The sequence below is a fragment of the Pseudophryne corroboree genome, chromosome 2 (assembly GCF_028390025.1).
Source record: "Pseudophryne corroboree isolate aPseCor3 chromosome 2, aPseCor3.hap2, whole genome shotgun sequence".
Classification (NCBI taxonomy): Eukaryota; Metazoa; Chordata; class Amphibia; order Anura; family Myobatrachidae; genus Pseudophryne; species Pseudophryne corroboree.
In genome coordinates this window covers 625,461,513-625,533,601 of record NC_086445.1, presented here as the reverse complement: position 1 = coordinate 625,533,601, position 72,089 = coordinate 625,461,513, and the positions used below count along the sequence as shown (strand labels likewise).

General features: G+C 47.0%; 1 protein-coding gene and 1 pseudogene across 2 annotated transcripts; both read left to right on the top strand.

Moving 5' to 3' along the window:
• Window positions 1–14,207: 14,207 nt before the first annotated feature.
• Window positions 14,208–42,316, top strand: LOC135051030 (TPA-induced transmembrane protein homolog). Of its 2 annotated transcripts, none has more exons than XM_063957223.1 (6): window positions 14,208–14,515; window positions 18,956–18,983; window positions 31,589–31,728; window positions 39,530–39,603; window positions 40,668–40,846; window positions 41,412–42,316. In XM_063957223.1, exons 1-6 carry the CDS (start codon window positions 14,459–14,461, stop codon window positions 41,417–41,419), a joined length of 486 nt encoding a protein of 161 aa, XP_063813293.1. In that variant the 5' UTR covers window positions 14,208–14,458; the 3' UTR covers window positions 41,420–42,316. The 2 variants fall into 2 exon arrangements, with proteins under 2 accessions (XP_063813293.1, XP_063813292.1); XM_063957222.1 differs by having other exon boundaries at window positions 14,211–14,515; window positions 18,956–19,076.
• Window positions 42,317–55,978: 13,662 nt separating this feature from the next.
• Window positions 55,979–56,086, top strand: LOC135054295 (U6atac minor spliceosomal RNA; annotated as a pseudogene).
• The last annotated feature ends 16,003 nt before the right edge of the window (window positions 56,087–72,089 follow it).

Here is a 72,089-nt window from a genome sequence, read left to right as displayed (position 1 = left end):
CAGATAAGGGCATTTGTATGACAAAGCCGCCAATTCTGATACACGCCTGGCCGACGCCACGGCCCACAGCATGACCACTTTCCACGTGAGGTATTGTAGCTCCACGGATTTAAGTGGCTCAACTCAATGCGACTTCAGGAAATCCAACACTACGTTGAGATCCCACGGTGCCACTGGAGGCACAAACGGGGGTTGACTATGCAGTACTCCCTTAACAAAAGTCTGAACTTCAGGCAGTGAAGCCAGTTCTATTTTGGAAGAAAATCGATAGAGCCGAAATCTGGACCTTAATGGAACCCAATTTTAGGCCCATAGTCACCTCTGACTTGTAGGAAGTGCAGAAAACGACCTAGCTGAAATTCCTCCTTTGGGGCCTTACTGGCCTCACAGCACGCAACATATTTCCGCCATATGCGGTGATAATGGATTGCGTTCATTTCTTTCCTAGCTTTAAATAGCGTAGGGATAACTTCCTCCGGAATGCCCTTTTCCTTCAGGATCCGCCATTCAACCGCCATGCCGTCAAACACAGCCGCGGTACGTCTTGGAACAGACAGGCCCCCTGCTGCAGCAGGTCCTGTCTGAGCGGCAGAGGCCATGGGTCCTCTGAGATCATTTCTTGGAGTTCTGGGTACCAAGCTCTTCTTGGCCACCCGGAACAATGAGTATAGTTCTTACTCCTCTCCTTCTTATTATTCTCATTACCCTGGGTATGAGAAGGCAGAGAAGGGAACACATACACCGACTGGTACACCCACAGTGTTACCAGATGGTCCACAGCTATCGCCTGAGGGTCCCTTGACCTGGCGCAATATCTTTGTAGCTTTTTGTTGAGGCGGGACGCCATCCTGTCCACCTGTGGCCTTTCCCCACGGTGTACAATCATTTGGAAGACTTCTGGATGAAGTCCCCACTCTCTCGGGTGGAGGTCGTGTCTGCTGAGAAAGTCTGCTTCTCAGTTGTCCACTCCGGGAATGAACACTGCTGACAGTGCTAACACATGATTTTCCGCCCATCGGAGAATCCTTGTGGCTTCTGCCATCGCCATCCTGCTTCTTGTGCCGCCCTGTCGGTTTACATGAGCGACCGCCGTGATGTTGTCTGACTGGATCAGCACCGGCCGGTGTTGAAGCAGGGGTCTAGCCTGACTTAGGGCATTGTAAATGGCCCAAAGTTCCAGAACATTTATGTGTAGGGAAGTCTCCTGACTTTGCCATAGGCCTTGGAAGTTTCTTCCCTGTGTGACTGCCCCCCAGCCTTGAAGGCTGTATCCGTGGTCACCAGGACCCAGTCCTGTATGCCGAATCTGCGGCCCCCTAGAAGATGTGCAGTCACCACCACAGCGACACCCTGGCCCTTGGAGACAGGGTTATCCGCCGATGCATCTGAGAATGCGACCCGGACCACTTGTCCAACAGATCCCACTGGGAGATCTTTGCATGGGACTTGGCGAATGGAAATTCTTCGTAAGAAGCTACCATCTTTCCCAAGGCTCGCGTGCATAGATGCACCGATACCTGTATTTGTATTAGGAGGTCTCCGTCTAGAGACGCCAACTCCTTGGACTTCTCCTCCGGGAGAAACCCTTTTTATCCTGTTCTGTGTCCAGAACCATACCCAGGAACAGTAGACGCGTCGTATGAACCAGCTGTGACTTTGGAATATTCAGAAACCAGCCGTGCTGTTGTAGCACTTCCCGAGATAGTGCTACTCCGACGAACAACTGCTCCCTGGACCTCGCCTTTATATGGAGATCGTCCAAGTACGGGATAAGTACTTCGGCCATTACCTTGGTAAATACCCTCGGTGCCGGGGACAGACCAACGGCAACGTCTGGAATTGGTAATGACAATCCTGTACCACAATTTTGAGGTACACCTGGTGACGAGGGTAAATAGGGACATGCAGGTAAGTATCCTTGATGTCCAGTGATACCCTGAAATTTTCCAGGCTTGCAATAATCGCCATGAGCGATTTCATTTTGAACTTGAACCTTCGTATATAAGTGTTCAAGAATTTCAATTTTAGAATGGGTCTCACCGAACTGTCTGGTTTCGGTACCACAACATTTTGGAATAGTAACCCCGGCCTTGTTGAAAGAGGGGTATCTTGATTTCACCTGCTGGAAGTGCAGCTTGTGAATTGCCGCCAGTACTACTTTTCTCAGAGGGCAGCAGGCAAGGCTGATGTGAGGCAACGGCGAGAGGGAGTCGTCTCGAACTCCAGCCTGTATCCCTGTGATACTACTTGCAGAACCTAAGGATCCACCTGTGGGCAAGCCCACTGATCCCTGCAGTTCCCGAGACGCGCCCCCACCGCACCTGTCTCCACCTGTGGAGCCCCAGCGTCATGCGGTGGACTCAGAGGAAACGAGGGAAGATATTTGATCCTGGAACTGGCTGACTGGTGCAGCTTTTTCCTTCTTCCCTTGTCTCTGTGCAGAAAGGAAGCGCCTTTGACCCGCTTGCTTTTCTGAAGCCGAAAGGACTGTACCTGAAAATACGGTGCTTTCTTTAGGCTTTTGTGGGGAAACCTGAGGTAAAAAAATTTCTTCCCAGCTGTTGCTGTGGATACGAGGTCCCAGAGACCATCCCCAAACAATTCCTCACCCTTATAAGGCAGAATCTCCATGTGCCTTTTAAATGCAGCATCACCTGTCCACTGCCGGGTTTCTACTACCCTCCTGGCAGAATGGACATTGCATTAATTCTGGATGCCAGCCGGCAAATATCCCTCTGTGCATCCTTTATATATAAGACAACGTCTTAAATATGCTCAATGTTAGCAAATATTATTATCCCTGTCTTAGCGTATTAATATTATCTGACAGGGTGTCAGACCACGCTGCAGCAGCACTATTTATGTTGAGGCAATTGCAGGTTTCAGTATATAACCTGAGTGTGTAAATACAGACTTCAGGATCGCCTCTGCTTTTTATCAGCAGGTTCCTTCAAGGTGGCCGTATCCTAAGACGGCAGTGCCACCTTTTGACAAACGTGTGAGCGCCTTATCCACCCTAAGGGATATCTCCCAACGTGACCTATCCTCTGGCGGGAAAGGGTACGCCATCAGTAACTTTTTAGAAATAACCAGTTTCTTATCGGGGGAAACCACGCTTCTTTACACACATCATTCATTCATCTGATGGGGGAACAAAACAGTGGCTGTTTTTTCTCCCCAAAAATAAAACCCCTTTTATGTGGTACTTGGGTTTATGTCAGAAAATGCGTAACACATTTTTCATTGCCGAGATCATGTAACGGATGTACCTAGTGGCTTGTGTATATGTCTCAACCTCGTCGACACTGGAGTCAGACTCCGTGTCGACATCTGTGTCTGCCATCTGAGGTAACGGGCGTTGTTTTGAGCCCCTGATGGCCTTTGAGATGCCTGGGCAGACGCGGGCAGAGAAGCCGGCTGTCCCACAGCTGTTACGTCATCCAGCCTTTTATGTAAGGAGTTGACACTGTCGGTTAATACCTTCCACCTATCCATCCACTCTGGTGTCGGCCCCACCGGGGGCGACATCCCATTTATCGGCCTCTGCTCCGCCTCCACGTAACCTTCCTCATCCAACATGTCGACACAGCCGTACCGACACACCGCACACACACAGGGAATGCTCTGACTGAGGACAGGACCCCACAAAGTCCTTTGGGGAGACCGAGAGAGAGTATGCCAGCACACACCAGAGCGCTATATAATGCAGGGATTAACACTATAACTGAGTGATTTTTCCCCAAATAGCTGCTTGTATACATATATTGCGCCTAAATTTAGTGCCCCCCCTCTCTTCCAGCTGCACTGTGAAGAGAAAATGGCGCCAGTGTGCTGAGGGAGAAGCCCCGCCCCCTTTTCGGCTGACTTTCTCCCGCATTTTCTGTGATACTGGCAGGGGTAATTTTACATCTATATAGCCTCTGGGACTATATATGATGTATATTTTGCCAGCCAAGGTGTTATTTATTGCCCTCAGGGCGCCCCCCACCAGCGCCCTGCACCCATCAGTGACCGAAGTGTGAGGTGTACATGAGGAGCAATGGCGCACAGCTGCAGTGCTGTGCGCTACCTTGGTGAAGACCGAAGTCTTCTGCCGCCGATTTTCCGGACCTTCTTCGTGCTTCTGGCTCTGTAAGGGGGACGGCGGCGCGGCTCCGGGAACGAACACCAAGGTCGGGTCCTGCGGTCGATCCCTCTGGAGCTAATGGTGTCCAGTAGCCTAAGAAGCCCAAACTACCACCTGTTAGGTAGGTTCGCTTCTTCTCCCCTTAGTCCCTCGCTGCAGTGAGTCTGTTGCCAGCAGATCTCACTGAAAATAAAAAACCTAAATATACTTTCTTTCTAGGTGCTCAGGAGAGCCCCTAGTGTGCATCCAGCTCAGCCGGGCACAGAAATCTGAGGTCTGGAGGAGGGTCTTAGTGGGAGGAGCCAGTGCACACCAGGTAGTCCTAAAGATTTCTTTAGTTGTGCCCAGTCTCCTGCGGAGCCGCTAATCCCCATGGTCCTTACGGAGTCCCAGCATCCACTTAGGACGTTAGAGAAAATAATAATAAATAATAAATCCATGCTCACAACATTCATGACACCTGTGGGCAGGTACGCCTTCCTCCGAAATTCATATGGCATATGCGCTGGTGGTGAATTATTCCAATGTAGCATGGACCATCTCTTTGGGGGATAGACTTATTGTGGATGCTATCCTTTTTGCACCATGGAAGAACACAACATTCGCCTCCGCAAGGTCTTCCAAAGATTACATGAAATCAACATGCAGTTAAACCCTGACTGGGCTTATTTCAGAGTCACTGAGGTCACGTATGTTTGCCATCTCCTATCTTCAGAGAGTGTTAAGAAGGATCCTGCCAAGTTGAGACTGCAGCTTTTTATGGGTGTGACCAACTACCCTTTAAAATATCTGATGCACTACAGTAAGTTCACATCCTCGCTCCGCCAGCTTTTGCACAACAACGCTGAAAGGTGTTCATTGGCCTGCCATGCTGGTGCTCTTTCTTGCCTCAAGGTTACAGTATGCTCACGTTCAACTCAGTGCTCCAACTTTTATTTTTTGATGTGCATGTTCTTGTTGTGATCTCTGCTGATGCCTCCCAGCTTGGTATTGGTGCTGTCTGCCTGCAGTTTAACAAGCTAATCTGTTTTGCTTCTAGGGCCCCTACTGAGACTAAATCACATTTGGGGTCATTCCGAGTTGATCGCTCGTTGACAATTTTCGCAACGGAGCGATTAAGGCAAAAATGCGCATGCGCATGGTACGCAGTGCGCATGCGGTTAGTATTTTAGCACAAAACTTAGATTTACTCACGTTCGAACAAAGATTTTTCATCGTTGAAGTGATCGGAGTGTGATTGACAGGAAGTGGGTGTTTCTGGGCGGAAACTGGCCGTTTTCTGGGAGTGTGCGGAAAAATGCAGGCGTGTCAGGGAAAAATGCGGGAGTGTCTGGAGAAACGGGGGAGTGGCTGGCCGAACGCTGGGCGTGTGTGTGTGACGTCAAACCAGGAACTAAACGGCCTGAGCTGATCGCAATCTGTGAGTAGGTCTGGACCTACTCAGAAACTGCTAAGAAATTTCTATTCGCAATTTTGCTAATTTTTCGTTCGCAATTCTGCTAAGCTAAGATACACTCCCAGAGGGCGGCGGCTTAGCATGTGCAATGCTGCTAAAAGCATCTAGCGAGCGAACAACTCGGAATGACCCCCATTATTCTGAGCTTGAAATTTAACTGTTGGCTCTAGTCTTTGTTTTTCAAAAGTTTTACAAGTTCATCGATAGGCATCCAGTGCTGGTTCAGACAGACCACCAACCATTTTCCGCAAACCATTGCATACTGCCTCAGCACGAATTCAGCATTTCATGCTGAAGCTCCAAAGGTACCATCTGGATGTGTTGTACAAACATGAAAAGGGCCTCCATGTCGCTTACGCCTTTCCATGTACTTACCTCCTGGACTCAGGTGTCCCTGATGCTGATCTGGATGTCATAGTGTTTGATGTACTCTCCCCCAGGTACATGGAGGAGTTCCGTGATGCCACACTAAGGGATGACTTTTGACAACTGTTGTCTCATAGTGTCCTGCACAACTGGTAGTTTCCTGGATGGAAAACATCTTGTGACTTCAACTCTTTCTTCGTAGTGAGTTAGCCCTCAACTCTTTCTTCACAGTGAATTAGCCCTCTTAGATGGTATCCTCCTGTGGTGTTACCATTTCAGGATACCTTATACCCGTCAAGGTTTCTATGCTTCGCAGGTCCACCAGGGCCATCTCAGACACGAAGCCACCATAGGCTAAGGATGCCTGTTTTGGCCCTCTAAGGTGCAGACATTGAGCAAGTTATCTCTCCTTGTGCCACATATAATGCTTTACTAGCCCATCATAACAAGGAACTGCTCACTCTCCATGAGGTTCCTGACCTCCTCTTTTCCATCACTGCTCAGGTGACTGGAGTAAAGAGCACCTTGTGTTAGTGGATCTCTTCCCCATCTGCGAACCTGACGCTACTAAGAGATCACTCATGGACACTCACTTAGGAATGAATGGGGTCCCTGTGATTGGTCAGAGCGGCCACTGGTGGTCATTCCGAGTTGTTCACTTGCTAGCTGCTTTTAGCAGCATTGCAAACGCTAGGCCGCCGTCCTCTGGGAGTGTATCTTAGTTTAATAGAATAGCGAACGAAAGATTAGCAGAATTGTTACTAAATAATTTCCTGCAGTTTCTGAGTAGCTCCAGACCTACTCCTAGATTGCGATCAGCTCAGTCCGTTTAGTTCCTGGTTTGACATCACAAACACGCCCTGCGTTCGGCCAGCCACTCCCCCGTTTCTACAGACACTCCTGCGTTTTAGCCTGACACGCCTGCGTTTTTAGCACACTCCCGGAAAACGCTCAGTTACCACCCAGAAACGCCCCTTTCCTGTCAATCACACACCGATCAGCAGTGCGACTGAAAAGCGCCGCACGAGCAACAGCAAAACTGCTAAGTTTTTAGTTAAATAACTTAGCGCATGCACGCTGCGTACCATGCGCATTTAGCACCAAATCGCAGCATAGCAAAAATCGGCAACGAGCGAACAACTCGGAATGACCACCATTGTGCCATAAATATGTTGAAAATACAAACCTGGCACTTTGAACTTTTTCTGGTCATAGGAGTTGTTACTACATCACCTTACAAATCAATGTGGCATTGTGAAGGTGCTTGTACCTATGAAACATGTTCTGTTAATGATAATGAATTAATATTTAAAAATATTTTATTATTAATATAAATATGTTTTATATACTACACTAGTGAAGCTAAATCATACTAGCCTACAGTCCCGGAAGGTGTGGAAGACTACCGATCTAGCACCATTCGCCCGCACCCGTGTAAGAGGAGGTGAACCTCCCGCATCCTGCACAGTTACTAGCTAAGTGGGCACTATGGGGAGGGTAATGATAATGAAGTGAATTGCAAGTTAACAGGACGGGGCCAGAGTCAATATGAAATCACACATCTCATGTGACCTGCGATTCACAGCATTCTTCATGAGTGGGCAGGGCCTAGTTATGTGTATGGCCGGAATCCGTCACATTTTCGGTTAGCTGCACCCCCCTTTGGACTTGTCTCGGAAGAGAGACTGTATAAGTAGGCAAGTCAGAATTAAATGCCCGTCTTGGCCTTCAGTTTCATTGTACATACGTGAGCCCTCTTGTTCATCTGTATCAGAGATTAAAAAAAAATCATAAATGAAGGTGCAAAATTATTATTTCATCAACATGATTAGAGGTGTCAAAAATATATCATTTGTCTTGGCTGTTATTATATATCACCTCAACTTCTCACTTTCTGGTGTCTGAGCTTGAAATATTCAAGGAATAGGTAGAAGTTCTCTCATTACACCAGCAGGTGGCAGCAGTTAGATGTATTATTAACGTTAGCAAATAATTGCATAGTCGTGATCAGTGCATTAAGAAAATCTGATTGTAATAATGCAGCAATACACCGTACATTGGAATTAGTGGTGTGAGAGACTGATTCTATTTATACAGAAACAAGAAATCTTTATGTTTTATTAATATTACAGGCTGTAATATAAATAAAACATAAAGATTTCTTGTTTCTAATTTACAGCACTTGTATTTCATAGTTAAAAAATAATAATAATTGTTTGTTGTTTCTCTAACGTCCTAGTGGATGCTGGGGACTCCGAAAGGACCATGGGGAATAGCGGCTCCGCAGGAGACTGGGCACAAAGTAAAAGCTTTAGGACTAGCTGGTGTGCACTGGCTCCTCCCCCTATGACCCTCCTCCAAGCCTCAGTTAGATTTTGTGCCCGAACGAGAAGGGTGCAATCTAGGTGGCTCTCCTGAGCTGCTTAGAGTAAAAGTTTAAATAGGTTTTTTATTTTCAGTGAGACCTGCTGGCAACAGGCTCACTGCATCGAGGGACTTAGGGGAGAGAAACGAACTCACCTGCGTGCAGAGTGGATTGGGTTTCTTAGGCTACTGGACATTAGCTCCAGAGGGACGATCACAGGCCCAGCCATGGATGGGTCCCGGAGCCGCGCCGCCGGCCCCCTTACAGATGCTGAAGCAAGAAGAGGTCCATAAATCGGCGGCAGAAGACTTTCCTGTCTTCATAAGGTAGCGCACAGCACTGCAGCTGTGCGCCATTGCTCTCAGCACACTTCACACTCCGGTCACTGAGGGTGCAGGACGCTGGGGGGGGGCGTCCTGGGAAGCAATGAATTTACCTTAGTTGGCGAAAAATACATCACATATAGCTCCTGGGCTATATGGATGTATTTAACCCCTGCCAGTTTTCCAGAAAAAAGCGGGAGAAGAGCCCGCCGTGAAGGGGGCGGGGCCTATCTACTCAGCACACAGCGCCATTTTTCCCACACAGCTCCGCTGGTAGGAAGGCTCCCAGAATCTCCCCTGCATCCTGCAACTACAGAAACAGGGTAAAAAAGAGAGGGGGGCACTTATTTGGCAAAATAACAGATATAAGCAGCTATAAGGGATAGACACTTATTGTAAGGTTGTCCCTATACATATATAGCGCTCTGGTGTGTGCTGGCAAACTCTCCCTCTGTCTCCCCAAAGGGCTAAGTGGGTCCTGTCCTCTATCAGAGCATTCCCTGTGTGTGTGCTGGGTGTCGGTACGTGTGTGTCGACATGTATGAGGAGGAAAATGATGTGGAGGCGGAGCAATTGCCTATAATGGTGATGTCACCCCCTAGGGAGTCGACTCCTGAATGGATGGCCGTAATTAAGGAATTACGTGACAGTGTCGGCACGTTACAGAAAACTGTTGACGACATGAGACAGCCGGCAGCTCAGTTAGTGCCTGTCCAGGCGTCTCAAACACCGTCAGGGGCTATTAAACGCCCATTACCTCAGTGGGTCGACACGGACCCAGACACAGACACTGACTCCAGTGTCGACGGTGAAGAAACAAACGTATTTTCCAGTAGGGCCACACGTTACATGATCACGGCAATGACGGAGGTTTTGCACACCTCTGATACTGCAAGTACCACAAAAAGGGGTATTATGTGGGGTGTGAAAAAACTACCCGTAGTTTTTCCTGAATCAGATGAATTGAATGAAGTGTGTGATGAAGCGTGGGTTACCCCCGACAGAAAACTGCTAATTTCTAAAAAATTATTGGCACTATATCCCTTCCCACCAGAGGTTAGGGCTCGTTGGGAAACACCCCCTAGGGTGGATAAGGCGCTCACACGCTTATCAAAACAAGTGGCGTTACCGTCTCCAGAAACGGCCGCCCTTAAGGAGCCAGCAGATAGGAGGCTGGAAAATATCCTTAAAAGTATATACACACATACTGGTGTTATACTGCGACCAGCAATCGCCTCAGCCTGGATGTGCAGTGCTGGGGTGGCTTGGTCGGATTCCCTGACTGAAAATATTGATACCCTGGACAGGGACAATATATTATTGACTATAGAGCATTTAAAGGATGCATTCCTATATATGCGAGATGCACAGAGAGACATTTGCACTCTGGCATCAAGAGTAAGTGCGATGTCCATTTCTGCCAGAAGAGGATTATGGACGCGACAGTGGTCAGGGGATGCGGATTCCAAACGGCATATGGAAGTATTGCCGTATAAAGGGGAGGAGTTATTTGGGGGCGGTCTATCGGACCTGGTAGCCACGGCAACGGCTGGGAAATCCACCTTTTTACCCCAAGTCACCTCGCAGCAGAAAAAGATACCGCCTTTTCAGGCTCAGTCCTTTCGTCCCCATAAGGGCAAGCGGGCAAAAGGCCACTCATATCTGCCCCGGGGCAGAGGAAGGGGAAAAAGACTACAACAGACAGCTTCTTCCCACGACCAGAAGCCCTCCCCCGCTTCTGCCAAGTCCTAAGCATGACGCTGGGGCCTTACAAGCGGACTCAGGCACGGTGGGGGCCCGTCTCAAGAATTTCAGCGCGCAGTGGGCTCACTCGCAAGTGGACCCCTGGATCCTGCAGGTAGTATCTCAGGGGTACAAATTGGAATTCGAGACGTCTCCCCCTCGCCGGTTCTTGAAGTCTGCTTTACCAACGTCTACCCCCGACAGGGAGGCGGTATTGGAAGCCATTCACAAGCTGTATTCCCAGCAAGTGATAATCAAGGTACCCCTCCTACAACAGGGAAAGGGGTATTACTCCACGCTGTTTGTGGTACCGAAGCCGGACGGCTCGGTGAGACCCATTTTAAATCTGAAAACCTTGAACACTTACATAAAAAGGTTCAAGTTCAAGATGGAGTCACTCAGAGCTGTGATAGCGAACCTGGAAGAAGGGGACTACATGGTGTCTCTGGACATCAAGGATGCTTACCTCCATGTCCCAATTTGCCCTTCTCACCAAGGGTACCTCAGGTTTGTGGTACAGAACTGTCACTATCAGTTTCAGACGCTGCCGTTTGGATTGTCCACGGCACCCCGGGTCTTTACCAAGGTAATGGCCGAAATGATGATTCTTCTTCGAAGAAAAGGCGTCTTAATTATCCCTTACTTGGACGATCTCCTGATAAGGGCACGGTCCAGAGAACAGTTAGAGGTCGGAGTAGCACTATCGCAAATAGTACTACGACAGCACGGATGGATTCTAAATATTCCAAAATCGCAGCTGATTCCGACGACACGTCTGCTGTTCCTAGGGATGATTCTGGACACAGTACAGAAAAAGGTGTTTCTCCCGGAAGAGAAAGCCAGGGAGTTATCCGACCTAGTCAGGAAACTCCTAAGACCAGGCCAGGTGTCAGTGCATCAGTGCACAAAGGTCCTGGGAAAGATGGTGGCTTCTTACGAAGCGATTCCATTCGGCAGATTCCACGCAAGAACTTTTCAGTTGGATCTGCTAGACAAATGGTCCGGATCGCATCTTCAAATGCATCAGCGGATAACCCTGTCTCCAAGGACAAGGGTGTCTCTCCTGTGGTGGTTACAGAGTGCTCATCTCCTAGAGGGCCGCAGATTCGGCATTCAGGATTGGGTCCTGGTGACCACGGATGCCAGCCTGAGAGGCTGGGGAGCAGTCACACAGGGAAAAAAAATTTCCAGGGCTTGTGGTCAAGCATGGAAACGTCACTTCACATAAATATCCTGGAACTAAGGGCCATTTACAATGCCCTAAGTCAGGCAAGGCCTCTGCTTCAGGGTCAGCCAGTATTGATCCAGTCGGACAACATCACGGCAGTCGCCCACGTAAACAGACAGGGCGGCAGAAGAAGCAGGAGGGCAATGACGGAAGTGGCAAGGATTCTTCGCTGGGCGGAAAATCATGTGATAGCACTGTCAGCAGTGTTCATTCCGGGAGTGGACAACTGGGAAGCAGACTTCCTCAGCAGACACGATCTTCACCCGGGGGAGTGGGGACTTCACCCGGAAGTCTTCCACATGATTGTAAACCGTTGGGAAAAACCAAAGGTGGACATGATGGCGTCTCGCCTCAACAAAAAACTGGACAGATATTGTTCCAGGTCAAGGGACCCTCAGGCAATAGCTGTGGACGCTCTGGTAACACCGTGGGTGTACCGGTCAGTGTATGTGTTCCCTCCTCTTCCTCTCATACCAAAAGTACTGAGAATCATAAGAAGGAGAGGAGTAAAGACTATACTCGTGGCTCCGGATTGGCCAAGAAGGACTTGGTACCCGGAAATTCAAGAGATGCTCACGGAAGACCCGTGGCCTCTACCTCTAAGACAGGACCTGCTCCAGCAGGGACCATGTCTGTTCCAAGACTTACCGCGGCTGCGTTTGACGGCATGGCGGTTGAACGCCGGATCCTGAAGGAAAAAGGCATTCCGGATGAAGTCATCCCTACCCTGATCAAAGCCAGGAAGGATGTAACCGTACAACATTATCACCGTATTTGGCGTAAAAATGTTGCGTGGTGCGAGGCCAGGAAGGCCCCTACGGAGGAATTTCAACTGGGTCGATTCCTGCATTTCCTGCAAACAGGACTGTCTATGGGCCTCAAATTAGGGTCCATTAAGGTTCAAATTTCGGCCCTGTCGATATTCTTCCAAAAAGAACTAGCTTCTGTACCTGAAGTTCAGACGTTTGTCAAGGGAGTACTGCATATACAGCCTCCTTTTGTGCCTCAAGTGGCACCTTGGGATCTCAATGTAGTGTTGGGATTCCTAAAATCACATTGGTTTGAACCACTCACCACTGTGGACTTGAAGTATCTCACTTGGAAAGTGGTAATGCTGTTAGCCCTGGCTTCAGCCAGGCGTGTATCAGAATTGGCGGCTTTATCCTATAAAAGCCCTTACCTAATTTTTCATACGGACAGGGCAGAATTGAGGACTCGTCCTCAATTTCTCCCTAAGGTGGTTTCAGCATTTCACTTAAACCAACCTATCGTGGTGCCTGCGGCTACTAGGGACTTGGAGGATTCCAAGTTGCTGGACGTAGTCAGGGCCCTGAAAATATATGTTTCCAGGACGGCTGGAGTCAGAAAATCTGACTCGCTGTTTATCCTGTATGCACCCAACAAGCTGGGTGCTCCTGCTTCTAAGCAGACGATTGCTCGTTGGATTTGTAGTACAATTCAGCTTGCACATTCTGTGGCAGGCCTGCCACAGCCAAAATCTATAAAAGCCCATTCCACACGGAAAGTGGGCTCATCTTGGGCGGCTGCCCGAGGGGTCTCGGCTTTACAACTTTGCCGAGTAGCTACTTGGTCAGGGGCAAACACGTTTGCTAAATTCTACAAATTTGATACCCTGGCTGAGGAGGACCTGGAGTTCTCTCATTCGGTGCTGCAGAGTCATCCGCACTCTCCCGCCCGTTTGGGAGCTTTGGTATAATCCCCATGGTCCTTTCGGAGTCCCCAGCATCCACTAGGACGTTAGAGAAAATAAGAATTTACTTACCGATAATTCTATTTCTCATAGTCCGTAGTGGATGCTTGGCGCCCATCCCAAGTGCGGATTGTCTGCAATACTTGTACATAGTTATTGTTACAAAAATCGGGTTATTATTGTTGTGAGCCATCTTTTCAGAGGCTCCTTTGTTATCATGCTGTTAACTGGGTTCAGATCACAAGTTGTACGGTGTGATTGGTGTGGCTGGTATGAGTCTTACCCGGGATTCAAAATCCTTCCTTATTGTGTACGCTCGTCCGGGCACAGTATCCTAACTGAGGCTTGGAGGAGGGTCATAGGGGGAGGAGCCAGTGCACACCAGCTAGTCCTAAAGCTTTTACTTTGTGCCCAGTCTCCTGCGGAGCCGCTATTCCCCATGGTCCTTTCGGAGTCCCCAGCATCCACTACGGACTATGAGAAATAGAATTATCGGTAAGTAAATTCTTATTTTGTGTGGGGAAGAACTTCCCCGGAGTATTGGTTGTGTATCAGACCGACTGTTTTGGAGGCAGAAGGAATTAACTGTAGCGGACGTGGGGCGTGTTTTACCCTGATAGGTGTTTAATTACCCAATACCTGACACTACAGCCTGCCTGGGTACTACCAATTTAGTGTAAATTCCTTGACCCTTACTCTTCTGTAATACCCAGCCAACGCCTCTTGCTGAGAATGTTCTTCCAACCTCCCTCTATATACTATAGGCATTAATACCAGGTGGGTCATATGGCAGTGTGGTAACAGCCTATTGCTGGGCAGTGTAATAAGGATTAGGGGTACTAATAGGACCGTCCTATGACTGTATCTGCTGTTTCTTTCCATGTTCCTTCTGTGTCACGTCTTCCCTGTGGCAGATACTGCTGCTGCTGCTGTGTAATATGAAGACAAACTGGAAAAACCCGATAACGCTGCCTAGTGCTGTGCACTGCCCTGTGACTCTGGCTCAGCCCGGCCACTCCTTCCCAGGAACCACTCTGTAGAAACTAGACGCTACCCACTCTGTATCGAAAACGATTCCTTCCGGAAATATCAGCGCTTCACTGGCTGTCCTGGGACCAGGGCTGTATTACTGCCACCATCATGGCTTCAGATCAGAGTAACCACATGGTACAGATGTCTTTACTGGGCAATAATACGGTAAGATGGTTCTAGTTTATATTACTATCTGACTTTTGTCACTATTTACGCTACAGGACATGCGTATCATCACCTACTTTAGTCTGTTCCATACTAGAAAACAAATACAAATAGGAGGTGAGTGACAGATGGGAACGCTCTTGTACATAATGCAGCAGATGAGGGTGCCTGACTTTCAGGGGTTTGTTTGTGTGTGTGTAGTCCCGAATAGACTCACAGTGTCCAGCAGGGGGCAGTATATATATATATATATATATATATATATATATATATATAGCTACGAGGCAAGGTGTATGTAGTTATGTACGCACTAATGCGAACTTCTGATTACATCTGGGGGTTCATTCCGAGTTGATCGCTAGCAGCCGTTGTTCGCTGCGTAGCGATCATTGAAAAAAAATTCTAATCTGCGCATGGGTACGCACCGCGTGCGGCATACGGGTACGAAGTCCTTTGTGGTTTTGCACTGATTCTAGCGACGATTCCAGTCGCACAGCCGATCGCAAGAAGATTGACAGGAAGAGGGCGTTTATTGGTGTCAACTGACCGTTTTCTGGGAGTGTTTGGAAAAACGCAGGCATGGCTGGGCGGGTATCTGACGTCATTACCGTGTCATTCGTTGCAGCAATCATCACACAGGATAAGTAACTACAGGGCTGGTCTTGTTTTGCACAAAATGTGTTTGCAGGCGCTCTGCTGCACAGGCGTTCCCACTCCTGCAAAGCGAAAATACACTCCCCCGTGGGCGACGACTATGTGTTTTCACGGCTGCTAAAAACTGCTAGCGAGCAATGAACTCGGAATGACCCCCTTGGCCAATAGTTTTTGTAACGCGATACATTTTCTACTAATAAATTTGGCAACACGCATAACATAAACAAGCAATCCAGAAATCAAAGAATATGAGGACATGTTTTTAAATTTATGTTTGCATATCCTTTTCTTTATATAATAAATCTATGGGGGCTAATTATCCAGGACAAAACATAGGATGCAAACAATTTCTGTTTTTCACAGTTTTCCCCCGATATTTTACCAATATCTTTTTTACAGGCTATCCAATTAGATCGCCAGTAAAAAAAATAAAAATTCTTACAAAAACACACAGGTTCACTGAAACCTGTGTTTTCACTGGCCGCAGTGGAAACGGGCTGCTTTTGGAGATTGGGTTTCACCTGTCTGAGGCAGGTGAAAACCCCCCTAGATATGCCGCATCTCGCGCCGGTTTATTGGGGCTAATTGGATAGCCTCCGGCGAAGCAATTACCTGCGGTCAATGATCGCGAGTAATTGGATAACCCCCAAGAGACCTATTTATCAAGGTAGTCTTTCTGAAAATTCTTCCAAAACTAGTTTTATGTATCAGATCTACAGTATGTAGTAATAGCGTAGTGCAGGAAAACTCACAGAAATCTCCTGCTGAAGGTTCATTAGTGCTGTAAATAGCAGTCTCCATTATTATCAATGGAGACTGCAGTCTGACCCCTACAGTATGAACCTAACTCCCAAAAATGAAGATTTACCAATGTTGACCCCCCTTGTTTATGCAACCCTCTGATGGCCTAAACCATTTTAAATCTATGGGGGCACATGCGGAGGAGAGGAATCTTATGATCCCCCTCCCAGTAGCCTCTGGAAATGGACACTGTGCACATGTCAGATTCCCCAAAGGTGTCTCACACATATACTGGGGCTGTTCCTCGTAAAGGACAGTGATTATTGGTACCACTGTCCATGTGAGTTTCACTTAGTACATAGTAGGGATAATGGGGGTAATTTTGAGTTGATCGCAGCAGGAACTTTGTTAGCAGTTGGGCAAAACCATGTGCACTGCAGGGGCGGCAGATATAACATGTGCAGAGAGAGTTATACCCCTTTCACATCGCACAAATAACCCGGTATCGACACGGCATATTGCCGTGTCGAAACGGGTCAGTGTGCGATGTGAAAGCTCCTTTGCTGAATTAGCGGGTCGCCTGACCCGGTAATTCAACCCGGTAAAAAAGAAGGGTTATTACCGGGTTGATCTCTCTCTCTCTCTCTCTCTCTCTCCTTACACGGTAGATATGCTTGCTATATGTAGTCCCTCCTTTCTCTTTTTTTTCCCCCCATGCTGGTGGCCTGCACTACCTCTTTAATCTATGGCCGAGGGGGCCCGCTGAGAAAGGGGGTCTCGGGGTGACATGCTTCGTGTGCCCTACCCTTAATCTGTCTCTGGTAGTAGCTCCTCTGTCTCCTTCTCTCTATCTCCACCATGCTGCTGGCCTGGCTGGCACTGACTGTCTTGTTGTCCCACTCCCTGCTTCGAATCTATCTCCCTTTCAGTCTCCAGTCAGTTCAAAGCCTTGTATTGCAGTTCTCCTGCACTGCCTCTGCAATCAATGGTCAAGGGGCCTGGGGTGACACGCCCCTCCCTTTTAATCCGGCTTCGGTAGTAGCTCCTCCGTTCCCTCCTCTCTATCTCTCCACATGCTACTTGTCTGGCTAGCATTGACTGAGTGCCATGTAGCCCCACCCCCTGCTTTGACTCTACCTCCCTTTCAGTCTCCAGTCAGTTCAAAGCCTCATGTTGCAGTTCTGCTGCCCTGCCTCTAATCAATGGTCAGAGGGCACCCTGAGAGAAGGAGGCCCAGGGTGACATACCCCCTGTGCCCCCTCTTAACCCCTTCAGTGGTGACTTTATTTTTACCATGTCACACCTCCCAAGGTGGGTTTTTTTTAAATGAATTACCTACTCTTTGCCAGGAGTTTCATGCGCTGGGTGCCATGCTCTTTGCCAGGAGTTTCACTTGCTGGGTGTCATGCTTGTTGTCAGGGAATTCACACACTGGGTGTCATGCTTATTTCCAGGGGTTTTTATGCTCTGGGATCCATGCTTGTTGCCATTGGGGTGTATATTTGCTGGCGGCCCTCTTCCCCTCCTTCCTTGTACGCAGCTTGTGGGGGAAGGCAGAGTTTTGTGATGTCACGGCGCAAACATATCATTACGCCAAACTCCGCCTCCGGTGCGGAGGAGGTAGGAGGTGAAGCAGCGCTGGGCATGCCCTGGAAATCTTCTGGGATAGCCAGTCTTTCCAGGGGAGCTGGCCCCAGAGATTTTCTGGCTATGCCACTTAAGAGGTTTATCCACTTGTCAACTCGACTTTTGTTCATTTAAATATCGAATTTACAAATCTATTATTTTATTATAGAAAACTGTGCTGGAGAGGGTATGGGTCATTAGGTCGGCCACTATTGGTCGACATGGTCTTTAGGTCAACATGAACAAGGTCGACATGGGAAAAGGTCGACATGAGTTTTTTTTTTTAGGTGGTGTTTTCTTTGTAAAGTGACGGGGAACCCCAGTTAGTGCACTGTGTCCTCTTGCATGGCTCGCCATGCTTCGGGCAAGGTGCCTCGCTGCGCTCGGCACAGGTTACTATTCCCAATCGTAGTCCACGTGAATTGTAAAGTATGAATAAGTTCAAAAAAGTGAAAAACACGTCGACCTTTTTCCATGTCAACCTAGTGACCGTGTCGACCTAGTGACCATATCGACCTAATGCATGTTGACCAATAGTGGTCGACCTAATGACCGTATCCTGCTGCAATTAGGCTGAAAAACTGTCATTACCTATTTAAACCCAGACTTTGCCTATTGTGTAGACTTAGCGTGTGTACTACATACCCTCCAACATTTTACACATAAAAACCAGTACAAATTAGGAAAGTGGGCGTGACCTTGAGTAAAGGGGGCGTGGTCACGCCCCCTTTCCTATACTTTCAATGAAATTTTGGAGAGTCAAAAATCGGTACAAAGCCCTTTTTTGCAGGTACAGACCATAAAAAAAGGTACTGTACCTGCCAAAAAGGTACAGTTGGAGGGTATGGTACTATGTACCTGGTCCTATCCAGGAAAACAGGACACCCAAGGAGACATAGTCACTACCCTGATAATGTGTGACCATGCTCTCTTCAGCATTGCACTGCTTATTCCTGTCAGCAAAATCATCACATGATGGGCTGCGGTGATGCCTCATCCGGCAATGCCCCTTAATGTACCGAGTACTCCAGGCATTCCCAACCACGGTCCTCAAGGCACACCAACAGTGCCTGTTTTAGTGATATCCAGGCTTCAGCACAGGTGACTTAATTAGTAGCTGAGTTATTTTGATTTAACCATCTGTGCTGCAGCCTGGATATCACTAAAACCTGCACTGTTGGTGTGCCTTGAGGACCGCGGTTGGGAATGCCTGGAGTACTAGAATGTTTCATGGTGGCCTGTTCTACTGTATCTACTGGATAACTTTATGCATCTTTGATACAATTTTAGCTGGCACATTCCATTGTCCTGGCAAGGATACTATAGAAATGAATCATCAGCCTCTGCACAGTTTGAGTCAAATATGATTTTGTAAATTATGTTATCAATCTTTTTTTATTTGTTTATTTTTTTTCGTAGGAAAATGTTCGAGAACGAGGAAAACGCAGTAAGAAAATTTTCAAGAAACCTATTATCTGGATAGCTGTTGTGTTTCTATCGATCGTTATAGTGATAATTATCAGTCTTGTAGTCTATTCAAGTAAGTAAACCTAACCTTCATATCGCTTTTATACCACAGATTTATTTTCTCTAACGTCCTAGTGGATGCTGGGGACTCCGAAAGGACCATGGGGAATAGCGGCTCCGCAGGAGACTGGGCACAAAGTAAAAGCTTTAGGACTAGCTGTTGTGCACTGGCTCCTCCCCCTATGACCCTCCTCCAAGCCTCAGTTAAGATTTTGTGCCCGAACGAGAAGGGTGCAATCTAGGTGGCTCTCCTGAGCTGCTTAGAGTAAAAGTTTAAATAGGTTTTTTATTTTCAGTGAGACCTGCTGGCAACAGGCTCACTGCATCGAGGGACTAAGGGGAGAAGAAGCGAACTCACCTGCGTGCAGAGTGGATTGGGCTTCTTAGGCTACTGGACATTAGCTCCAGAGGGACGATCACAGGCCCAGCCATGGATGGGTCCCGGAGCCGCGCCGCCGGCCCCCTTACAGATGCTGAAGCAAGAAGAGGTCCATAAATCGGCGGCAGAAGACTTTCCTGTCTTCATAAGGTAGCGCACAGCACTGCAGCTGTGCGCCATTGCTCTCAGCACACTTCACACTTCGGTCACTGAGGGTGCAGGGCGCTGGGGGGGGGCGCCCTGGGAAGCAATGAATTTACCTTATTTGGCAAAAAATACATCACATATAGCTCCTGGGCTATATGGATGTATTTAACCCCTGCCAGTTTTCCAGAAAAAAGCGGGAGAAGAGCCCACCGTGAAGGGGGCGGGGCCTATCTCCTCAGCACACAGCGCCATTTTTCCCACACAGCTCCGCTGGTAGGAAGGCTCCCAGAATCTCCCCTGCATCCTGCAACTACAGAAACAGGGTAAAAAAGAGAGGGGGGCACTTATTTGGCAAAATAACAGATATAAGCAGCTATAAGGGATAGACACTTATTGTAAGGTTGTCCCTATACATATATAGCGCTCTAGTGTGTGCTGGCAAACTCTCCCTCTGTCTCCCCAAGGGGCTAAGTGGGTCCTGTCCTCTATCAGAGCATTCCCTGTGTGTGTGCTGGGTGTCGGTACGTGTGTGTCGACATGTATGAGGAGGAAAATGATGTGGAGGCGGAGCAATTGCCTATAATGGTGATGTCACCCCCTAGGGAGTCGACACCTGAATGGATGGCCGTAATTAAGGAATTACGTGACAGTGTCGGCACGTTACAGAAAACTGTTGACGACATGAGACAGCCGGCAGCTCAGTTAGTGCCTGTCCAGGCGTCTCAAACACCGTCAGGGGCTATTAAACGCCCGTTACCTCAGTGGGTCGACACGGACCCAGACACAGACACTGACTCCAGTGTCGACGGTGAAGAAACAAACGTATTTTCCAGTAGGGCCACACGTTACATGATCACGGCAATGAAGGAGGTTTTGCACATCTCTGATACTGCAAGTACCACAAAAAGGGGTATTATGTGGGGTGTGAAAAAACTACCCGTAGTTTTTCCTGAATCAGATGAATTGAATGAAGTGTGTGATGAAGCGTGGGTTACCCCCGACAAAAAAACTGCTAATTTTTAAAAAATTATTGGCACTATATCCCTTCCCACCAGAGGTTAGGGCTCGTTGGGAAACACCCCCTAGGGTGGATAAGGCGCTCACACGCTTATCAAAACAAGTGGCGTTACCGTCTCCAGAAACGGCCGCCCTTAAGGAGCCAGCAGATAGGAGGCTGGAAAATATCCTTAAAAGTATATACACTCATACTGGTGTTATACTGCGACCAGCAATCGCCTCAGCCTGGATGTGCAGTGCTGGGGTGGCTTGGTCGGATTCCCTGACTGAAAATATTGATACCCTGGACAGGGACAATATATTATTGACTATAGAGCATTTAAAGGATGCATTCCTATATATGCGAGATGCACAGAGAGACATTTGCACTCTGGCATCAAGAGTAAGTGCGATGTCCATTTCTGCCAGAAGAGGATTATGGACGCGACAGTGGTCAGGGGATGCGGATTCCAAACGGCATATGGAAGTATTGCCGTATAAAGGGGAGGAGTTATTTGGGGGCGGTCTATCGGACCTGGTGGCCACGGCAACGGCTGGGAAATCCACCTTTTTACCCCAAGTCACCTCGCAGCAGAAAAAGATACCGTCTTTTCAGGCTCAGTCCTTTCGTCCCCATAAGGGCAAGCGGGCAAAAGGCCACTCATATCTGCCCCGGGGCAGTGGAAGGGGAAAAAGACTGCAACAGACAGCTTCTTCCCACGAACAGAAGCCCTCCCCCGCTTCTGCCAAGTCCTCAGCATGACGCTGGGGCCTTACAAGCGGACTCAGGCACGGTGGGGGCCCGTCTCAAGAATTTCAGCGCGCAGTGGGCTCACTCGCAAGTGGACCCCTGGATCCTGCAGGTAGTATCTCAGGGGTACAAATTGGAATTCGAGACGTCTCCCCCTCGCCGGTTCCTGAAGTCTGCTTTACCAACGTCTACCCCCGACAGGGAGGCGGTATTGGAAGCCATTCACAAGCTGTATTCCCAGCAAGTGATAATCAAGGTACCCCTCCTACAACAGGGAAAGGGGTATTACTCCACGCTGTTTGTGGTACCGAAGCCGGACGGCTCGGTGAGACCCATTTTAAATCTGAAAGCCTTGAACACTTACATAAAAAGGTTCAAGTTCAAGATGGAGTCACTCAGAGCAGTGATAGCGAACCTGGAAGAAGGGGACTACATGGTGTCTCTGGACATCAAGGATGCTTACCTCCATGTCCCAATTTGCCCTTCTCACCAAGGGTACCTCAGGTTTGTGGTACAGAACTGTCACTATCAGTTTCAGACGCTGCCGTTTGGATTGTCCACGGCACCCCGGGTCTTTACCAAGGTAATGGCCGAAATGATGATTCTTCTTCGAAGAAAAGGCGTCTTAATTATCCCTTACTTGGACGATCTCCTGATAAGGGCACGGTCCAGAGAACAGTTAGAGGTCGGAGTAGCACTATCTCAAATAGTACTACGACAGCACGGATGGATTCTAAATATTCCAAAATCGCAGCTGATTCCGACGACACGTCTGCTGTTCCTAGGGATGATTCTGGACACAGTACAGAAAAAGGTGTTTCTCCCGGAAGAGAAAGCCAGGGAGTTATCCGACCTAGTCAGGAAACTCCTAAGACCAGGCCAGGTGTCAGTGCATCAGTGCACAAGGGTCCTGGGAAAGATGGTGGCTTCTTACGAAGCGATTCCATTCGGCAGATTCCACGCAAGAACTTTTCAGTTGGATCTGCTAGACAAATGGTCCGGATCGCATCTTCAAATGCATCAGCGGATAACCCTGTCTCCAAGGACAAGGGTGTCTCTCCTGTGGTGGTTACAGAGTGCTCATCTCCTAGAGGGCCGCAGATTCGGCATTCAGGATTGGGTCCTGGTGACCACGGATGCCAGCCTGAGAGGCTGGGGAGCAGTCACACAGGGAAAAAATTTCCAGGGCTTGTGGTCAAGCATGGAAACGTCACTTCACATAAATATCCTGGAACTAAGGGCCATTTACAATGCCCTAAGTCAGGCAAGGCCTCTGCTTCAGGGTCAGCCAGTATTGATCCAGTCGGACAACATCACGGCAGTCGCCCACGTAAACAGACAGGGCGGCAGAAGAAGCAGGAGGGCAATGACGGAAGTGGCAAGGATTCTTCGCTGGGCGGAAAATCATGTGATAGCACTGTCAGCAGTGTTCATTCCGGGAGTGGACAACTGGGAAGCAGACTTCCTCAGCAGACACGATCTTCACCCGGGGGAGTGGGGACTTCACCCAGAAGTCTTACACATGATTGTAAACCGTTGGGAAAAACCAAAGGTGGACATGATGGCGTCTCGCCTCAACAAAAAACTGGACAGATATTGCTCCAGGTCAAGGGACCCTCAGGCAATAGCTGTGGACGCTCTGGTAACACCGTGGGTGTACCGGTCAGTGTATGTGTTCCCTCCTCTTCCTCTCATACCAAAAGTACTGAGAATCATAAGAAGGAGAGGAGTAAAGACTATACTCGTGGCTCCGGATTGGCCAAGAAGGACTTGGTACCCGGAAATTCAAGAGATGCTCACGGAAGACCCGTGGCCTCTACCTCTAAGACAGGACCTGCTCCAGCAGGGACCATGTCTGTTCCAAGACTTACCGCGGCTGCGTTTGACGGCATGGCGGTTGAACGCCGGATCCTGAAGGAAAAAGGCATTCCAGATGAAGTCATCCCTACCCTGATCAAAGCCAGGAAGGATGTAACCGTACAACATTATCACCGTATTTGGCGTAAATATGTTGCGTGGTGCGAGGCCAGGAAGGCCCCTACGGAGGAATTTCAACTGGGTCGATTCCTGCATTTCCTGCAAACAGGACTGTCTATGGGCCTCAAATTAGGGTCCATTAAGGTTCAAATTTCGGCCCTGTCGATATTCTTCCAAAAAGAACTAGCTTCTGTTCCTGAAGTTCAGACGTTTGTCAAGGGAGTACTGCATATACAGCCTCCTTTTGTGCCTCCAGTGGCACCTTGGGATCTCAATGTAGTGTTGGGATTCCTAAAATCACATTGGTTTGAACCACTCACCACTGTGGACTTGAAATATCTCACATGGAAAGTGGTAATGCTGTTAGCCCTGGCTTCAGCCAGGCGTGTATCAGAATTGGCGGCTTTATCCTATAAAAGCCCTTACCTAATTTTTCATACGGACAGGGCAGAATTGAGGACTCGTCCTCAATTTCTCCCTAAGGTGGTTTCAGCATTTCACTTAAACCAACCTATTGTGGTGCCTGCGGCTACTAGGGACTTGGAGGATTCCAAGTTGCTGGACGTAGTCAGGGCCCTGAAAATATATGTTTCCAGGACGGCTGGAGTCAGAAAATCTGACTCGCTGTTTATCCTGTATGCACCCAACAAGCTGGGTGCTCCTGCTTCTAAGCAGACGATTGCTCGTTGGATTTGTAGTACAATTCAGCTTGCACATTCTGTGGCAGGCCTGCCACAGCCAAAATCTGTAAAAGCCCATTCCACACGGAAAGTGGGCTCATCTTGGGCGGCTGCCCGAGGGGTCTCGGCTTTACAACTTTGCCGAGCAGCTACTTGGTCAGGGGCAAACACGTTTGCTAAATTCTACAAATTTGATACCCTGGCTGAGGAGGACCTGGAGTTCTCTCATTCGGTGCTGCAGAGTCATCCGCACTCTCCCGCCCGTTTGGGAGCGTTGGTATAATCCCCATGGTCCTTTCGGAGTCCCCAGCATCCACTAGGACGTTAGAGAAAATAAGAATTTACTTACCGATAATTCTATTTCTCATAGTCCGTAGTGGATGCTGGGCACCCATCCCAAGTGCGGATTGTCTGCATTACTTGTACATAGTTATTGTTACAAAAATCGGGTTATTGTTGTTGTGAGCTATCTTTTCAGAGGCTCCTTCTGTTATCATGCTGTTAACTGGGTTCAGATCACAAGTTGTACGGTGTGATTGGTGTGGCTGGTATGAGTCTTACCCGGGATTCAAAATCCTTCCTTATTGTGTACGCTCGTCCGGGCACAGTATCCTAACTGAGGCTTGGAGGAGGGTCATAGGGGGAGGAGCCAGTGCACACCAGCTAGTCCTAAAGCTTTTACTTTGTGCCCAGTCTCCTGCGGAGCCGCTATTCCCCATGGTCCTTTCGGAGTCCCCAGCATCCACTACGGACTATGAGAAATAGAATTATCGGTAAGTAAATTCTTATTTTTTTGCCACACAGAAAAAACCTTTTTTATCAGGCGCTAATATCAAATGCTATAAAAAACCCTTTTGGATATAATAACAATCAGCTGCAAAAAGTTAATGACCTGGGGTTAGCAGGTCAATCAAATTGCACTGGGCCATCCAAGTGCAATTAACCACAAAACTCCAATTGTTAGAAACTTTTGCGCTATATTATAAATTTATATGATATGGCTGACAAAAATAACAGACTCCTATTGAATTAAAAATATTTAATAATATATGAATAATCACAAATCATAAAACAAGACCGGTCTTAGTAGTTTAAACATCTAAGATGACAAGTATATATACTTTCCAATAAAAGGAGGTGGACTTAAGCATATTCTGTGCACAGAGGTGTAAAAACTAGCTCTATAGCTAAATGACTTAATTTACAAAGTCAAAAAAATAGATCAAGTGTAGCTGCTGGTAGAACCCGTATAATAAATGTTTCCAATAGACAGTCACTTTGTATCAAAGTTCCTTTGAATGTAATAATCCAACATAGGTCAGTAAAATGAATGAGAGCCGTTTTCAACCGGAATCTTACGTGAGGTGTGAGCAAGTAGTATCAGCAGGAGTACATCCCGACGTCCACCACACTGGCTTCTAGCTGCGGGGAAAACGGCACCTGCACTGGCGCCTGCTACAACCTGTCCTGCTCGGTCTGAATGCTCCACAGGTCTCCACCTCTACGTGCCGTTTACGGGCACCGGTGAGCGGCTCCTCTCCACTCAAGAATAAACAACCAGCAGATGAATGCTGCGGCCGGTATGTACTACGGGTCTAACTCCAGCTGGGGTCCAACAATTCAGCTCTGACGCGTTTCGCTCCTCCCACAGGGGCTTCCTCAAAGAGGTTGTTTATTCTTGAGTGGAGAGGAGCCGCTCACCGGTGCCCGTAAACGGCACGTAGAGGTGGAGACCTGTGGAGCATTCAGACCGAGCAGGACAGGTTGTAGCAGGCGCCAGTGCAGGTGCCGTTTTCCCCGCAGCTAGAAGCCAGTGTGGTGGACGTCGGGATGTACTCCTGCTGATACTACTTGCTCACACCTCACGTAAGATTCCGGTTGAAAACGGCTCTCATTCATTTTACTGACCTATGTTGGATTATTACATTCAAAGGAACTTTGATACAAAGTGACTGTCTATTGGAAACATTTATTATACGGGTTCTACCAGCAGCTACACTTGATCTATTTTTTTGACTTTGTAAATTAAGTCATTTAGCTATAGAGCTAGTTTTTACACCTCTGTGCACAGAATATGCTTAAGTCCACCTCCTTTTATTGGAAAGTATATATACCTGTCATCTTAGATGTTTAAACTACTAAGACCGGTCTTGTTTTATGATTTGTGATTATTCATATATTATTAAATATTTTTAATTCAATAGGAGTCTGTTATTTTTGTCAGCCATATCATATAAATTTATAATATAGCGCAAAAGTTTCTAACAATTGGAGATTTATTTTTTTCCAATACATGAGAACTCTTTCAAAAGGTCCCAGTCTCTCCAGCTTAAGGAGAGCACTTACTGTTTCTACTACAGGTTGAGTACCCCATATCTGGAATGCCTGGGGACAGGAGCATTCCGGATATGGGATTTTTCCGGAAAACAGAATACCTGTTATCCGGAAGGGTCCCGGGGGTCCTTAGCAGGTCCGGAGCATTGGCGGGGAATCCCATGGGTCTGTGTCGGGTCCAGCGCGTCAGCAGTGGGGGTCTGCAACAGGTCCAGCGTGTCCGAGACAGGTGCTGGTGGCAGCAGTGACGGTGAGGGAATGGCTGCAAAGCCACTCCCCCACCTGTCTGTGATTGGCCGCAAACTCCAGTGATGTCATGATGTCACTTTTTGGGTATCCGTATAACAGATACCTGACCTGTATATATATTCATTAATAAGAACATGCCTATGGGGATATTACACTCCCGATTGGCTAATCTAGGTTGCCATTGAGGAAACAGATGTATTGGGCATTCTAAAGTGCTGCTAAAAATGAATGAGACTGTACTCCACTACCACCTTGCTGATATGGGCCATGATTCTAAGTGGGAAAAAAGGAAGAATGAGCAAGTATCTGTACCTGGACAAACCATGGTAACTGAAGTGTGGGCTCTGGGGGTTATTCAGGTCGCATTGCTAACTGATGCGACCGCAATAGCCCTGTTGGCAGTGCTAGTGTTCACGCGCAGGGCCCATCCTGCGTGTGCGCTAGCAGCCAATACGATCTCATCGTGCATGCGATAGAAGGGATTGCAGATTCTGCTAAAAAGCAGAATCTACATTCCTGCAATTCTTACTGAATAACCACCAATGTCTATAGCCTCATTCACTATTAACAATAATACTGCAGACTTTTTAGTTATTGCTTCGATTGAGCATAAAGGCAGGAATCCAATTGGGTGAAAGGTTTAGTGAGGTAAATAAAAAAACTCACGTACCTCGTATCCCATTTTAGATTTACCGCGGGTATGCGCACTCCCGATACCCGTGGTATCCAATTTAAGCACTGAAACCCCCAACCCTGGAGAAAAAAATAACAAGGAAAAAACATACTCACCTGTCCAGTGCTCTCCGGTGGTCTCCTGGGCTCCCAGTGCTCTCCCCTCCATCTTGCCACTGGAGATGATGCTGCTGGGAGGATGTGGGGGGTGCTCGAAGGCGCAAGAGCTGCTGGAGGATATAGTTCTCCCAGCAGTCTGTTCCGGTGGGGGGGCTTGCAGGAGGGAGTCATGCAATGGGGGACCCACATATACATACACACACACTTGTAAACACTTACATAAGCACTGCATACTCACTAGTGCTACAGAGGACCAGCTCACGATGCTGGATACAGAAAACACCGCTTCGGAAGGTGGGTAAATACGGACTAATTAAGCTAATTGGAAACTTGCAATTGCTCAATTATTCCCCGGGGGGGATGTGCCAAGAAAAAAGATGCAGTGATTTCTATACAAATCACCACGTCCAATTGGGTTCTAATTGAATAACAAAGGTTTATTTTATATATACTGCGTGCAATTGGATTCCCCCCATAGTGAACCATCCATCCACAGTAATGTCAGTGTTGGCGGATGTGCACGCCCGAGTGGAGCAACACTTGAATTGCTCTGTCGAGCGCCATCTAGTGGCTGTCATCGTGCAAAACACTTGGATCCCCCTCCCATCGAGGTGAGGAGCAGTGTTAGCCTTTTATTATATGGATGTTCTAAAAACAATGAGAACCCTTGAAAAGGGAGGCTGTCGGAATCCTGGCTGTAAGGATATTGACGCCGGAATCCCGACACCCGCTGAAATCCCCACTCAGGTGGTTGTACACACCACCACCCGAGGGGGAATATAACCCTGTGGCAACAGCCATGAGCCTAAAGCGTGGCGAGCGCAGCAAGCCCGCGAGGGATCACACTCGCCGCTGGTATTCTGGCTGTCAGGATCCCAGCGTTGGTCTCCTGACCGTCTGGATTCCGACAGCCAGCATATCATACTGAATCCCTTTAAAATATAGGCCAGTGTCTTAGTGTCAGTTAGCAAAAATATGCTATAATATCACAGAGACCAGGTAAGCAAAAGATACAGTCAGCAAAAAAGCAGGTTACGCTTAATAGTAGCTGTAATTTATGTAGATAGAAATATGGGTAAGCACAGAAATCTTGAAACTTACATTTACTAGCGCCTAACCTAAAAGATTGCTACTGCATATTGTGTATGGGGAATACATACCTTTTACCAGTGGCAGGGATCCCGACTGTCATGATCCCGACAGCGGGATCTCAGCCACCAGTGTGCCGGCAGCGAGGAGAGTGCTGGAAAGCCCCTTCCGTGCTCGCTGTACTCACCACGCTGCGGGCATGGGCAGGTTATATTCTACCTCTATGGGTGTCGTGGACACCCATAGAGGGAGAAAAGCCTGTGGTGCCTGTATTCTGCCGGCAGCAGTTCACCGCTTATTTCACCGCTTGCCACGCTGCGCTCACCACGCTGCGGGCACGGGCAGGTTATATTCTCCCTCTATGGGTGTTGTGAACACCCATAGAGGGAGAAATGCCTGTCGCGCTAGTATTCTGGCGACTGCATTTCACCGCCTGTCGGGATTCCGGCGTCGGCATTGTGATTGCCTTCAATGTACAGCTATCATCATTCCTTGAGAAAATAATAATTCTCATCTCTCCTATATGTAGCCCAAATGAGGGTATAGGATTTAAATGTATAGGATTTAAATCATAGGTCAGAGACAATTAGAAACCAATATTCGTGAACATATATTCCAAAGTAAGTATCGATTGTAGGCCAATATCTCATGCCCAAAATGCACTGTCTCGCAATAGGAGGCAATCATTTTATGCAAATGTTGAAAATATGTTATTCAAGTATCCCTAAACAATAAGTTCCTGGCCCAGAGAAGGGCCACTGGGTGTTAGCCTAAAAAAATGATAACGATATAAATTATTTTTAGGCTTATATCGTCCAGTGTGTATGGAGGCAATATTGATGAATGATGCACGCTCCTGCACACCGTTCGGCGATCACCAATATTGAGCTGACACGCAGCGCAACCAGTCAATGTCGGGCTGAGCTGCATGTTCGGGAATGCCAGCGGTGACGTCACTGAACGTTCTTGTTGAACGATAACATTCTTGTTGAACGATAACATTCAGCGTGTACGCACTATATTATTGAATGCTATATCGTTCAACTATATAGTCGTCCATCGCCGGAAATTCCCCGTTGCACAGTGTGTACCCGCCTTAAGTGTAATTGCTCAGTAATTAATATTGTGTAGGTACCTTACAATATTATCTAGGACCTCAAATAATCAATCATAAGTAATAAACACCCACATCTTTACAGAGGTAGAGATACATGGACAGTAAATACACAGCGCATGTGTCTAAAGGTATCTAACCACTGCTGTTCATCCGTCTTGCCAAAAGGTATAGGACGGAGAATGAAAGGGTGAGGTTCTGATAAATATTGTGTAGCTAACTCATACAGCTATTGTCCAGATGCTGAGATTCTCTAGACAGAACAGCATATAACCATTGTGTATTTTTCTGGGTATGTACAGTACTGATGCACAATCGATGATTTAAATTGATCGTTTTCATAATCTGATTTGTATCACATGTGAAGGTTGTACTGCAACAATATTGTTACACCCTACTAAAGACCACACTGATCGTTGTTGTACAGATATTGTCCGGGGTTTGAGATTCTCTAGACAAAACAGTATATAACCATTGTTAATCTTTATGGGTACTGTATGTACCGATGCAAAATCGATGGTTTGAAAGGATTAATGACACATTTCACCTGGCAATCATGTGTCAAAAGAAATTACTGATATATGTACCGTGGTAGATAACAAGCACTAGTTTCTCCGACCCTATGTGCAATATTTGGCTCTCTCAGAATATTATGGTACTCTTTCCTCTATAGGAAATCACCCTGGTGATATTACATGCTGAATTACTTAGTATCATGATTGAAAGAATTTATTATTATGTGCTGTGACTACTGCTAATATTGAATTTATCATTTACACAAGTTAATTGAGTAACTCCTATTTTTCGCTAGTCACCAGTGGATCTGTTTATAGCCCATATGCCTATGCTGGTCAATGAGTGTTTCTTAATGATTTTTTATTGAATATAATAAAAGTTAAGATTTATTTATTTTTTTGTTCTACATTTTTTATTACTCTCAAGGGTGCACCTTCACGTAAGACACTATTATCCAAAATTCTGGGACCTACTGAACCCTGCCTCATAGTGGAATTTTATATACAGTCTGTTTCTACATAATTGGATAACTGTGGTCTTGTCTAGTGCTCAGGTTTTTCCCCCATCCCTTAACACTTTTTGCACTGGCTGCTAACATGCAGGGACAGACCCATCCCTTGCCACATTATTTAAATGTCATCTCTGTATTAGCTGAACGGACATCTCCTATAACCCATTTCTTTAACACGGACAATGATGCAATTCGAAATGGAATAATTGCATGACTTAAAAGCAAAGAGAAATATACTTTATTCATTGGTAGAATGTAATTTTCAACATACAAACAAAGGGGGTCATTCCGAGTTGTTCGCTCGTTGCCGATTTTCGCAATACTGCGATTAGTCGCTTACTGCGCATGCGCAAGGTTCGCAGAGCGCATGCGCTTAGTTATTTCACACAAAAGTTAGGTATTTTACTCACGGCATAACAAAGCTTTTTCATCGTTCTTGTGATCGTAGTGTGATTGACAGGAAGTGGGTGTTTCTGGGCGGAAACTGGCCGTTTTCTGGGAGTGTGTGAAAAAACGCTGGCGTTTCTGGGAAAAATGCGGGAGTGTCTGAAGGAACGAAACTGACTGAACTGATCGCAATGTAGGAGTAAGTCTGGAGCTACTCAGAAACTGCTAAGAAATTTCTATTCGCAATTCTGGTAATCTTTCGTTCGCAATTCTGCTATGCTAATGCGTGTGCAATGCTGCTAAAAGCAGCTAGCGAGCGAACAACTCGGAATGAGGGCCAAAATACGTACAGTATAAGATATACAAGACAGAAAATCTTATTTATTAGTAGAGTATATTTACATTAATATTGTGTGGTGCTTTGTAAGTATATCATGCATACAGTATGTTCCAAGTGTCCCTAGATGACTAAATTATCAAAGCGGCTGTTAGCACTCTGACATCAAAGTGTTTTAGAGAAAACTTCTTTTAGTCATATGATTACCTGTGTTTTATCCTACCCAAACATTTATTTACATTAATAGTCTGTCTGTTTCATTATAGATGTTCATATTGATGAGGATGAAAAACAGTCTGCGGATTTACAATCAAATAACACTTGCAGGTTCACCGGCTTTCTTAATGTAACAGATCCCTGTCTCTGGGAGACATGGATAAGAAATGAAACTTCATTTCAAAGCAGGGTATGGTAAATACAGCTCTTCTTCCAATGACAAGAAAATGTAGTGTGTAAAAGTCAGTAGCATAGTAAGGGCCAGAGTCGGTGACACCCGTTGGAGCCAATAGTGTCCCCCTCTGGCACGCGTGTCTGAAAAAGGTGCGTGGCCTAGCGGGAAGCCCCAGTTACCTCACTCCGTGGCCGTGTCCAGAATCCCTGGAGATTCTGGTCTGCCCCCAGAGACTAGTGCGTGACAGGAGCCGGTTGCTGCAGGATAATCTCACACCGCAGCATCCGTATCCTGTCACTGCGGAGGAGCCGGCATTTTGGAATCACCCAGGTGCGGCCTACTCCACCTCTTATGACACCTGTGGTAAGGGACTCGGTAACACCATAAAGCAGGGTTAGTACTGTTAGTAGAGTCCCATAGAGGAATAGGTTAGAGAAAGTGCACAGAGCACATACTCTTAAAGGAATAAACTTTCTCTGAGGTGAACAGCGGAAACATTGTGCCATGAAACACTGGGAGTCAGTCTGAAAAGATCAAAATGTGTGTAGTAAGCACTTCCTGTGCATGGTTGTATATATTTAATGAGTCCATGCATGCAGCGTCATTGATGAAGTTTATAGTATATTTGTACAGACATTATCAAGATCATTGCAGCTCTGAATAGAGACTTTAATGCTGCAGGTCTTGCGCACATGATAACATTACCTCTAGGCCTTGTATATAATCACATTTGGCACTACACAAACTGGCATAGATTAAATTACTGGCAAGGTGTTGATTACACCAGTGGTTCCCAAACTGTGTCCCGTGGCACCTAGGTGTGCCTCAGGATGGTGATCCAGGACCAATTCAAATTATTTACGTTCAGTATGATTGGCAAAACCAGTGCTGGTGGCTGGCATCATAAAATATGTAAACAAACAGAAGCAAATCTTGTCCTCCTCCACAGATTTAAGCCTAAAGGTCCGTACACACTTAACGATAAAATGAGCGACGTCGCTCATTTTCCCCCTCCTTGAGCGACGTCGCTCATTTTATCGTCAAGTGTGTATGCCACCATCGACGACCGATGCGCGGCCCAGCGGGTCGGCAACGATTGTCGCTGTCGGTAGGGCATGCATGAAGGATGTGGACTGTCGTCCACGACCTTCATGCAGGGCTGGCGGGGGCGAGACGTCACTGAGCGATATGAGCAGTCATATCGCTCAGTGTGTATAGTTGGCCGCCGGCCGGCCGGCCGGCCCGGGAGGGGGAAACCTTAGACGATGTCGCTCACAGAGCGACATCGTCTAATGTGTATGGGCCTTAAGGATGACAAGTCAGCAGAATTAACTTAATTTAATATTTTTTTTCAAAATTTCTGAATAAAAAACTTTTGGCCTAGGGGTGCTATGAAAAAAATTCTGATACTCTTAAGGCGCCGTGATTCAAGAATGTTTGGGAACCTCTGAATTACACCATTTCTGAGATAATAGAAGAGATGGCACATGTGTGTAACAAAAGAGCTGTTCAGCCAGTTCTGAAAAGTAAATGAAATGGTCAGAGTAACAGCTGAAGGCTACAATAAGATACTAATGCTGAGTTTCCCCTGGTATCCGTTCAGATGGTCGACCACTATTGGTCGACATTGACATGGACACATGGTCGACACGTGAAAGGTCGACACATGAAAAGGTCGACATGAGTTTTTTAACTTTTTTTCTCTATCGTCCTAAGTGGATGCTGGGGTTCCTGAAAGGACCATGGGGAATAGCGGCTCCGCAGGAGACAGGGCACAAAAAAGTAAAGCTTTTACCAGATCAGGTGGTGTGCACTGGCTCCTCCCCCTATGACCCTCCTCCAGACTCCAGTTAGATTTTGTGCCCGAACGAGAAGGGTGCAATCTAGGTGGCTCTCCTAAAGAGCTGCTTAGAGAAAGTTTAGCTTAGGTTTTTTACTTTACAGTGAGTCCTGCTGGCAACAGGATCACTGCAACGAGGGACTTAGGGGAGAAGTAGTGAACTCACCTGCGTGCAGAGTGGATTTGCTGCTTGGCTACTGGACACTAGCTCCAGAGGGACGATCACAGGTACAGCCTGGATGGTCACCGGAGCCGCGCCGCCGGCCCCCTTGCAGACGCTGAAGAGAGAAGAGGTCCAAAATCGGCGGCTGAAGACTCCTGAGTCTTCATAAAGGTAGCGCACAGCACTGCAGCTGTGCGCCATTTTCCTCTCAGCACACTTCACACAACAGTCACTGAGGGTGCAGAGCGCTGGGGGGGGCGCTCTGAGAGGCAAATAAAAACCTTATTAGAGGCAAAAAATACCTCACATATAGCCCACAGAGGCTATATGGAGATATTTAACCCCTGCCTAACTTCAAAAATAGCGGGAGACGAGCCCGCCGAAAAAGGGGCGGGGCCTATCTCCTCAGCACACAGCGCCATTTTCTCTCACAGAAAAGCTGGAGAGAAGGCTCCCAGGCTCTCCCCTGCACTGCACTACAGAAACAGGGTTAAAACAGAGAGGGGGGGCACTGATTTTGGCGATATTGTATATATATAAAAGATGCTATAAGGGAGAAACACTTATATAAGGTTGTCCCTATATAATTATAGCGTTTTTGGTGTGTGCTGGCAGACTCTCCCTCTGTCTCCCCAAAGGGCTAGTGGGTCCTGTCCTCTGTCAGAGCATTCCCGGTGTGTGTGCTGTGTGTCGGTACGTGTGTGTCGACATGTATGAGGACGATGTTGGTGAGGAGGCGGAGAAATTGCCTGTAATGGTGATGTCACTCTCTAGGGAGTCGACACCGGAATGGATGGCTTATTTAGAGAATTACGTGAGAATGTCAACACGCTGCAAGGTCGGTTGACGACATGAGACGGCCGACAATCTATTAGGACCGGTCCAGGCGTCTCAGAAACACCGTCAGGGGTTTTAAAAACGCCCATTTACCTCAGTCGGTCGACACAGACACAGACACGGACACTGAATACAGTGTCGACGGTGAATAAACAAACGTATTTCTCATTAGGGCCACACGTTAAGGGCAATGAAGGAGGTGTTACGTGTTTCTGATACTACAAGTACCACAAGAAAGGGTATTATGTGGGAGTGAAAAAAACTACCTGTAGTTTTTCCTGAATCAGATAAAATAAAATGAAGTGTGTGATGATGCGTAGGGTTACCCCGATAGCAAATATTGGCGTTATACCCTTTCCCGCCAGAAATTAGGGTACGTTGGGAAACACCCCTTAGGGTGATAAGGCGCTCACACGCTTATCAAGTGGCGTTACCGTCTCCAGATACGGCCGCCCTCAAGGAGCCAGCTGATAGGAAGCTGGAAAAATATCCTAAAAAGTATATACACACATACGGTGGTTATACTGCGACCAGCGATCGCCATCAGCCTGGAGATGCAGTGCTGGGTTGGCTTGGTCGGATTCCCTGACTGAAAATATTTTATTCATGTAGAGCATTTAATAGGATGCATTCTATATATATGTATGTGAGATGCACAGAGGGATATTTGCTCTCTGGCATCAAGATAAGTGCGTTGTCCATATCTCCCAGAAGATGTCAGGGACACGACAGTGGTCAGGTGATACAGATCCCATACGGCAGATGGAAGTATTGCTGTATAAAGGGAAGGAGTTATTTGGGGGTCGGTCCATCGGACCTGGGGACCACAGCAACAGCTGGGAAATCCAACCTTTTTTACCCCAAGTTACATCTCAGCTAAAAAAGACACCGTCTTTTCAGCCTCAATCTTTCCTTTCCCATGAGGGCATGCAGGCAAAAGGCCAGTCATATCTGCCCAGACATAGAGGTAAGGGAAGTAGACTGCAGCAGGCAGCCCTTTCCCAGGAAAAGAAGCCCTCCACCGCGTCTGCCAAGTCCTCAGCATGACGCTGGGGCCGTGCAAGCGGACTCAAGGTGGGGGGGTAGTCTCAAGAGTCTCAGGGCGCAGTGGGATCACTCGCAAGTTGACCCCTAGATCGTACGAGTATTATCCCAGGGGTAAAGATTGGAGAGTCGAGACATCTTCTCCTCGCAGGTTCCTGAAGTCTGCTTTACCAACGGCTCCCTCCGACAGGGAGGCAGCATTGGAAACAATTCACAAGCTGTATATCCAGCAGGTGATAATCAAAGTACCCCTCCTACGACAAGGAAAAGGGTATTATTTTTCCACACTATATTGTGGTACTGAAGCCAGACGGCTTGGTGACACATAGTCTAAATCTAAAATGTTTTGAACACTTACATAAAAGGTTCAAATCGAGATAAAGTCACTCAGAGCAGTGATAGCGAACCGGAAAAAAGGGGACTATATGGTGTCCCTGGACATCAAGGATTACCTCCATGTCCAAATTTTGTCCTTCTCATCAAGGGTACCTCTGGTTCGTGGTACAGAACTGTCAATATCAGTTTCAGACGATGCCGTTTGAATTATCCACGGCACCCCGGGCCTTTTTACCAAGGTAATGGCCGAAAAGATGTTTCTTCAAAGAAAAAAGGCATCTAAATTATCCCTTACTTGCACGACCTAAAAAGGGCAAGTTCCAGAGAACAGTTGGAGGTCGGAAGAGCACTATCTAAAGTAGTTCTTCGACGGCACGACTGGATTCTAAATATTCCAAGAATCGCAGCTGTTTTCCGACGATACGTCTGCTGTTCCTAGGGATGATTCTGGACACGGTTCAGAAAAAGGTTTTTCTTCCCGAGGAAAAAGCCAAGGAGTTATCCGACCTGTCAGGAACCTCCTAAAACCAGGAAAGGTGTCTGTACATCAATGCACAAGAGTCCTGGGAAAAATGGTGGCTTTTTACGAAGCAATTCCATTCGGCAGATTCCATGCAAGAATTTTCCAAAGGGATCTGTTGGACAAATGGTCAGGGTCGCATCCTCAGATGCACCTGCGAATAACCCTGTCGCCAAGGACAAGGGTATATCTTCTGTGGTGGTTGCAAAAGGCTCATCTATTGGAGGGCCGCAGATTCGGCATACAGGATTTGATCCTGGTGACCACGGACGCCAGCCTGAGAGGTTGGGGAGCAGTCACACAAGGAAGAAACTTCCAGGGGGTATGGACGAACCTGGAAAAGTCTCTTCACATAAACATTCTGGTACTAAGAGCAATCTAAAATGCTCTAAGCCAGGCGGAACCACTCCTGCAAGGAAAACCGGTGTTGATTCAGTCGGACAACATCACGGCGGTCGCCCATGTAAACAGACAGGGCGGCACAAGAAGCAGGAGTGCAATGGCAGAAGCTGCCAACATTCTTCGCTGGGCGGAGAATCACGTAATAGCACTGTCAGCAGTGTTCTTCCCGGGCGTGGACAACTGGGAAGCAGACTTCCTCAGCAGACACGATATTCACCCGGGAGAGGGGGGTCTTCATCCAGAAGTCTTCCACATGCTAATAAACTGTTGGGAAAGACCAATGGTAGACATGATGGCGTCTCGCCTCAACAAGAAACTGGACAAGTATTGCGCCAGGTCAAGAGATCCACAGGCAATAGCTGTGGACGCACTGGTAACACCTTGGGTGTACAAATCAGTATATGTGTTTCCTCCTCTGCCTCTCATACCAAAGGTATTGAAGATTATACGGTGAGGAGGAGTAAGAACAATACTAGTGGCTCCGGATTGGCCAAGAAGGACTTGGTACCCGGAACTTCAAGAGTTGGTCACGGACGACCCGTGCCCTCTACTTCTGAGAAGGGACCTGCTACAACAGGGTCCCTGTCTCTTTCAAGACTTACCGCGGCTGCGTTTGACGGCATGGCGGTTGAACGCCAGATCCTAAAAGGGAAAGGCATTCCAGAAGAAGTCATTCCTACCTTGATTAAGGCAAGGAAGGAAGTCACCGCGAAACATTATCACCGCATTTGGCGAAAATATGTCGCGTGGTGCGAGGATCGGAGTGTTCCGACGGAGGAATTTCAACTGGGTCGTTTCCTACATTTCCTACAATCAGGATTGTCTATGGGTCTCAAATTGAGATCTATTAAGGTTCAAATTTCGGCCCTGTCAATATTCTTCCAAAAAGAATTGGCCTCAGTTCCTGAGGTACAGACTTTTGTTAAAGGAGTACTGCATATACAGCCTCCTGTGGTGCCTCCGGTGGCACCGTGGGATCTAAATGTAGTTTTAGATTTCCTCAAATCCCATTGGTTTGAACCATTGAAAAAGGTGGATTTTAAATATCTCACATGGAAAGTGACTATGTTACTGGCCCTGGCTTCCGCCAGGAGAGTATCTGAATTGGCGGCTTTATCTTATAAAAGCCCTTATCTAATCTTCCATTCGGATAGGGCAGAACTGAGGACTCGTCCGCATTTTCTCCCTAAGGTGGTATCAGCGTTTCACCTGAACCAACCTATTGTGGTGCCTGCGGCCACTGGCGACTTGGAGGACTCCAAGTTGTTGGACGTTGTCAGAGCCTTAAAAATATACATTTCAAGGACGGCTGAAGTCAGAAAATCTGACTCGCTGTTGATACTATATGCACCCAACAAGTTGGGTGCCCCTGCTTCTAAGCAGACGATTGCTCGTTGGATTTGTAACACAATTCAACTTGCTCATTCTGTGGCAGGCCTGCCACAGCCTAAATCTGTTAAGGCCCATTCCACAAGGAAGGTGGGCTCATCTTGGGCGGCTGCCCGAGGGGTCTCGGCATTACAATTCTGCCGAGCAGCTACGTGGTCGGGGGAAAACACGTTTGTAAAATTCTACAAATTTGATACCCTGGCAAAAGAGGACTTGGAATTCTCTCATTCGGTGCTGCAGAGTCATCCGCACTCTCCCGCCCGTTTGGGAGCTTTGGTATAATCCCCATGGTCCTTTCAGGAACCCCAGCATCCACTTAGGACGATAGAGAAAATAAGAATTTACTTACCGATAATTCTATTTCTCGGAGTCCGTAGTGGATGCTGGGCGCCCATCCCAAGTGCGGATTATCTGCAATGCTGTACATAGTTATTGTTAACAAATTCGGGTTATATTGTTAAGGAGCCATCTTTAAGAGGCTCTTTCTGTTATCATACTGTTAACTGGGTTTAGATCACAAGTTGTACGGTGTGATTGGTGTGGCTGGTATGAGTCTTACCCGGGATTCAAATTGCCTCCCTTATTGTGTACGCTCGTCCGGGCACAGTACCTAACTGGAGTCTGGAGGAGGGTCATAGGGGGAGGAGCCAGTGCACACCACCTGATCTGGTAAAAGCTTTACTTTTTTGTGCCCTGTCTCCTGCGGAGCCGCTATTCCCCATGGTCCTTTCAGGAACCCCAGCATCCACTACGGACTCCGAGAAATAGAATTATCGGTAAGTAAATTCTTATTTTTCTTTTGGGGAACTTTTCCATACTTTACGATCCACGTGGACTACGATTGGAACGGTAATCTGTGCCGAGCGAAGCGAAGGCACCATGCCGAAGCATGGCGAGCGAAGCGGTGCACTAATTGGGGTTCCCAGTCACATTACGCAAAAAACGACACCAAAAAAAGTTTAAAAAACTCATGTCGACCTTTTCATGTGTCGACCATTTTCATGTGTCGACCATGTGTCCATGTCGACCATGTCAATGTCGACCAACAGTGGTCGACCTAATGACTGTCGACCATTCATACTGGAACCGTTTTCCCTACTGAGTGACTTTTTGTACTTAAGGCCAGGATATTCTCATTTATTTTGAATTATTTTTTTTCAAGTGCTGTAATATTGGATATGAGCAAGATCCTAGTCCAATAATAAGAACATTAGCCAGAGAGGTAGTCATTAATCCTTTTCTGATAATGTTTAACAGGTATTATATATATTTTTTTTTTTTACAGATCACTAATGTATATCAGATGTCGCCATCACTGCATTACTATTTTATTGCTGCCACAGTAGAGTATAATTCAGTGTAAGTCATTTAATTATTATAACTTATATGTGCACCACTGTGAAAAGCAATCCTGTATGTTGTGCTGCACTTGTAGCTATGTTGTCTCCAGGAGTAAGGCAGACACATATACAACCCTTGCCAATCTGGATGCATCTTGCATATGTGGCCAGTGCTACAGTCTAACAAAACTTCACCTTTTTTTTTTTGGTAAGAATTAATGCTTGTGACTTAGATGCAAATTCCACCCAATTTACCATGGGCACCAAAAAAGAGATGATGAGGCAGTGGGAGGCTTAAACACATCATTTTTAAACACATCAACTTAAACACATTTTAGTACCAATTTATTTTATTTTTTTTACCTCTTTTATGGAAAAATCCCATAAAGTGTAAACAAAAATGAAACTATGTAAACAAACAGATTGAACATAGTACTGGCAGAGGACCAAAGTATTGTTTTGGTTTTTTTTTCCTCTCACCTTCTTGTACTAAGGTTTTTGGCTTTTTTTATGGGAACAAATAATTTAAGTTGCCATAATAATAGCAACAGCAGTGATCACATTGCCCTATATGTGACAATATAAGAACAAGCCAAGGCTACATGTGTACAGTTTAGGGAGACATTCCGATTTATTATTATTTTTTTCTGCCAAATATCATAAATTGAACAACATTAATGCCTATTTTTCAGCAATAAAATGTTAATCTTCCTATAATATTAGACTTTCTGGTTGTTCTTTTTTTGTGTATATTAGATGCTGATATTTTGGTATATCTTTACTTATGTTAATAGAATAATTATGTGCTGTTTTTGTATTATTAATTGTGTACAGGGATTTTGTATTCAGATACCAATAGCCACAACCGTTTTTTATTTTTTAAATGAAACTAAAACTATGGTTTATTGTTGAAGAATGTTGTTTTGTCCATTAATAAAATAAATTCCACTTATGTTTATTGCACTGTTTCCAAAAACCCAACATAAGCAAAACTAAAGGCTTAACAGTGTTTAATTTCAAAGTAATTATAGATTGGTGGTAAAATGTGTTGTTTCACTTTTTTTGCTTATTTTGTTTCTTAAGTGAGGATAACAGATCTGCAATTATTCAGCTGGATTTTTCCCATCCATCAGAGCCCAGGAAGTATCCTATAAGTATAGAGCTAGTGGCAGGGATCTTGAGGCAAGATATGTATGATCTAGATATGTCTGCATGCCAAAACTCAAGCATTTTAATGGATCCATTTCAAGTTCATTTATTAAGTAAGTATATGCAATATATAAACATGTATGTAACAAATGTAGATCACTGTATATGTGATTAGTTAAATCAAATTGCATAAATGATAATGTTTAATCACTGATCTCCCAGCGCCGCCCTTCTATACAGTGTAAACGGGAGCCGTGTCGCATTGATACGGCTTCCATTTACACTACAACCCTACCCGGATCATTCCCGTGTCCTACCCAGGTAGATAGCCGGGTAGGATTTACGGGTCACTTGATCCAGGTTTTTGCGGAGGGACCCTTTTCCACTAGCAAAATACACGGGGTAAATGCGCGCCCCCGTGCATTTACCCATGTTTTTTGAGCTAGTGGAAAAGGGGTATGAGTTGGAGCTGAATAAATTCCCCAGAAAATGGGCACTGGTCTGGGTCAGAAGATTACACTGACATATGGGCCACTATTGTCCTCTATTTAATACCCCATTCCAGTTAGGGCTGGGTGTCACCATATAAAACATGGATAGAATACATACAAACATACCTGTATCGATGCGTAGATGTTGTTCTTCTAGTTCTAACATTCCTCTTTCTACCTGTTACAGGTGACTGACTGCAATGGTTTAGCTTGACCCACACCTGACTTTCTTAGACATTTCAACCAATGTGACAGTGGTCCTAGGCATATAATTGTGGCTTTTATTATCTTTTTTTATATATCGAGAATCCCGAGTTGTCTAAAACCATAAACTTGTATTTAGTCAAACCAACCATAACACCGATCCACAAGGAGTTTAACTACTGTATGAACAACTAGAGTTTTTAATCAAATTGACTAATATAAGCGGTGAAACGTTTGATTGAGATATTGGGGGTCATTCCGAGTTGTTCGCTCGCTAGCAGATTTTAGCAGCATTGCACACGCTAGGCCGCCGCCCTCTGGGAGTGTATCTTAGCTTAGCAGAATTGCATCGAAAGATTAGCAGAATTGCGAATAGAAAATTTTTAGCAGTTTCTGAGTAGCTCCAGACTTACTCCTACACTGCGATCAGTTCAGCCCATTTCGTTCCTGGTTTGACGTCACAAACACGCCCTGCGTTCGGTCAGCCACTCCCCCGTTTCTCCAGACACTCCCGCGTTTTATCCTGGCACGCCTGCGTTTTTCCGCACGCTCCCTGAAAACGGTCAGTTTTCGCCCAGAAACACCCACTTCCTGTCAATCACACTTGTAAATCTACAAAGTTTTGAGCAAAAATACTTAGCGCATGCGCACTGCGTACCATGCGCACTGCGTACCATGCGCATGCGCATTTTCGCCTTAATCGCTCCGTTGCGAAAATTGGCAACGAGCGAACAACTCGGAATGACCCCCATAATGTAATATGTCTTGGTCTGTAATTTGTTTGTTCATTGTGGTTTATTTATTAATTTACATTTTAAATAATTATGATATAGGTGCAGATGAGCAAAGAATGTTGCAGTCAAATAAAGCAGTTTATATTTTCATACAGTCATGGACTCCGGCATGCTCCTTTTTCATCTTTTGTGCTTTAATGGATTGTAGGTTTTCTGCATGTTTATTATTATCCCAGACTATTTACAAGGGATACGAGCAGTACAGGTGTGTACAGTGCAATGTGTATGAGGTCACAGATTAAATAGGTCAGAGCAAGGAAAAAGAAACACAGGAGAAGTTGTGAAAGGTTGGGTAGTTTGTCATGAAAGCAGTGGTCAGAGTGAAAATTTTGAAGTGGGGGTATAGAAATATCAGGGGGTGTAACTTAGGCAGGCCCAAATACTGAGCCCTTCTTCAAAATAATGACACAATGACCAGGGCATAATGCCCAGGGTCACTTACCTAGGGCACAGGCTCTTGCCTGCCTAACATGCACCACAGGCCTGACTGTGCCCACGGGCCTAGTGCCCGACAACCCTGGTGCTTTAGTGAGGGTTAATTTATTGAAGGTGGCACAAAGCGCTGGGTGAGGCTGCAGTGGGGAGCTTTGTTTAGCTCTTTACCACAACTGCAGCACTCTCTGGATCTCCGCTTCTTGCTTCAGACGCTAGCTTGTCCTGGCCAGTGGCGCCTCTTCCTCTTTCTTCCACCGGGGCTTCTTCCGTGGCCGGCTCTTCCTTCTTTTATTTGGGAGGTCTTCTGTCCTCCCTCACTCTTCCTATCCCAGCACAGCACCCCTCTCCCATCACAGCACCCCTCACCCAGTACAGCAGCCCCCTCCCATCACAGCACTCCTCACCCTTCACAGGACAGCACTCATTATAGCACACATCCTGTCACAGCACAGCACCCCTCCTCTCACCCATCACCCCACACCTACCCTCATAACACACCACATCTGCTCTCACAGCACAGCGCAGCACACCACTCTGCTCTCTTCACCTCCCAGAGTCCTCCTCGGCAGCATTTTGAAAGTGGTGCCGCCTGCAAGCCAAACAGTCTATTGTCTGATTACCCGCTGGTCTGTGAGCCGTAATTGGCTTGCGGCCAGCACCAAATGTAAACAGACGCCCACAGCCGCATGTAGACTGGCGCTGGGACAATGGAAGTCCCAGTGCTGGCCACCGAGGTTAAGTGCCGGTACGACATACCATATCATACTGGCACACTTTGAGCACTGCATGAAAGTTTGTATAAATGGTGTATGTAAAAAAATTCTGATTCTAATGTTTTAGCAAAAATTTGCGAATTTAGAACGGATTGGGTTATTTTACAGAGATGTGAGTTCCACTTATATTTTGTGTGCTGTAATTCATATGTTATATGTTTTTAGAATTCATATTTCAATAAACTTTAAATAGAGCTGGAGCAACAACATCACGTCCTTTGGTTCTGGGGTAAAATAGTTCCAACCGTAAAAAAAATTATAAACCATGCTGTCAGGCTCCGGAGCCTCACCCCCGGCGGGTGCTCCCGCGGGTTGCCGTCCCGCTGGTTGGCGCGCTGCAGCGGCAGGGAGCTGCTGGCGGCGGGTCCTCCTTGACGGATGTGCAGCTACCAAGAGCCGGGGGCCGTGGCTCTGGAGAGCAGGGCGCTGCAGCGGGGATCGCTGCGGTAAGGTCCTCTAGTGGTGACACAGTATAGTGTGTCAGAGACAGAAGCTGGCTAAAGCTGTGTGCTAACAGCTAGGTATGTCTCCTGTGCTGGGGGCAGCCATGTTGGAGACCAGAGTATTACCAATGAAGTTCCCAATCTGTGTCCAGCCAATCCTGCGTGCTCTCCCCTTACAAAAGGCTGGTTCAGATGGAGAGTGCCAGTGCTTCAAGTTACCTCCTTGTGAAAGGTTCTCCAGCTCTGTGATCCCAGGTTACTTCTGGTTCCCTGGTCCTTGTTGCTCTTATCTATTGGTTACCTAAACGCTGCTGCAGTCCTGTTGTCTAAGTCCGTTGCCACTCATGGAAGCGCTCATGGGGTCCCAGGTCGTAGAGGAGCTCCAGGTGCTAACAGCGGTTCCCGCAGAAGTCTTAATTTCTTCAAAGTCCGAGTTCTTCAGCCTTGTCTTTCAATCACAACCCGTAGTCTTCATTTCTTTAAAGTCCGAGTGTCAGGAATCGGCGTTCAGCAGCATCTCATCTACCAGCGCGCTGGTGTGCAGGCCTCCGGAGGTCGCGGCCCCAGTCACGGCTGCGTGAATGCACTGTCTGCGAGCGTCATGTTCAGTGTCGCTAAGTACCCCTGAACCGCATCCAGTGTGTGCTGCGCTGTGTGCCTGCATCTGTCCAGCATAGGCGCCGCCATGACACCTGCATTTAGCTGATCCGGACATCCAATCCTGCACTGTTTGCACACAGAGCCCAGCAACCAATCACCGCAGAGCAAGGGGTATAAGTTTCAGTCCGTGGCTCAGTCCCATCACCTCGGACAACGAGTCACTTTCAGTGTACAAGTTCTCCTGGTTCATGTGTTCCTGTTTCCAGTGGTTTTCTTGTTGTCAGTCCATAATTTCATCTTCAGTCTTCAGTTTGCTACGAACTCCAGCCACAGTCTGCCACAACAACTTGCAGTAAGAGACTTTCTCCAGGTGTTTCTTAATTACTCAGCCTGTGCACCTAATTACCAGCATTTAGCATTGGGGGTCATTCTGAGTTGTTCGCTCGCTGCCGTTTTTAGCAGAATTGCGATCAGGCTAAAAACCGGCAGTTCTGCCCATGCGTACGGGCCGCAGGGCGCACGCGCTAAGTACTTTCACACAAAACTATGCAATTTTACACAGGGCCGAGCGACGTTTTTCAGTCGCTCTGCTGATCATTGAGTGATTGACAGGAAGTGGGTGTCTCTGCGTGGTAACTGAGCGTTTTCTGGGAGTGTGCTAAAAAATGCAGGCGTGCCAGACGAAAACGCAGGAGTGGCTGGGGAAACGGGGGAGTGGCTGTCCGAACGCAGGGTGTGTTTGTGACGTCAAACCAGGAACCAAACAGTCTGCAGTGAACGCAATCTAGGAGTAGGTCTGGAGCTACTCAGAAACTGCAGGGAAATATTTAATAGCAGAACTGCTAACCTTTCTTTAGCAATTCTGCTAAGCTAAGATACACTCCCAGAGGGCGGCGGCCTAGCGTTTGCAATGCTGCTAAAAGCAGCTAGCGAGCGAACAACTCTGAATGAGGGCCATTGTGCATTGCATTCAGCACTTAACAACTTGCTGTGTTAGAACTGTCTCCTGCTTGGGCCTTGCTTGGCTTAAAGAATGTGTGCTTTTACAGAGACTGTGTGCTTTTATTGCTATTCATTATATACCGGAGTTCTGTTTGCTTCATCTGATTTCATCATTGCCTTTACCGTTTATACCAAGTTTCAAGATCATCTTCATTGCTCATTTGTTACCAGTGACTTTCAAAATACTTATTTCATCGGATTAAGTTATCATTCATTATTCCTGTCATCTGTTATACCAGTTACTCTTCATGCATCATTTCTGTTGTTGCTGACTTCCAAGTTTATCATCAATTATTTTCACTCATCTGTTTATCAGTTGTTCAGTTGCTGTGTGATAATAAATATCAAGCGCACATGCGCAGGACTTTTCTTAAGCCTCCTCGTTTCATCTATCACACCTACACTGACCCACTAGTGCCCCCTCCGGGAACAAACAGAACTACAGACCTGACACTGAGTTCTTCAGCTTCATCTTTCAATCACAAACCACAGTCTTCATTTCTTCAAAGTCCAAGTTCTTCAGCCTCATCTTTTAATCATAAAACACAGTCTTCAGTTCTTTTACCGGAGTTCTTCAGCTTCACTCTTCAAGTCATTTAACCATAGACTCTAATTCTTCCAGTTTCTTCTATTTCTCCAATATTTGTGTACAGCCTGATTATTCATTAAAACTACAGTTATCTTCCTACAGAGTCCCCCTTTTCTTTACGCCCTCCGGCCAACGTTAACACTTAGTTTTGCTTCCACCCCATGAGGAGGAATTACATTCAGCCACCTCGTTTACTCTCATCACAGGTAGCTGTCCCTTCAGCCAAAACTCGGTTGTTTGGAACCCCACCTTATGCCGAGCGTGACACATGCCTTGTGCAAATGATTGCTGTTTAAAAAAAGTCCAAGTTCAGCCGGCAACCCGCACGGCACTACATGCCGCCGTAAGCATCCAAACATTATTTTATGCAATTGTCCCCATGAAGTCACATGTAGCCTTCATGTCTTCTTTGTTTAATCATAACAATCAGAGGTTCATGTGGAGGTGGATGGAATTTGTGTCTAAATAAAAAAGGCACAGTTTGCTTAGCTTGCAGAGCTGGCTGCATTCCAATTTGTGTGTAACTCAGCAAGGGCAGCATATACTTTTGGTTTACTCTAGGAGTGAACATGCGCTGCTACTACTGGTTAACACCAAAAGATGTGGTTTCACAGTGGTAGGGGCTGTATTATGTCGACATTGAGCATGTCATGTGAAATGCCACCATTCTGCATGGGCCGGCAGCGGAGGGTTAGGGTCAGGGCCGGATTAAGGTGTGTGGGGGCCCTTAACAATAAAATGATCAAAATTATTATATTACAAAAATATATATTTGTGTATGTATGTGTGTATATATATATATATATATATAATATATATTTATAGAAGATAAACCCGGCACTCCTGTAGAGGGTCTGCGTGCCCCGGTGCCATCAGTGAGACTGGATATTGAAAAAAATGCTGCGGCACTCAAGGTCTTGTAAAGCAGTCAAATGTGTATTGACATCACAAAATAGAACACCAACGTTTCGGGGTGTCTAACCCCGTTGTCAAGATGTGAGAGTGAAAATAGAGAAGAAACTACTTACCCTTGTAGAGACAGAACCCGCCAAACCGGAGAGGAAGCCGCCTACGGTCCCGTCGTGCGCGCTGCGTGTCGCTGAGTGACCATCTGGTGTTCCAGACCAAATTACTGTATTTATGTATCAATGTATCTGCATCACACCAGGTGCTTGCACTTTTAACTTCTGCTCACTCTTTCTTTGCTACCTCGCACTCTGTTTCCATGGCTGTATAGTGTTCTAGTTGTGCATCAGGCTGATTCACTATTTGCTGAATGGCCCCCAGCTTAATACAATGTATACAGTAATTCCTATGGAGCATCCCTGGCTTATGCAGCCCCTATTTGTTTTGCAGTGGCCACAGCAGTTTGTCCCGTTAGTGCACAGTGCATGTGTATAGTTCACTTAGTGGTGTTTACACTCTGTCTCTCGGGTTACACAGCCGCACTGCTCCGGACTTCCGTGCTTGGTCCGTTGCTCAGCAACGTGACAACACAGATGCGCCCCATGACGCGTATACGCGTCATCACTCAGCGACACGCAGCGCGCACGACGGGACCGTAGGCGGCTTCCTCTCCGGTTTGGCGGGTTCTGTCTCTACAAGGGTAAGTAGTTTCTTCTCTATTTTCACTCTCACATCTTGACAACGGGGTTAGACACCCCGAAACGTTGGTGTTCTATTTTGTGATGTCAATACACATTTGACTGCTTTACAAGACCTTGAGTGCCGCAGCATTTTTTTCAATATATATAATATATATAATATATATTTCTCATACATCTCATAGGATGCTGGGGACTCCGTAAGGACCATGGGGTATAGACGGGATCCGCAGGAGCTTGGGCACACTAAAAAGACTTTGACTGGGTGTGAACTGGCTCCTCCCTCTATGCCCCTCCCAAAGACCTCAGTTAGACTTTGTGCCCAGGAGTGACTGGACACACACTAGGGGAGCTTTATTTCTCTAAAAGACTTTATGTTAGGTTTTTTATTTTCAGGAAGACCTGCTGGCTACAGGCTCCCTGCATCGTGGGAGTGAGGGGAGAGAAGTCAGACCTACTTCTTCTTAGTTAACGGCTCTGCTTCTTAGGCTACTGGACACCATTAGCTCCAGAGGGTTCGATCACTTGGTTCGCCTAGCTGCTTGTTTCCAGAACCGCGCCGTCACCCCCCTCACAGAAGCCAGAAGAAAGAAGCCGGGTGAGTATTGGAAGAAAAGAAGACTTGACTTCAGTAACGGAGGTAACCGCAGCGGTAGCGCTGCGCTTCATGCTCCCACACACCAACGGGGGATCGGTATGAAATCCCGCCAATCATAATCCCGACGGTCTATATACCGACACCCATTGACCGATGGTCGAAATCCCGACAAGGTCTAAATACCGACACGGACTAAATACCGACATGTAAAATACCGACAAGGTCTAAATACCGACATGTAAAATGCCGACAGGTCGAAATACCGACATGCATTTTTTGATGTTTTTTTGTGTGTATGTCGACATAAATCAACATGGACACCATATAAAGTGTACCGCGTCCCCTCGCATGGCTCGCTGCGCTCGCCATGCTTCGGGCACGGTGCCTCGCTGCGCTCGGCACACTATTATATTCCCCCTCCAGGTCCACTGGGACGGTAAAGTATGAACAAGTCGGTTTTAATGAAAAAAAATCATGAAAAACTTGTGTCGGTATTTCGACCTGTCGGCATTTTACATGTCGGTATTTAGACCTTGTCGGTATTTTACATGTCGGTATTTAGTCCGTGTCGGTATTTAGACCTTGTCGGGATTTCGACCATCGGTCAATGGGTGTCGGTATATAGTCCGTCGGGATTATGATTGGAGGTAAAGTGACTGCATCCCACCAACGGCACTCTCAGGGTGCAGGGCACTGGGGGGGAGCGCCCTGGGCGGCATGATACTGAGGGTCAAGATCGCTGGCAAGGGGACATACTAGGTGCCCGGGCACCGGGTACGATTTCACCGCCAGTGTAACGCAGCGGTCGCGCTGCACGCCGTTGCTCCCACACACCAAAGGCTTGCGAGGGTGCAGGGGGGGCGCCCTGGGCAGCAATATTTATATATGTGTATATACAGGGGATAACTGCTGTATATAGACCTCCCCCAGCTCAATATATATATATATATATATATATATATATTTATTTTAGCGGGCTTAAGCGCGCCGGGAAGGGGCGGAGCTTAGCCCTCACAACAGAGTCAGCGCCATTTTCTTCCACGTCCCCGCCAAGGCTAGGTTTATAGTACAAAGGAGTGGGGGCACAGTGTTTTAGTGCTATATGGAGAGAAATATAGCACTAAATTCAATAATGGGCCTATAATCCTTGTTGTGTATGAATCTCTGTGTTTTCCTGTCAGATTACCCACTATAGGTTTAGTCGACATATGTCGACATGTGTGAAGGCTCTGTCACAACCTGTCGTGGGGATCACTGTCGGCATCGCCGACGCCTGTCGGTACTTGATTCAGAAGATTTAGTATCAGCAGGTTGGTGGTTGTATGCTTGTAAAAGTAAACACGGTATGGAAGACACAGTCGTATGTGGGTGCCCTGTCGGCATCAACTGTATTTCTGTGTGAAAATTAACATGCTGTAACTGCCTTATACCTGTATATATGTTTATAGGTATATGTGGGGTGAGTGTTTTGAAATTATATATGTATGCTTCCCTCAGACCCCTCGGGGTTCCAAGAATGTTAATTTGGCCTGCTTACTATTCCCTGCTGTCGACGACTACTAGGTTTTCTGTCGACCATAACGTTCATGGTAGATCCACAACTGGGGCATGTCAGTACATGATTATACACATTCAGAACACATTGCTGTCACTAGGGACCTGTTGGGTCAGGTCAATCCACTTATATATTTATATGTACATGGTTAGGATTTGTGTGATATATTGTGTATTACATTATGTATATTCATGAATGCTGAAGTATTAGTATTCTTTTTCATGTGCTGGTCGCTCTGTTGATTAAGCTCTACGTCGGCAGGGACGAGTTGGTCTTCAATCCTCTCAAGGAGTCCGAATGTTTATTCTCTTCCCGACGCGGAGAGAATACTGTGGAAGTCAACTCCTGGTCGACACGGGGCCCTGTCACAAAGGATCGTATACAGGAAGCTAAGTGATATTTTATTTCTATGCTTTGAGCTTGTTTACATTACATGCACATGAGGAAGTGTTTATATTCGGAAAGGCATCCGATAGAATTAACCTAAAGTGTGTAAGGTTTGTTCCTCCTGTTGGTTCTTCTTTATAACATTGCGGCGGCTGCTGTACGTATACAGGAGGCAGTGGCAAACGCAGGATTTCTAGAAGGGGGTTTTCAAATGCAGTCCACAATCTCCCACCCTGCGGGACATTGGAGCAAGTGCTTGAGTCTGGTGGAGCGGTAGAAGAACCTAGTAACGGTCCTTGACAACATTAATGTAAACATTGGTCCTTTTACACACTTGATACTGTATGGAATACAGTATTAATATTTAACAGTATAGATGGTCTGTAGTATAGGCTGCATCAAACATTTAAATAATATAAGTAAGTGGTCAGGAAAAGGTTAAACATACCATAATAAATAAATAAATACATAAGCATAATAGAACTAGTGCTGCACTTTCTAAGCACACATTCTCCCACCTCAAGGTAAGGCTCGTGTCTCTTCTTCCTGGCAGCTACTCTCTGGTCCTGTGCACTGACTGTGGACTCAGATCCAAACACACTGTAAACTGAGTAAAAGAAGCTGCCACCACTGGGCATGTGCAGTAGCTCTGCTCTGTCCCTTACACTGCATGATGTGGCAGCAGCTCTAGTAATTGTATCATATACTATTGATATTGTTGTCCTAATTTGAGCAACTTTCCAAGAGGAGGGGTTTCCGGGCAACCGGAAACCCCCTTTGCGTTTGCCTATGGGAGGTGTGGCCGGGGAAATGCTGTGGCTGACTCCGAGAGATACTGGAGTTTTTCCCTGGGACGGTGTACCACTGTTTGGGGATACCTCAGTTCAGTCAATCCCGGGCGATACTGCTGGTGATTCTAACTTTGTGAGTTAGTCTCCTTCACAATGGTTGGTGACGCATTCTCTTGTGGGATGTAGTCATTTTAACCGGTTTGATACCATTCTTTTTCCTTTTCTGTGCTGACAGTGGAAGGTGAAAAAGGTAAGAGTTCTGCAGCCTTGTTCGGTTCGCAGAAGAGGATGTCGTTGTCAGTTTCTACCACATACATCACATGTCGCGGAGTCTACCTGGCTGGAGGCCACCCTAGTGGGAACTTGTCTACTACTTTTCAGTCAGTCCGGGAATAGACTAGGACCTGTGAGATAATTATAGAATCCTAAGGGGGACTTTCTGGCGTTACAGATGTTTCCCCTCACTGATTTTTCTAATAGATCTTGCCGTTCCCCTCTGGAAGGGGAGGTGGTACGCGACGCCATACCAGAGGTGCGTAAGGTTCAGGGCATTGTCCTGCTGTCCCTGGTTTAAAAAACAAACAAAAAAACAAAGATTTCTCCTTACGACGTTGAACTACAGAATGGAATCTCTCAGACCAGGGAGCTCCAGCACGTCAAGATAGTAAGGGGTTTAAAGGTGTTTTTCTCTGCATTCAGCTTACCTGGGTGGATATCCAGGATTGTCTTTGCCATTTCACCGGAGTGATGGCAGTAGGATGGTATTCTTTCCATAGCAAAAGCCATCGTTATTCTGTAGGGGGGCACTCTCCTGATTAAGGCGAGGTCAAGTCACAAGTGGTGCAAATCGTCGTTTTCTCTCTGACTGTTCTTCAACACAGGGGAAGCCTGTTATTCCCAACGACGCAGATGTCGGAGGTGGGTATCAGAGTAGATACGGAACGGTTGAAGTTCTGTGTGTTCCTGTGGAAAGAGGTCTGAGGGTCGGATCAGATTTGCAGTGACAATCCATCAATATGTTCCGTTGATGAAGAAGATGGGTGCGGCCTAAGAGGCCTTTTTCGGTGAGCTGGTCAAATGCCAGAGTGGTTTTCACGGGGCCAGTTGGAAAGGTGGCCCGGGTCTCCCCTGCACATGCGCTGGAATATAATCCTAATGGCCAGGATATAGCTCCTGTGGTGTCTGCTCTGTTCTCACCTCCTAGAGGGATGAAGGTTCGGAATCCAGGATCTCCAGATTTCCGAGACTGGGGAGCAGTCCTTGCAAGGGAAGTATTTCCAGAGGAAAAGGTCAAGCTGGGAAGCTTTTCTGCAATATGCTTTCTTGAATTAAGAGCTATTTTCAATGAACATATGCTTCATGATCTGTCCGTGTTAATTCTGTCGGACGATTTGACAGCAGTCGTGTAGGTAAGCCGCTAGGGCGGAACAAGGAGCAAAGCGGCAATGGCTGAAGCCGAGAAAGGTTTTCCGCTGGGTGAAAAGACTGGTAAACGCTATATTAGCAGCCTTCGTTCTGGATGTGAACGACTGAGAAATAGATTCCTCTGCAGACGCGATCTCCATCCGGGAGAAATACAGTCGTCATCGAGCAGTTTTCACTGAAGTGACAAGTCTTTAAGGAGTGCCTCAGGTCGACATGCTGGCGTCTCGTCTCAACGAGAGATCTCAGGGATATTGTTCCGGGTCAGGGGACTCTCAGGCTATAGCAGTGGCCGTCCTCGGGACTTCTTGAGTGTTTTCAGTCGGTCTTTGTGTCCCCTCTGTTTTCACTCTTCGGAAGGTGATAAACGTAGGAAGAACAAGGGTTCAGGCGATCCTCATTGTTCCGGTCTGACCAAGGAGGGCTTGGTATCCGGTTCTTCAAGGTTTACTCATAGAAGACCCATGGCCTCTTCCTCTACGTGAGGAACTGTTACAACAAGATCCGGGCGTGTATCAAGACTTACCGCGGCTGCGTTTGACGGCGTGGCGGTTGAACGCCATATCCTAATCAGAAAGGCTATTCCCAGTGAAGTCATTTCCACACTTCTTCACGCTAGAAAAGAGCCTTACCACCGTGTTTGGAGACAATATGTGTCTTGGTGTGAATCCAAGAAGCCTACTACGGAAGACTTTTGGATGGGTCGTTCTTCTCCATTCTTTGCAAGCAGGTGTGGGTGCAGGCCTAAACTTAGGCTCTATTTAAGTGCGGTTTTGGCCTTATACACTTTCTTTCAAGAAAGTATTGACAACCTTTCCGGAAGTTCGGCCCTTCGTGAAAGGAGTACCGCGCATCCATCCTCCATTTGTGCCCCCGTTGGCACTGTGGGACCTTGACGTGGTGTTGCGTTTTCTTGTGTAACACTGTTTGGAACCTTTGTGTAAGGTTGTGTTAAAAATTCTCTCTTGGAAAGTGGTCATGTTATTGGCTTTGACGTCCGCAAGGCGGGTGTCTGAAGTAGCGGTTTTGTCTCACAAGAGCCCTGTTTGATCTTCCATGTGGATAGAGAGGATTTGAGAACTCTGTTAATAGTTCTGCCAAATGTGGTTTCTGGGTTTCGCAGAAATCAGCCTATTTTCATGCCGGTGGTTACTTTAGCTGATTCAAGGTCTCTCGATGTAGTCAGAGCTTTGAATATTATGTTGCCACGTTAGCTCAGATTGCGGAAACAGACGCTCTGTTTGTCCGGTATGCTCCCAGCGTGATTGGGGCGCCTGCCTCTCTGCAGTCGGTTACACGCTAAAGCTTTGATCCGATTCGGCGTGCTCGTTCTACGGCTGGATTGCCGTTGCCGAATTTGGTGGTGACCCATTCTACTAGGTAGGTGGGCTTTTCTTGGGCGGATGCCCGAGGAGTCTCGGCGATTCAACTTTGCCGAGCGGATACTTGGTCGGGTTCAAACACTTTGCTAAGCTCTACAAGTTTGGTACCCTGGCTGAGGGGGACCTCATGTTGCTCAATCGGTGCTGCAGAGTCGTCCGCACTCTCCCGCCCGGTCTGGAGCTTTGGTATAAACCTCATGGTCCTTACAGAGTCCCCAGCATCCTCTAGGACGTATGAGAAAATGGGATATTAATACCTACCGGTAAATCCTTTTCTCTTAGTCCATAGAGGATGCTGGGCGCCCGTCCCAGTGCGTACTGTGTCTGCAGTAATTGGTTATGGTTACACTCTGGTAGTGTTTCTTTCTGTCAGCTTGTTGCTGACGTTGTTCATGCCATGGCATGCAGTGTTTTCTTATTGGTTGTGTTAACACACAGGTTGTGTTACATATTCTCTCAGCATGTGGCTGTATATATTTCATACCGTGGGCTGGTATTCTATTGAATGCCACGTTTTGCGGTATGTTCGTGGTGTGAGCTGGTATGACACTCACCGTGTTTAAATAATAAATTCTTTCCTCTAAATGTCCGCCTCTCCTGGGCACAGTTTCTATAACTGAGGTCTGGGGGAGGGGCATAGAGGGAGGAGCCAGTTCACACCCAGTCAAAGTCTTTTTAGTGTGCCCAAGCTCCTGCGGATCCCGTCTATACCCCATGGTCCTTACGGAGTCCCCAGCATCCTCTACGGACTAAGAGAAAAGGATTTACCGGTAGGTATTAAAATCCCATTATTATAATATAATATAATATAATATGTATATCTAATAAACTGATCTGGGGGCGCTAATAATAGCAATCTAAATTTTAAATCATCCTGATCCTGAAAATTAGCATAACAGATACATCTAAAAAGTCTTTCTCTTGTGTATATATAAAATGTATTGACAGTAACAGTGTTAAAAAGGGCAATGATACATAATTCCCATCAGCTTCACAGGGAAGCATTTTAAATCAATCCAGTTTGTATTGAATAAGATATATTCCTTTGATGACATGTATTCATAATGTAATACAGTGGTAGAATACAAAATGAACCCAACGCGTTTTGTCCCGAGGGACTTCTTCAGGGGTACAGAATTTGGATGGCAAAATAAAACAACTAGGATGATGTACAATGACAATTTTACAAAGATAACAGATAACAGAATTCACAATACTACGTTTTGTATGGGCATTTAGAATGTAAGAATGGCTTGATAGAATAAATACACCACTGTTTATACCAGCTGGGAGTAAATCTAAAAACTGATAAATACCATGCATTAATTGGGCATCGTATCTAATAAATGATGGGGATTTAGGAAGTCCCAGCAGCGGTCCACACAAAAGAGCGCCATAGCAGGTGGGGCAGAGCTAACTCCCGGAGTTACTTAGCTCCTTGCTCTCAGCTGCCCCGGTGCTATTGCAGTATAGCAGAAGCCAGTGGCCATTACTAAAGCCAGAGAACACACTCTCCAGTGGTCCTTGCAACTCCGATTAAGAGCTGCTGCTGCGGACTGCGCTGACCTTCTAAGGCAGCGCTGAGACTCAGAGACCTTAAACAAGATTGTGAGTTATCAATGTAAGTGTTTTGTCTAGTCAGGAAAGTAATTGAGCACATGTAACTTGCATATTCTGTGTTTAGCGTTTTAGCATTGCTAACAGCGCTGATTGGGGCTAGTGTGTTTATCCTCCTCCTCTGCCCTTCTCTCTTTCCTGTCTTAACCCTCAGTCTCTCCTCTCACACTGTCCACTACGCTACTGTGTTTGTGTATTAGTGTGTTTTACCATGGCTGGAAAAGAGCTTTAAGACTTCACAGAAGACCTTCACCTGCACAAGGTGTGCAGAAAGATTCACACAAAAGGCAATTAGATAGTTCCCTTTTATGTGATTAGGAGCAACAAGGCTCAGTAGATCACCACAGGTGCAGGTTACACCAGTTTTGGTGTCGCAGCTCACTACTGTTGTCACACCTGTCTGCGGAGCTGGAAACCTCTTCGAGAGGTTTCCAGATCTCAGAAATCTAACCTCTCACCAGACCCAAAACTGGTCTGGGCTCGGGCCCTAGCAAGGCAGTGGAAGGGCTCACTAAAGGCATGGTCCCATCCCCCTCTGTGATGCAAGTTTCCCAAAAGTTGTTACATGAAAGAGAGAAGTTTAGCACTTCCCTTAATATGGAAGAGGTCCCAGTGGCCTTTACAACAAATATACGGTTAAGGCACTGCCACCTACTTAGTTTTTAAGACTGTTACCCTCTGTCCTGCAGTTGAACGATTCACAGGATGAGGATATGCCCCCAATTAGTGGGGGCGAGTTTCCACACACAGTGGTGGAATAGATCCGGTAGGAACCGGAGATTGTGTCCCTGGGCATTGAGGCATTGATTGTCGCAATACGCCAAGTTTTAAAAGGTGGACGTCAGAGCGGCCAGGTAACACCCGAATAAAATATTCCAGGTGCCCTGTCAACTTTTGTCGACATAGCCTTCCCTGCTGACAGCAGGAAGTTATGCAAGACTCCACCTATAGTAGATTCCTCAGTGTTTCGTCTGTCCAAAAAGACAGTGCTGCCAGTTCCTTCTAAAGGAGGCATTGGATAGTAAATTAGAAGATTAATGTTCTTTAACACAGCAGCAGGCATAACACTGATTCCTGCACTAGTAGGCAGCCACGTCAATAGGGCCTTTGAAGCCTGTGTGAAACAACTAGTTGAGGGTCTGCGAGCAGGACCACCAGAGGAGGATCTTATCCCTTTTGCAGAGCACAGTGAGGAGTCAGCCGCTTATCTAGGTGAGGCATATAAGGAGGTATGTAATCTCGTTTCTAGGTCCTCTGCTTTAGCGGTGTTGGCCGCAGAGCTCTCTGGTTGCAACAGTGGCAAGCAGGTGCAGAATCAAAAAGGGAAGTGGAAGCTTTACCATTTACTGGTGATGTCCTGTTCGGGCCCAACCGGGATAAGTGGATTTACCAGGTGACATGGGGTACGTCTACTTTTCTCCCGTCAGCTGTGCCGGCCATTCAAAGGTCTTCTTCCGGACCTTCCTTTCGGATCTCTGGAAGATTCAGAGGTCGTTCCAGGGGAGGATCGTTGTTCCAGAGAACGAGGCAAAGCTACAGTGATCTCTTCCCTCCAGGACACCAAGTCCACCATGAAACACGGTGCATGAAGGGTTTCCCTCTCACCTGGGGGACCCGAGGATGGGAGCTCGTCTGCTGGGCTTGGGACGCCTGGGTACGGGACCTCATCACTCAGGGGTACAAGCTCGATTTCCGGTTCCAGCCTCCTTGGTTTTTCACCAGCGGTTTGCCAGCTTCAGATGATAGGCATGTCGTTATACAGGAGGCTATAGTCAAACTCCTGACAACACGAGTGTTTGTACCAGTCCCCACACATCAGCTAAAACAGGTTCTACTCCAGTTTATTCGTGGTTCCGAAGCCGGATGGCTTAGACCTATTCTGAACTCTATCCTTTTACTGAGTTTTTCTCTTCTGTCCTAGAGGATACTGGTGTCCACATTAGTACCATGGGGTATAGACGGGTCCACTAGGAGCCATGGGCACTTCAAGAAATTGATAGTATGGGCTGGCTCCTCCCTCTATACCCCTCCTACCAGACTCCATTTAGAAAATGTGCCTGGAGGAGCCGGTCACGCTTGGGAAGCTCCTGAAAAGTTTTCTGCATTTATTTTCTTGTTTATTGTTTTCAGGCAGGTCTGGCTGGCACCAGACTGCCTGCTTCGTGGGACTTAGGGGGGGGAACGGCCCAACCTCCCTAGGGTTAATGGTCCCGTTCCCTGCTGACAGGACACTGAGCTTCTGGGGGTCCTATTCGCAAGCCCCACCACGGCGAGCGTACAGACCCGCAGCACGCCGCCTCCCCTAACAGAGCCAGAAGTTAGAAGAGTGGTGAGTAGGTGGCCGGCATCCCGGTTAGCGGGTCGCCAGCTGTAATGGCGGCACAAGGAGTAGGAGCGCAGCGCTGACCAGCATGCTGCTGCTTCAGAGGCATACAGGGTGCTGTGTGCTCCGCGGTGAGGGGCGAGCTGAAGCTACAACGTATATACCCACACTGGCAGCTATTCTACAGGGGTTTTAAACCACTATAGAACAGAAATTACCTCAGCCAGTATAAAAAAATGGGAAGACCGTGTTCCATTAAGGGGGCGGGGCTTCACTATGAGCGGATTCAGCAGCTCACAAGCGCCATTTTCCCTCTGCAGCTTTACACAGACAGACTGGAAGGGAAGCGCAGCTCCTCCACAAGGACTCCAGAGCACTTCAGCGGTACCAGGTGGTCATAGCAAAGGGAGGGAGCAATATTTGGTCTGCTAAACCCTCTTTAGGGTAATTAGTTTGCGACCCAGCTAAACTTGTATTTTGGCTATAGGGGCGCTGTGTGGCTGGCTCCATCATTCTCTGTGTCTCTGTAGAGGGCTCTGTGTGGGATAACTGTGTTTTACCCTAATTTCCTGTGTGTGTGTGTGTGTGTGTGTGTGTGTGCGCGTGTGTGTGTGTGTGTGTGTGTGTGTGTGTGTATATTCTTTCACATTTACTATGTCAAAAGAGTGTGTCTCATGCACAGCAAAGTGTTTTTCTCAATCTGGGTGATCACTGCCTCAGGACAGTACACATTCTCAGGCTAGTGGATCTGAACCAGTATGGTTAGATTCATTAAAAGGGATGGTTTCAAATATTTCAAATAAATTATCCCAAAATGAGAAGGAGACGCAATACTTAAGGCAATCTGTGGATGATCTGATGAATAGAGATTCAGTGGTCGTTCCAGTGTCTCAGACCCCTGCCATTTGTCATATATAGTGTGGCAAATGCTCAATTAGCTTAGTGATATCATTCAGGTGCTTGAAAGGGAGGGATATTTCTAAGCAAGAAAAAAAAAGGCATTTTGTTTCCTCCAGCACCCTGAATGATAACAGTAACCAGATGTAAATCCCACACATTATTAGAATTCAGAGATCTCGGTTACATACATTTGCGCAAATGTATGAATAAGCCCCAAGGTGTCGCTGTATATTTGGGGTCCCTAGCGCTATATCTAGGTGCAGGGTGTGGCACCCCAAAACACCAGCATAAGCCAAAAAGCCCAGGGCAGCATACCAGTGAAAAAACTATAGTGTTAATAAATTAGCGTTAGGAAGCCAAAGCTATAAAGAAGGTGATACAAAAATTAGATGTAATAAAATGGAGAAATAGTGTTAAAGAAATTAGTGTGTGAAAAGTGTTAATAGAATGTAAAGGTATGCCACACTTAAGCCATCCAGCTCAGCCAGTCCAGAGGCACCACAAAGAACCATGACCTATATCACGTGATGTAACTATCACATGAATATATATTTTCAATATGACATGTTGTTCTGACAATGGTTACTATTAAATATAAATCAACATATGTATAAGGGGGAAGCTACATAAGGGTATTATACTAATAAACGTTGGATGAATATAAGAAACCACACCATAAAGGGTTACTATTTTGCCTCAGGCCCGGTCATGTGACCAATATTAACCAACTGAAAAATTTCCTTTAAAAAAATCTGATTGGTTCCTTGTATCGCGTGACCGACTGAAATCAGTAAAAATCATCTGCGTAAATGTACACAATGTGTACTAAACACCAAATCTCGATGTATAGACAATATATATACACTGTGAAATCATGTAGCATTGCCTCCTATATTGATTTGTGTGACTTTGCTAGACGGTTGTTCTTAATCACATCTACCAGTGTACATGTGTATGCAATCACGTCATTACCTGACAGGTATTTAAAGCAGGTCCAGGAACACCTCACTCATATGCTCCTGAGGAAGCTGGGTTACAACAACCCAGTGAAACGCGTTGAGCCCTAAGGACTTTGTTTGGATTACATTGCGGACTCCCTCATCAACTACTGGACATCTATGGACATTTAAACCCTCCAGCGGAAGGCTCCCGACATCTGTACTATTAAAGGACACCCCCAGAGCACCTCCATATGGGATATTCACCGTGTGCTTAGAAATATTTGGGGACTGCATCCTATTGAGCTAAGCCAGCTCTTTTAAGTACATACAGGAGGTATCCGGAGAAGGTCCTAAATCCATATGGTGACTATTTATGGAGTCAGGTATACAATGTATCATGATATTATGAATTTCTGATTATTCTTTTTAATATTACATTTTAAACATTTAATTATTTTTAAATGTTCACAACCGTCTAGTATCATCATATTTTTAAACTAATCTGATATTAATTTCAAGCGATGGTTCTACATATTTTATCTTCCAAAGGGGGTGTCTGCGTTTCATATCAACCAACCTATTGTGGTTCCGGTGGTTACCGACACCTCTGCTACTTCAAAGTCCTTGGATGTTGTGAGGGCTTTGAAGATCTATGTGAAGCGGACAGCTCGTCACAGAAAATCTGACTAGCTGTTTGTTTTCTATGATCCCAATACAATTGGTTGTCCTGCTTCAAAGCAGACAATTGCACGCTGGATCAGGCTTACCATCCAGCATGCTTATTCCACGGCAGGCTTGCCGTGTCCAAAATCTGTACAGGCCCACTCTACTAGAGCAATGAGTTCTTCCAGGGCGGCTGCCCGGGGTGTTTCGGCTTTACAGCTCTGCCGAGCAGCTACTTGGTCAGGTTCGAACACGTTTGCTAAGTTCTTCAAGTTCGATACTTTGACCAAACTGAAGGTCCTCAGAGGCCAATCAGTTCTGCAGGAACCTCAGCACTCTCCCATCCGGTTTGGGAGCTTTGGTACATCCCCATGGTACTAATGTGTACCCCAGTATCCTCTAGGATGTAAGAGAAAATAGGATTTTAATTACTTACTGGTAAATCCTTTTCTCGTAGTCCGTAGAGGATACTGGGCGCCCACCCAGTGCTTCGTTTCTTTCTGCACTGTTACTTGGTTAAGTATTGTTGTTTCAGTGGTTGCTGTTCCTGGTTTAAAATAAGATTTTAAACCTACTGGTAAATCTTTTTCTCCTAGTCCGTAGAGGATGCTGGGGACTCCGTAAGAACCATGGGGTATAGACGGGCTCTGCAGGAGACAAGACATGGGCACTCTAAAGACTTTAGATGGGTGTGCACTGGCTCCTCCCTCTATGCCCCTCCTCCAGACCTTAGTTAAAGAACTGTGCCCAGAGGAGACGGACAGTACGAGGAAAGGATTTTTATTAATCTAAGGGCAAGATACATACCAGCCCACACCATCCACACCGTACAACTTGGAACATACGAACCAGTTAACAGTATGAAACAAAACAGCATCAGCCAGAGACTGATCAAAACTGTAACATAACCCTTATGTAAGCAATAACTATATACAAGTCTTGCAGAATTTAGTCCGCACTGGGACGGGCGCCCAGCATCCTTTACGGACTAGGAGAAAAAGATTTACCGGTAGGTTTCAAATCTTATTTTCTTCTACGTCCTAGAGGATGCTGGGGACTCCGTAAGGACCATGGGGATTATACCAAAGCTCCAGACCGGGCGGGAGAGTGCGGATGACTCTGTAGCACCGATTGAGCAAACATGAGGTCCTCCTCAGCCAAGGTATCAAACTTGTAGAATTTAGCAAAAGTGTTTGACCCCGACCAAGTAGCCGCTCGGCAAAGTTGCAATGCCGAGACACCTCGGGCAGCCGCCCAAGGAGAGCCCACCTTCCTAGCGGAATGGGACTTTACCGAATTTGGTAACGGCAATCCATCCGTAGAATGAGCCTGCTGAATCGTGTTACAGATCCAGCGAGCAATAGTCTGCTTAGAAGCAGGAGCGCCAACCTTGTTGGCCGCATACAGAACAAACAGTGCCTCTGTTTTCCAAACTCGAGCCATCCTGGCTACATACATTTTTAAGGCCCTGACTACATCAAGGGATTTGGAATCCTCCAAGTCACCCGTAGCCACAGGCACCACAATAGGTTGGTTCATATGAAATGACGAAACCACCTTAGGTAGAAATTGAGAACGAGTTCTCAATTCTGCTCGATCCACGTGGAAAATCAGATAGGGGCTCTTGTGAGACAAGGCCGCCAATTCGGACACCCGCCTCGCGGATGCCAAGGCCAACAACATGACCACTTTCCAAGTGAGAAATTTGAATTCAACCGTTTGAAGAGGTTCAAACCAGTGTGACTTAAGGAACTGTAACACCACGTTAAAGTCCCACGGTGCCACTGGGGGCACAAAAGGAGGTTGGATGTGCAGCACTCCCTTTACAAAAGTCTGGACTTCTGGGAGAGAAGCCAATTCCTTCTGAAAGAATATAGATAAGGCCGAAATCTGCACCTTAATGGAGCCTAACTTTAGGCCCATATCCACTCCTGTCTGTAGAAAATGGAGAAAACGACCCAGCTGAAAATCTTCCGTAGGAGCATTCTTGGCTTCACACCAAGAAACATATTTCCTCCAGATACGGTGATAGTGCTTCGCCGTTACCTCCTTCCTAGCTTTGATCAGAGTAGGGATAACTTCCCCCGGAATACCTTTCCTAGCTAGTATTTTGTGTTCAACCGCCATGCCGTCAAACGTAACCGCGGTAAGTCTTGGAACACACAGGGCCCCTGTTGCAACAGGTCCTCCCTGGGAGGAAGAGGCCACGGATCTTCTGTGAGCATCTCCTGAAGATCTGAATACCAGGCCCTTCGAGGCCAATCTGGAACAATGGGGTAAATTTACTAAGGTCCCGATTTTGACCGAGATGCCGTTTTTTCATCAAAGTGTCATCTCGGTAATTTACTAAGCAATAATCACGGCAGTGATGAGGGCATTCGTAATTTTTTGGAAGTCCAACAAAAAAAATACAAATGAATACACCATCGGTCAAAACGCGGCTGTTTAAGTATGAATCTCGGTAATTTACTAAGAAGTGCAAAGCAAAAAAAAAACAAACACTGCCGTGAAAAATTACAACTCGTAAAAAAGTGCTAAAAAAAAACAGACCTGCTTTTCTAATCCGTGATTGTATAGGCATGCAGGGATCCATGAGATCCGTGCATGTATATCAGTGGGAAGGGGTGGGAAAGTGGTTATTTTCTTTAAAAAAATTGCGTGGGGTCCCCCCTCCTAAGCATAACCAGCCTCGGGCTCTTTGAGCCGATCCTGGTTGCAGAAATATGGGGAAAAAATTGACAGGGGTTCCCCCATATTTAAGCAACCAGCATCGGGCTCTGCGCCTGGTCCTGGTTCCAAAAATACGGGGGACAAAAAGAGTAGGGGTCCCCCGTATTTTTAAAACCAGCACCGGGCTCCACTAGCTGGACAGATAATGCCACAGCCGGGGGTCACTTTTATATAGTGCCCTGCGGCCGTGGCATCAAAAATCCAACTAGTCACCCCTGGCCGGGGTACCCTGGGGGAGTGGGGACCCCTTCAATCAAGGGGTCCCCCCCCCAGCCACCCAAGGGCCAGGGGTGAAGCCCGAGGCTGTCCCCCCCATCCAATGGGCTGCGGATGGGGGGGCTGATAGCCTTTTGTGATAATGAAAAGATATTGTTTTTAGTAGCAGTACTACAAGGCCCAGCAAGCCTCCCCCGCATGCTGGTACTTGGAGAACCACAAGTACCAGCATGCGGCGGAAAAACGGGCCCACTGGTACCTGTAGTACTACTACTAAAAAAATACCCAAAAAAAGACAAGACACACACACCGTGAAAGTAAAGATTTATTACATACATGCACACAAACATACATACATACTTACCTTATGTTCACACGAGGGTCTGTCCTCTTCTCCAGTAGAATCCAAGGGGTACCTGTTGAATAAATTCTACTCACCAGATCCCGGGTCCCAGGGTCCTCGGGGAAACCATTTGTAATCCAGGTACTTGAATAAAATAACAAAACAGAAAGCCGAGCCACGAACTGAAAGGGGCCCCATGTTTTCACATGGGACTCCTTTCCCCGAATGCCAGAAACCCACTCTGACTTCTGTCTAAGTGGGTTTCTTCAGCCAATCAGGGAGCGCCACGTTGTAGCACCCTCCTGATCGGCTGTGTGCTCCTGTACTGTCTGACAGGCGGCACACGGCAGTGTTACAATGTAGCGCCTATGCGCTCCATTGTAACCAATGGTGGGAACTTTCTGCTCAGCGGTGACGTCACTTTAGGTCAACCGCAGGGCAGAAAGTTCCCACCATTGGTTACAATGGAGCGCATAGGCGCTACATTGTAACACTGCCGTGTGCCGCCTGTCAGACAGTACAGGAGCACACAGCCGATCAGGAGGGTGCTACAACGTAGCGCTCCCTGATTGGCTGAAGAAACCCACTTAGACATCAGTCAGAGTGGGTTTCTGGCATTCGGGGAAAGGGGGCCCATGTGCAAACATGGGTCCCCTTTCAGTTCGTGGCTCGGGTATCCGTTTTGTTATTTTATTCAAGTACCTGGATTACAAATGGTTGCCCCGAGGACCCTGGGACCCGGGATCTGGTGAGTAGAATTTATTCAACAGGTACCCCTTGGATTCTACTGGAGAAGAGGACAGACCCTAGTGTGAACATAAGGTAAGTATGTATGTATGTTTGTGTGCATGTATGTAATAAATCTTTACTTTCACGGTGTGTGTGTCTTGTCTTTTTTTGGGTATTTTTTTAGTAGTAGTACTACAGGTACCAGCGGGCCCGTTTTTCCACCGCATGCTGGTACTTGTGGTTCTCCAAGTACCAGCATGCGGGGGAGGCTTGCTGGGCCTTGTAGTACTGCTACTAAAAACAATATATTTTCATTATCACAAAAGGCTATCAGCCCCCCCATCCGCAGCCCATTGGATGGGGGGGGACAGCCTCGGGCTTCACCCCTGGCCCTTGGGTGGCTGGGGGGGGGGACCCCTTGATTGAAGGGGTCCCCACTCCCCCAGGGTACCCCGGCCAGGGGTGACTAGTTGGATTTTTGATGCCACGGCCGCAGGGCACTATATAAAAGTGACCCCCGGCTGTGGCATTATCTGTCCAGCTAGTGGAGCCCGGTGCTGGTTTTAAAAATACGGGGGACCCCTACTCTTTTTGTCCCCCGTATTTTTGGAACCAGGACCAGGCGCAGAGCCCGATGCTGGTTGCTTAAATATGGGGGAACCCCTGACAATTTTTTTCCCATATTTTTGTAACCAGGATCGGCTCAAAGAGCCCGAGGCTGGTTATGCTTAGGAGAGGGGACCCCACGCAATTTTTTTGGGGGATTTTACAGTGTTTAATTTAAAAAAAAAAAAAATGAACCCCAGCACGGATCACACAGATCCGGCCGAGATTCATTGTAAAAAAGTCGGCAGTGTTTTGCTAATCACTGCCGTAAAAATTAAAAAAAAAACACGAATGACATCGACATCGGAACAAAAGAAAAACCCGAATACGACAGCTTAGTAAATCCGTCGTAACAAATTCAAAAAGTTGCAGTTTTACACTTTCGATGTCATTCGTGATTATTCTCCCACCAAATCGGGAGAATTACGAATGTTAGTAAATATACCCCAATGAGTATTGTCTGCACTCTTGTTCGTCTTATGATTCTCAATATTTTTGAGATGAGTGGAAGTGGAGGGAACACATAGACCGACTGAAACACCCACGGTGTCACCAGGGCGTCCACTGCCACTGCCTGAGGGTCCCTCGACCTGGAACAATACGTCCAAAGCTTTTTGTTGAGGCGTGACGCCATCATGTCTATTTGAGGAAGTCCCCAACGACTTGTTATCTCTGCAAAGACTCCTTGATGAAGTCCCCACTCTCCTGGATGGAGATCGTGTCTGCTGAGGACGTCTGCTTCCCAGTTGTCTACTCCCGGAATGAAGACTGCTGACAGAGCGCTTACATGATTTTCCCGCCAACGAAGAATCCTGGTGGCTTCTGCCATTGCTGCTCTGCTCCTTCTCCCGCCTTGGCGGTTTACATGCGCCACAGCTGTGACGTTGTCTGACTGAATCAGAACGGGTAGGTTGCGAAGAAGACTCTCCGCTTGTTGTAGGCCGTTGTATATGGCCCTTAATTCCAGCACATTGATGTGTAGACAAGCCTCCTGGCTTGACCATATTCCCTGAAAATTTCTTCCTTGTGTGACTGCTCCCCATCCTCGGAGGCTCGCCTCCGTGGTCACAAGAACCCAGTCTTGAATGCCGAACCTGCGACCCTCTAGAAGGTGAGCACTCTGCAGCCACATAGGAGAGACACCCTGGCCCTGGGGGACAGGCTTATTTTCTGATGTATTTGTAGATGGGACCCCGACCATTTGTCCAGAAGGTCCCACTGAAATGTCCTCGCATGGAACCTGCCGAAAGGTATGGCCTCGTAGGCCGCCACCATTTTTCCCAGCACTCGAGTGCATTGATGAACTGACACTCTTTTTGGCTTTAACAGGTCTCTGACCATGCTCTGGAGTACCTGGGCTTTTTCCGTTGGGAGAAAACCCTCTTCTTTTCCGTGTCCAGAATCATGCCTAAAAATGATAGCCTAGCCGTTGGAATCAACTGCGATTTAGGCAGATCTAGGAACCAGCCGTGTTGCTGCAGCACTCTCAGGGAGAGTGACACGCTTTTCAGCAACTGATCTCTTGATCTCGCTTTTATCAGGAGATCGTCCAAGTATGGGATAATTGTGACTCCTTGCCTGCGTAGAAGCACCATAATTTCCGCCATTACCTTGGTGAAAATCCTCGGGCCGTGGACAGCCCAAACGGCAACGTCTGAAACTGGTAATGACAGTCCTGTACAGCGAATCTCAGGTACGCCTGATGAGGAGGATAAATGGGGACATGAAGGTATGCATCCTTTATGTCTAGTGACACCATAAAATCCCCCCCTTCCAGGCTGGAGATCACTGCCCGGAGAGATTCCATCTTGAATTTGAACTTTTTTAGATACAGGTTTAGGGATTTTAGATTCAGAATGGGTCTAACCGAGCCATCCGGTTTCGGGACCACAAATAGAGTTGAATAGTACCCTTCCCCTGTTGCACCAGGGGAACCTTGATAATCACTTGATTTTGACACAGCTTTTGTATCGCAGCTAAAACTATTTCCCTCCCTGGGGTAGAGGCACTTCTTCGAATTTGTTATGCACACCAGTGCCTGCAGGAAAGTACTGGTGTCAGAACTGTTATGCACTCCAGTGTCTGCAGGAATGTACTGGTGTTTGAACTGTTATGCAAAACAAATGGACTCACAGACAAACTGGGGAATATGACATAACGTACACAGAAGGTAATAGGGTAACAAAATACACACAAAGTGAACAGAGAAGCCCAGAGGCTAAGGAACTGGGTATCTCCCTTGTATTAGAACTGCACAGATGGAAAAAGCAAGATGTTGTGTTTTAATACGTAGAGAACCTGAAATGCTGTTGCTAAGGGCAACAGCAAAACCCTAAAGGGTTACCAACGGGTGTGGCAGTAAACTCCTTGGTCAGAGATGGAATGATAGACACAAGGAGAGTCTCCACAATCCTATTTCTCACTTGCAGTGCACAGGTTTTAGCTTACTGCCACTAAACTGACCCCTGACACCTAGCACAGTGAGACAGGATTAGACAGGCAAGTCTTAGAATACAGCCGCAAACTTGCTAAATTCACAGAGTAGTAACAGAACCCCAGCAAGCTAAACGACTGACTCCAGTCTTACTGCTAGGTCTGGATTGGCAGAGTGTAATACCAAATCCCCAGGCCTATTTGCAGTAAGCAACAAACAAATACAAAGCTACACAGTACTGGCTAACTTTCATGAACTGACTAACCAACAAAGATTCAGCAGCATCTGCTTACCCTGAAAAGAGGCCTTATAAAGCAGGTGCTGTCCACGCCCCACTCAGACCTCACAGACTGTGAGCACAAAAACCAGCACCGGATCCCCTGCCGTGCACAGAGCCTATAACCACTGCACAGCAAAAGACCCGAACCGGAGTATCAGCTGCGCTCAGGTTACTCCACTAGCACTTGTCTCCCGGTTGCCATGACGACGTGGCAGCACAGGGCAGGAGACCCTAACAGTACCCCCCCTCTGACGAGGGGTCAAAGAACCCCTACCACCGGGTTTATCGGGGAACTGCGAGAAGAAAGAGCGTATCAGTCTGGGGGCATGAAGATCACAACTGCGCACCCACGACCGCTCCTCCGGGCCATACCCCTTCCAGTGCACCAAAAATGACAGCCGACCCCGAACCACCTTGGAGTCAAGAATCCTTTCAACAACAAACTCCCTCTGGCCACGTATCAGAAGAGGGGAAGGTCTTCCACTGGAAGAAGGATTACTAATCGCCCGTTTTAAAAGGGAACAATGAAATGTTTTATTGATACCCAAAGAACGGGGCAGATCTAACTGAAATGCCACCGGATTGATAACCCTGGTGATCTTATAAGGGCCGATGAACCGGGGCCCTAACTTATGAGATGGCTGTCTCAACTTCAAATTCTTGGTAGACAACCAGACGAAGTCTCCTAATTTGAAGCTGCAGGGTCTTTTCCGCTTATCAAAAACCCTTTTGGTCACTAATGACACAGACACAAGGGCTTTCTTCACTTTCCGCCAAATACCTCTAAGGACCGAAACCACAGAGGAACCACCAGGCGTGGAGTCCAGGGGGTCAAAAGAATTGGCCTTAGGATGATGCCCATACACACAAAGGAAGGGAGAGATCCCTGTAGCAGAGTGAGCCGCGTTGTTATAGGCAAACTCCGCCATGGACAGATGAGCAACCCAGTCAGTCTGACACTTGGAGACATAACACCTGAGGAACTGCTCCAAGGACTGGTTCACCCTTTCAGTCTGCCCATTAGACTGCGGATGGTAGCCTGACGACAAGCTGACAGAAATCTGGAGATCGGAACAAAATGCCCTCCAGAATTTGGCCACAAACTGGGATCCGCGGTCAGAGACCACATCAAGTGGCAACCCGTGGAGACGCACAACATGCAGCATAAATAATTCAGACAGGCGTCTGGCTGATGGCAGCCCAACCAGTGGAACGAAGTGCGCCATCTTCGAAAACCTGTCAACGACAACCCAGATGGCTGTCATCCCCGAGGATTTGGGCAAGTCCACCACAAAATCCATTGAAATGTGGGTCCATGGCTTAGATGGGATAGAGAGTGGATGTAATGGGCCAACAGGAACCCCTCTAGGAGTCTTATTTCGGGCACAGATGTCACATGCCCGAACCCACTGATCCACATCCTTAGCCACCGAGGGCCACCACACCGCCCTAGATAGCAACTCCCGAGTTCTGGCAATACCCGGGTGACCTGCCGACTTCTTGGCATGGAATTCCAGGAACACTCGCTGTCTAAACCTAGGAGGCACAAACAAAAGACCTACCGGAAGGTCTGGAGGAGCCTGCTCCTGTGCTCTAAGGACTAATGATAAGAGGTCCTGGGTAATGCCCACTTTAATACATGATGGGGAAACAATGGGCAACGGCTCCTCGGTGGTCTCCTGGATTGGAGCAAAACTCCGCGAGAGCGCATCAGCCTTGATGTTTTTTGACCCAGGGCGATATGTTATCAAAAAATTAAAGCGAGCAAAAAACAAAGCCCATCGTGCCTGCCTGGCATTGAGACGCTTCGCTGACTCTAAATATGCCAGATTCTTATGGTCAGTGAGAATTGAGACCACAAACTTAGCCCCCTCAAGCCAGTGTCTCCACTCCTCGAGTGCATCCTTAATAGCCAACAATTCCCGGTTACCCACGTCATAATTCATCTCGGCAGGCGAAAATTTACGGGAAAAGTAAGCACAGGGATGAAGGCGATTATCAGACACTCCCATCTGAGAAAGCACTGCCCCAATACCCATCTCAGAGGCATCCACCTCCACCACAAAAGGACGCTCTGGATCTGGGTGTCGCAGCACCTTGGCCGAAACAAATGCCCTTTTGAGACGGGCAAAAGCCGCTTTAGCCTCACAAGACCAGTGAGCAACATCCGCCCCTTTCTTAGTGAGTGCCACCAAGGGCGCCACTATAGACGAAAATCCAGCGATAAATCGTCTATAAAAATTCGCAAAGCCCAGGAAACGCTGAAGCGCCTTCAAACTAGTGGGCTGCACCCAATCCAGGACTGCCTGTACCTTGGAACCCTCCATTTGGAAACCTTCTGGGGAGATAATATATCCTAGAAATGCGATTTGCTGAACTTCAAATTCGCACTTCTCCAGCTTTGCCCCAAGCCGGTGGTCTCTGAGTTTCTGGAGGACTAAGCATACATGCTTCCGATGTTCCTCCAGGGAATGGGAGAAGATTAGGATGTCATCTAAGTATACAACTAAGAATCTATCCAAATATTCCCTGAGCACATCATTCATGAAATCCTGGAAGACTGCCGGGGCATTACAGAGCCCAAAAGGCATCACCAAATATTCATAATGCCCTGAGTGGGTATTAAAGGCAGTCTTCCATTCATCCCCCTCTCTTATTCGGATTAGATTGTACGCACCGCTTAGGTCAATCTTAGAAAAAATGGTGGCAGTACGAAGCTGGTCAAACAAGACCGAAATGAGAGGCAGTGGGTATGAGTTTTTAATCGTGATACGGTTCAATTCCCTGAAGTCGATGCAGGGTCGCAACGAACCGTCCTTTTTACCCACGAAGAAGAACCCCGACCCAACTGGAGACTGTGAAGGTCTGATAAATCCCTTAGCCAAGTTCTCCTGAATGTACTCTGCCATAGCCTGAGTCTCAGGACGTGACAGGGAGTACAACCTGCTCTTGGGAAGCTTAGCATTTGGCAACAAATCAATGGCACAGTCATAGGGGCGATGGGGAGGTAGTACCTCTGCAACTTTTTTGGAGAACACGTCCGCAAAATCTGCATAACACCCTGGCAATCCTGGCAAACTTAGCTGCGAGAGCCTGACTGGAAGGCTCAAGCAACTCCTGAAACAATCAGTACCCCAACTAAGAATCTCCCCAGAGACCCAGTCAAATTGAGGATTGTGGGCCCTTAACCAGGGTAACCCCAACACCAATGGGGCAAAAGTACAGACAGTCACATAAAAGGACAATTTTTCAGAGTGTGTGGCTCCAATAAACAAAGAAATCTGGCTAGTGCAAGAGGTAATTTTACCTTGGGATAATGGTTCCCCGTTTAACCCACAAATCTCAATTTCCGATGCCAAGGGTACTAAGGGAACAGAGTGTTTCAGGGCGAATTGGCGGTCCATAAAAACCCCGTCGGCCCCACTGTCCACAAAGGCCTCAGTCTTGACAGTTTGACCGAGGATCTTCAAGGTCACCGGAATGATAAAAGTCTTCTTGGGAAATTCTGACTTCTGGCCTGACAGGATATTTCCCATCACCCTCAGGCCCTGAAGTTTTCCGGCTTTTCTGGGCATGATACTACCACATGACCTTTATTCCCACAGTACAAACACAACCCCTGCTGTCTCCTCCGCGTCTTCTCACGCGAGGAGAGGCGGGTAGCCCCAATCTGCATAGGCTCCTCAGAAAATTCCTCAGAGTCTGAGGTTCCCTTGGGAAGGAAGGAAATCTCAGTCTCCCTTTCAAGCCTACGCTCTCTCAGCCGTCTATCCACCCGGATGGATAACTGCATGAGCTGATCCAAGCTATCAGGCAAGGGATATTGTACCAGTTGGTCCTTTATCTGGTTAGAAAGACCTCTTCGGTACTGGTGTCTCAGGGCTGGGTCATTCCACTGGGTATCATGGGCCAACCTCCGAAACTCCGTACAGTAAACCTCAACTGGCCTTCGCCCTTGCTTAAGGATCGAAATCTGAGCCTCGGCTGAGGCCGTCTTGTCAGGGTCATCATACAACATGCCCAGTGCCGTAAAAAAAGCATCAACACTTTTAAGCGACGGACAGTCAGGCTGCAACCCATATGCCCAGACCTGTGGGTCTCCTTGTAGCAAGGAAATCACTATGCCCACCCGCTGAATCTCCGACCCAGAAGACTGAGGCCTAAGCCGGAAGTATAGCTTGCAGCTCTCCTTGAAACAAAAGAACTGCGAGCGATCTCCAGAAAAACGATCCGGGAGATTTACTTTCGGCTCCTTAACCCCTGCAGGTGCTGCTGCTGCGGGAGCTCCGCCAGCAGCCTGGGAGGTGTGCATTTTAATGGACAAATCATTAAATTGTCGAGTCAGGACCTGCACCTGATGGACCACCTGTTGCAACGTATTTTGAGGGGTATGCTCCATATTCCCACAAAATTTCAACAGGAGTATTAGGCTGCTGAATATGTTATGCACACCAGTGCCTGCAGGAAAGTACTGGTGTCAGAACTGTTATGCACTCCAGTGTCT

Excerpts from the sequence above, each read along its gene's own strand:
- LOC135051030 (XM_063957222.1), top strand. The coding sequence starts at position 14,459 with ATGGCTTCAGATCAGAGTAACCACATGGTACAGATGTCTTTACTGGGC. Across the intron at positions 19,077-31,588 it reads CAGTCTTGTAGTCTATTCAA|ATGTTCATATTGATGAGGAT; the intron begins GTAAGTAAACCT and ends GTTTCATTATAG. Across the intron at positions 39,604-40,667 it reads ACAGTAGAGTATAATTCAGT|TGAGGATAACAGATCTGCAA; the intron begins GTAAGTCATTTA and ends TTGTTTCTTAAG.